Here is a 70,512-nt window from a genome sequence, read left to right as displayed (position 1 = left end):
TTCAGTTTCTTAGAGTAGAAAACTTATTAATATTCACACGAAGATAATTAGTCACAATATGATGGGGGACTTGTTCCTCTTACTACAAAAAAAAAAATTGTTTACCCTTCTAAAATTACCTTTTAATTAAGTATTTAATTAATAATGTCTTTTTTTAAGTATTTGAACAAGTGGGAATATGGTTTTCCTCTTCAAAAAAAAAAAAATAGTGGGTTTATGGTTCGACTAACCCTACATAGCTCTAAGGGGTATATTCATGAGAGGTGTGTTGTCTCAATATCTACGAAAATAAATCCATAAAACACAAGGGTAATAGATATTACAGCAATAATAGTCATTTTGGTCCCTCAATATACAATAAATAGTCATAATAGTTTTCTAATGTATCAAAATTCTAAAATAATCTATAATTATGCACTTTGTTAATCAAAATAGACTGTGACGCTTAAATAATCCCTTAATACTCACCATAACTCTTTTAATATAAGAACTGAAATGACAATAAGTAAGTACGTTTAAGGTTAATGATTAATACGACATACAAGTATATTGAATGACTAATATGACAATATTAACAAAATATTTTAATATCAATGATTATTTTGACTAAAAAATATACAAAAACTATTTTAAAATTTCGATACAATCAAGTACTACCATCAGGATTTTAAAATGGTTCTTAAATGGGGCTCTTATCACAATACTTTTTTTAGGAATTACTTACTGTACATCTCCTTGGGAGATAGAAGGATTACTTTGAGTTCATTCATTAATCACCTTTCAGACAGAACTAGTCCAAACCCAAGTTGCAATACTGTACACATAAATTTTGTAGGTTTCAACTTTGAGGAAAGATCCCTAATAATGTAAAAAGAGAGGTGAGGTACCAAATTGTATGTAAGGCAATAGACAACACAATACAGTTGATGATTTCAAAACTTTTGTATTACTTAAAGTGAGGGAAGAGGGTTCATTTCATGTTGGTGGTAAGTGCGTTGTTTTAGTTGTGAAAATAGTCCCACATCGTTTACATGAAAGAAATATTCACTGTTTATATTACGCTAGCACACTCCAACTAACGTCCCTTCGGGGACATCCGATAAAATTGGAACGATACAGAGAAGATTAGCATGGCCCCTGCGCAAGGATGACACGCACAAATCGAGAAATGGTCCAAATTTTTTTTGTCATTTTTTTCCTTCGATTTTCCCTCTTCACCCGCGTTTTCCCTTTTGAAGAACCTTATTCATCTCCATTTCCCCCACTTGATGTCTCAATTAATTTAAATTTCTGTACTTAATTTTAGGGTTTTTATTTTTGAAGCTGAAAGTGTAATAAGTATCAAAGATTACAAACAAAACCCTGGATGGATTAACGAGAAGATGAAGCTAATGCACTTGCAGTGAAGTAAATCAATTATGAAATTTAGGGTTAATTTTTTCATATGGTTTGATTTTAATAGCTAACATAATATCTCTCTTTGATTTTTAATCATACTATTTGCATACATAGTTCAATGGAGTCATTCAGTTAGTTGATATGTTTTTGAATGCTAATTTTGCAATAAAAAGCATAACTCTGAAGTAATGCTGCTAATTTTTCTGTTTATTGAGTGTATTTTCATTATGATTAAGAAATTAACTGATATGCTCTTGTTTATGATTTTTGTGGTTATTGATTGATGCAATTCAATTTCAGGAGAATCTGCACTGTAAATATTTTATGGTGAGAAAATTCTGATACAGGAAACAAGTAAAGGAGAGTATTTTGCAATAAAAAAATTAACAGGGCCAATTATTTAAACTTTATTTATCAGTGTGATTTCATGGCTGCTCACATTTCTATGTGTGATACTGAATATCTTTTGACCTTTGCTGCAAATGTGTTTGACTTTGACATAATCATCTGGCCTAATATCATATACCAGCACAGTACTGGATTCACATTTACTAGCTCGCAGGGCAAAAGCTCTAGCTGGTTTGTCTTCATTAAGTACTGGTCTTTCCTGTGTTGTGAGTTATATCTTCAATCTTGGGCGAGCTGAACGGGTACCGGCTGCAATTCCACTGACATGAGGACATGTCATTGAGGTGTCAAACATGATAGAGAAGTCAGTCTTCTGGTGTTCTCTGGAAGGCTTATCGGACCAAGGTTCTGAGGCCATGCAGCAATAATGTTGACTGTGGAGCTATAAAATTTGGTTTAAGGATTGAATGGTTTGTAAACTTTTCCCTCTAACTGAGAATCTTGCTAATGCTGGTGCTATAGACTTCCCTATTATTGTTTCTCCAAATTCAATCTGAGAAAGTGGCCGTGTTGTGGAGTTTATGTAAGATTTCAAGGGGATTGATTCATCAAATCCTACTAATGTTGCAGGCAAGACATGAACATCAATTGAATCTTCTTCCAAGTTAAGCTCTGTGTTTGCCAAGATCATAGCAGTACTACTTGCTTCATTCACAACTTGACCCTTTTCTGATCTTCCATTGACACCTCAATCGCATATGACCGTTTTGCCTTGAAATTTGACCTTTGGAAGAGAGTATTGAGGCAAATTGACTCTCACTATCTCCACCACTTAGGTAAACCGGCTCAAGTTCTTTGCCATTGCTTGCTATAATGTTTACAAGATACATGGATTCTCCATAGAGAACTTGTCCATTATCCATGTTCTGATGAGTGGTAAGATTGAGATTTGGTGCTTTGGTAACTATCTTGGTCGTATTCAACAACAGAGACCCTGTCGTTCTTTGCTAAATTGTGTTTGCGGCTTGTTATTGATTTGGGGTGGAAAGAAAATGCTCGCTGCTGTGAGTGAAATTACCAACAAACTCAAAGCTAAAACATTCACCATTGTTGCTTGGGAATGGGAGTGTCCTGTCAAGTGTGCTGGCACCAATAGTGGTATCCAGGAGCCATTGTTTCCAGACAGAACTTGCACCAATAGTGGTACCACCAGTAATGTATCAGTAAGAGATGCCTAATACATGCTGCTAGTAACAGTATATTACAATATTGACTGAATTCTAGCCCAGGAAATGCTGCAAAAATTGTGAAATGGAAAAAGGACGATCTAAGAAGTTGGATGAAAGTTACAAACAGCAGAAAGACTTTCCAACAGATTCACCGAAGAAATGTTATGTGAGAAACTGTAATGTGTGTATTATAATCAAAACTAGGCCATTAGCTGATTCAGTGATAATTCATTAGTGATAAGCTGATTAAGTACATCATTGTCCAGAAATTGCTACCGTTGATCATTAATGCAGCATGCCAAATGTCTTGAATATATTTTGAGCAATTGAATAATATTTATGATTTATTGGTTTGTAAAAAATCATTCTAAACTTACAATGTTCACGGAAAAGTTTTTTATAAGTGGTTAAAAAATTGAGATCTCAAAGTTAATTTAAATTGACATGGAAAATTCATAATTACTGTGAATAAAATTATCTTTTTCCAAATAATTATTGTGAAGGTTTTTAAGACTTTTAGATATTCTAAAAATATTGATGATGGGTACGTAGATCAAAAATCACATCCTAATTGACATCAAATATCCTCCGGCTCTTCCACTTTTTAAAGAATAAAATTAATACAAGGAAAAAGAAGAAAAGTATACATAAATACATGAATGAATGAATAAAATCTAAAATAATATTATGTCCATGTCAACCTTCCACTCAAAAAAAAAATCCGTATCAACCTTGAGCAACAATCCAAATGTGAAGGACAACAGCTCACAGCCGCAGAAAGCTAACTAAATCGTAGATCATGCCTTTCTTATTGATGTATATCGACGTCAAGAGCATATGAAAATTATGTATGAATAATCAAGCATGAGATGGTATCATATAAGTAAATTGTAGATGTAGAGTTTGTCATCTGAAAGGTTCCACTGGTTCTGATTCTTCAAGAGAGTTTGCTTCTTGAAAACATTCGGCAGCTTCTGACATTCTACCTTCAGCCTTGTGAAGAATACCAAGATGATACCAAGCAGAAGCATTAGAGCTGTTAAGCCGTAGTGCTTCCATCAGATAGCTTCTAATAGCAGGATTTGATTGAGTACCGTCCCGTCTAAGAACCACAGCGGTTGAGATCAAGCTAGGGATATGTCCGGGATCAAGGTCCAAAGCATCACGAAAAGCTTTAAGAGCCTCTTTGTAAAGACCCTTGGCTTCGAGCATAGTACCTGTGAAATTGAACAAACAGAATAAAGCACCACATTGAGACCATTATAATGTTTGTCAACTTCCTTTTCCTTGTTGAAAAACCAAGAACAAAATTAGGATAAAATAAACCAGACACATTTACAAGCAACAAAGCTAACGGAGAGCATATAGGGTATCCTTAAATCTGGAATATAATATAAAAATTATAATTTTTTGTGAGAAACTTGAATAAAGGGTTCCATAGTTTCTTTCAGTAATTTGTGAATTATTTTTTTGTTGCGGAAATAGGCTAAGGTAAATTAATTGTCATAATATTGAAATTTTGGAGTTCGGTAGACCTATTTGGTTTTATAAGATGTGCTTGCTTCACAGACAAGCTCTGTGATCTCTTGGCAGCACACTCCTTCATCCAACTTATTACACAGCTAGCTATAAACAGATATTACATCTTCAGAATTTCAAAAATATCTAGCAGTTCTTTTCAACTGATTCATAATAGCCACTTGACATTATTTTATTTTTTTAAAAACAAAAAAGATAACTTAAAAGATAAACAATATCATATATTTACCTATTACATGACATCTAGAAGCAGAGTGTAGTTTGATGGCCTTAGATTTTGAAAGACACGCTTCTGCATCATGCCACCGCGATAGACGTATGTATATATAAGCAAGATCATGCCATATTTCCACTTCCAAGTTCCTAGCATGATCTCTGTTGTCCTGTTACAAATAGTATGCGAAAAAATGGGTAAGTAGGTAGAAGTAATGCTACTTCTGAAGTTTATGACACTAGCAAAACAAAATAAAATAACATAGGGATAAATAAGGTGTGCAGATTAATTAGTATTTATCTTTAGAATAGGACCTAAGTCTTGGAATTTTCACATAAAAGTAGTTGTCTTAAATGAAACCTTCAAGAAAATTATATGCATTCCAGAAATAAGAAACCTTCAAGAAAAATTATATGCATTCCAGAAATAAACCATATGAACTTCAATCATATCCCTATGGAGCACATTCATCATATCCCTATGGAGCACATTCATTTGCCAAACGTTTCAAAATTTTCAACAAATAAATAACAAACAAAAAATAGTGACCTACTGATTGATTGCATCTAGAATCTAAAGTATGCACCTAAAAGAGTCAGCCATCCAACTATACAATCCGCTCTCACCAAATAGTTTAATAGATCTGCAGGAACATGTACATGATGAAATCAATAACCATCAACATACACCAATTTATTATGAATAAGTTCATAAGCCAAATGCATCTGGGCCTGACTAATACCAAGAAACTAATAGGTACCAGCTTTGAATTAGCATAGGGTACTATGTGATTCAAAATAAGGAGAAAGAGACACGGTATATTTGGACTTAAAACCAGCCTGCCATGAGTATTGCCATAATATACTGTTAACTCTTCAAGAGCATAAATACACAACACCACATGGGCCTAAAAGGGCAGCTTGGTGCACCAAAGCTCCCTCATACGCAGGGTCCGGGAAGGGGTCCCACCATTTTTGGTGTATTTTACGCAGCCTTCCCTACCCTGTTTTTACACAAGAGACCGTTTCTAGGACTTGAACCCGTGTCGTTTCAGTCACATGACAACAACTTTACCATTGCGCCACCCACAAATGATCTCTTGTTAAAAGATATAATATCTAGTATGCAGGAAGAATAAATATGTAAACTTTGATTTTAGAATTACGAAGATGGAAAAGTGGAAGATAAAAAAATGCATAATCGGAGTATTGAGTTCCTTTTCAGAATCTAAAGCACAATTAGAAAGAAAGCTCCGTCTAATGTTAAACATGCAGCAGACTCCAAACAATGTATATATAAAAAACTTTCCAAAAATTCTTCACAGTTTTACATATAATTATCACATTAATATGTGAAGTGAACACAGAGTTACACGCCTTAAAATGAGTAGCATATTTAAACAGTTTCATTCTTCTCCCTTATAAATCCAAAGGAACTGATTTGACCCTGCTTTTTTCTTTTGTAAGATATTAAACCAAGTCAAATTGAATAAAATGATGGCCATGTCTCACTACTACTCTCCCTATGACTGTTACTACTTACTATCAACGTGATTGGGCATTGACAAGCAAGACACAGGTTTCTGCAGCAAATAAATTTCACAAGTTTATGGAAGACCACATCCAATAATTTCTGACAATAACAAGAAGATAAAGGCCTATGACTCAGAATTATAAATCATGAAGCACAAAAATGAATGAACCTTATATAGCTTCGTTCTTGACCCAAAAGTTTTTCTCTGAACCAGAAGAATACCAAGAAGCTGAGTATACGTCTCAATAGCACTTGGCAACTTCTCCTGTGCAATTTGCAGTTTAGCTTTTGTTCGCAACAAATCTCCTTGATCCCATATTCCAGTCCGATCCAAAGCAGCATCTACAATACCTTCAGCATCCAAAAACTGTTTTTGTGCTGATAATATTCGGGCTAACAATAACCAGCCTCTAATATTAGACCCAGCTTCTAAACTTAGAAAGCGTTCTGCATAACAAAGTGCAGAATCCAACTTCCTTTGCTCTGCACATTCTAAACTTAAATAGTAAAGTATAAGAGGTTCCTTCATTTTGGTCATAGTGCTTGCAGTTTCTAGTGAATGAAGTGCCTCAGATTGTCTCTCAAACCTCTCAGAGTTAGAAACAGCAAATTTTGAGTATGTTGAAAGCGAAACACCAAGTAAGCAATTGGCTAGACTTTCCAACTGATTACATTTTTCAAACAAGTTCTCACGCGCTCTGCAAGCATAGCTAACCCCATCTTTTGCAAGGTCAGGGTTCTCACAACATATCTTAGAAGCCATTAACAAAGCAGGAACATGTTTTGGATCCTCACTGCTACTCAACAACTTTTTAAGAAGATTAAGTGCCACCAAGTCCTTATTTGCTCCATAATAACAAAGAGCAAGGGCATGGTACCTTTCTCTTCGATTGATAGTAACAGGGAGTAACTCTTCCCATTGGTTGGCTAAAGCTGTCAGATCCCCGGAAACCGATAGAGAAAATGAAAGGTGCTCCATTATTGAAGGATCCGACTCAATTTTATTTAGAGCGATTTTTCTTTGCAAAATCATTAAAAGAAGTATAGCCTCTTCAATGTTATTTCTTGGTACAAATGAACTGTCCATATGGGAACGAAGATCTGAGGGAATTTCTTCCCCTCCACTATATAGAAGAAAAATGGCAAATTCTTTCTGAATTTTTGCTGTGGTACCTGCATCAAGATTCCATCGATGAAGGAGTGCATTCCGATAAGACAAAATAACTTCACGTGGACAATCAGCAAGTTTCCATAATTCCGGAAGTAGCTCAACTGCCTTACTTAGAGTCTCCTGCAATTTACATTCGGAACCAAAGTTTCCAGGTAAGCCTTCCGGTAAAGAAGACTCAATCAAGTCCAGAATAATTTTGCATGTTTGGGCGGATTCTGCAAGAAATTTTGTAAATTTTATATTAGTAAACATTTTGGGTTCTCATAGCTGAATGCTTTCTTTGAATTTTTTAAACAATCAGAATTCAAAGGAAATGCCGGTCTTGATTCATTATATATATCGGGTCAAATTGTCCAAAATGATGATTGTGTGCAAGGATCTAAGTAATGATCATCTTCTTTAGTCATGTTGTGAAATCAATTTCACTATTTTTTAAGGCATTTGTGGTGGTTGACCTGAAGAATAAGAGTGCTAATGTTACACTGGAGCAGAATTGCAATTGCCAAAAGAGAAACAACAAATTGGTGTTTCTCCTTGAAGATAAAGCAAGCAAAAGGAAAAAATTACTTTAAGTCAAATTTGCTTTTGAGTATAGTTTTGGACGAAAAACAAATATGGAAATGATAAAATCTCAAGTAAGGCATAACGAACACTATGTTCAAATAAGGAAGACGGAATATTTAACAGAATTATCAAGTTAAAAGCAAAGATCAAACAATCAATAAGGGTACCTTCAAACCTTGCAAGAACCTGCAAACATTTTGCCTTTAGAAAGATCGCCTCTAATAGTAATCCAGCTGTATGTATAGACATTGGTGGAGTAGTGTAATTCTGAGAGCGTCTCTTGGGGCGTTCTGTGCTTTTGGCAAGGAAAACTTTTATCTTAGGAGTCAAAGCAGCTATGTTTATGCCTTCAAAAACATGCAAAGCGGCTTCTATATTTCCTTCCTGATATTCATATCTCCCTAACAAAGCTCTAGCTTCCTGTAGATTATAGGCGTGTAGTGGATTGTGTCAAGTCCAATAAATCGATCATCAGTCAACTAGATGCATCAGACATGATGCAAAAGAAGTCACAGACTTAACTCAACACATACGCACACATAACAGACTGAGGTAAAACGAACAATTCTATTAAACAACTAATGGTTAGACGTTTTGAAAATGTTCATAAAAACTACTTATGATATTCCCGAGATGTTTTCAACTACTTTTAATAAGGCCTCGGAGATAGCAAATAGTTAACCCTATACCCTCTTCTATTTCCATCCACAGATAGCTTTCCAACATGCATATCCAAATACAAATAACTTATGGATTTAAGCGCTCATATCCAATTAAATTGTTTATCTAAATGACGTCTAAAGTCTAAACAATAGAGCAAATCATATCTTACTTATGCAATAAACAATCAAAGAGCAAAGGAATCCAACCTCATAGTTCAAGATACCACTCTCACGCAACGACGATTCAGCTTGTTCTATGTTACCAGAATCCAGCCTCCTCTCAACTTGTCCATCTTGGCCAGAAATCCCACTTGCCGTTGAAGAAAAATAATCCTTAGTTGCAAGAGATTCTGACGAATTAGGAACCATTGTTTCTTCTTCTTTAACCATATCCCCTGAGCAAAAGCACTTCATTATCTTCTGCAATCTCTTCCCCCGGTGCTTATCCCTACTCCCCATGCTTGCTCTCTTCTCTCAAAAACCTCTCCACCACACCACTGTCACATTAAATCATCACAGTTAAACCACAATCATAACCATAAACAAGCAACCAATCAATAGCTATGAAACATGGACACTGACACGTTGACACTAATAATAAATTGAGAAAATAAAAATACCTAAGTCAACGTAATCACGTGTGTCGGTGTCAATAAACAATTTGAATTCGATAACCGCTTAATTCAAACAAAAATTAACGTTGATCACGATGAATAATTATAATAAGAAAATTACCCTATGTATGGTGAATTCTGCAAAATTTACGATTTAAAGTTTGAAATTGAGGTTAACTCTTAGAAGAAGAAACCTATACTGATATATGAAGAATTGAAGAAAAAAAAGACAGAGAGAGTAATAATAAATCGTCACCTTTGAATATTTGAGAAAGAAAAAGAAAAGCAGAGAATAAAAACAGCGAATTCCATTGCTGAATTTAAGAATCAATCAAAGCATTTGAAAGCTTTTTTTTTTTGGTTGTTAATCTTTATCCTTTTTTGGGGGGATATTTTTTGCTTTTATAATTTAATTTCTGATTGAAGTAATAATAGTAATAACTTTATTCATCTATTTATGTAAATAAATAAGCTTTATAGCTTTATTTGTGTAGTTATGTCTGAGTGGAACTGGAAAAGGAAAGCGTAAGAGAGAAGAAGATGATGAGTTTTATTTCCCCCAGAAAGTAAGTAAGAAAAAAAGAAAAAGTGAGATCAGTGGAATGGAACGGAATTGTATGAGGAATGGAAAGTTCGTTTTGTTTCGAAATGGGTCCCATTGTAAAGCCACGTGGTATTAAATTAACTACACTCTCTCTCTCTCTCTCATTCATACCAACCAACTGAACTACCGGTACCATCTCTAATTTAATTTAATTCATTCATTTTTTAAAAATGAATTACACCTTCATACATTATACTTTTGTTTTGTCATTTTTGTGGATCCTAGTTGGTTCCAGAATTTGCAATATTCAACTTATATATGAAAACAAAAATAGAGCATGGTCTGTACTGTACGCATAATAATTGAGATGGAATGTGAGGCTGGCACGCATATAATAAAGGGGTTTCCTACTTCACGTGGAAATCCATCCTTTTACAAACCTCTTTAATTGATTAATTAATACAAACCGTGCAGTGCAGGTTTTAAATGTGAGATCACTATTATTGCTGTTGGTTGGTATACATAAAATGAAGAAAAACTACAGGAATTGGTTTAATAGTGAGGAGTTTCACATTATCAAACAAATGAAGTAGGTAGGCTAATTTAGCTTCTTTAAAAAATAAACGAATGAAGTAATTCTTCTTAGATTTAAACTTCATTGCCTCAATTATATAAAAAATGTAGGGTTAATAGGTCTTTATTCTTCTGTAATATATGTTATTTTCGATATTTTTTCCTGTAAAATTTTTATTTTGATTCACCTCCTGTAAAATATTTTTTGTTTTGATTTACACCCTAATAGGCCAAACAAAAATGAAAATTTCCTAAAAAAAAAAATAAAGTTGGTTTTTGTTTGGCCTATTAGGCGGATAAATCAAAACAAAAATATTTTACAGAGAATGGATCAAAATAAAAATTTTATAAGGAAAATTTAGAATGACCTATATTACAGAGATAAAGACCTATTAACTCAAAAATGTAAATGTGGACAAATACAATTTAGTTGATAAAAGAGACATTTTATGTGTTGAGGCATATGTTTGAAACCACAATTCTTTCATTTTAGAGATGCTTTAGAAAAATAAAGTGAGGACACGTGGAAAAACAAAACGACTAGTGCATTTGCATGGAGTGTCCTGCTAACTTCACATTTTTTACTTAATTTCTTTCACTTAAATTTTTTAATTAGTATCCTAGGACTGACCGTGAGAGTTCTTTAGAAAATACTAATATTTATTGTTATTTTTTAAGAAGTTAAATTAATCCATCTAAATTGATATTGAAAATAATCGAGTCTGAGACCTTAAGAAGAAGCACACTCGTAGATTTTAAGTCAATACCACTAAGTCAACCCAAATGGACTTACTAATGCTTATTGTTTTAATATAACAAAATAATACTACTAGTAAGAAGATAAAGTTGCTATTGTAGTTACCACCAGGAGGATCCGTAAAAAAAAAAAATAATAATAATCTTGCTCACAACTCACAAGTGCCCTTAGAGCATTAGTTAAAGATTAAAAAATAGAAATAATTGATAAGTTCTATGTGAAAAATGTTACTATTTTTTAAAGTTTCAATGAGTTAAATGCATCATTTCCAAGATAAAGTTTAAAGTTTCCTATTTTTCATCTTCATATCATTTCCATCAACCTTTAACAATAAGAATCCCGAAAAATTCTAAAAGAAAATGAAGAAAATCTAACGTTTTTGAATTAAAATTAACAGAAATGACCAAAATGTGTAACAGATAGAAGTTAGGGAATCAAAATAAATCGAAATTTAATTAAGGGATCAAAACGATACTACCTAAATAGTTAAGGGACCAAAAATACAATTTAACCGAAGGTATAAATATCATTTCTCTTGCTTTTTTCCTAAATAACCGTCTAACACTTCGTTTTTTTAAGGAGGGATGTCGGGTATTATTTAGACATCACTATATAAATTACACGTTTTCACTGACATTGCTTGTTCTCTTTTCTCTAACTATAAAATCCAAACTGATACTAAAAATTAGAGTAGTGCTTAATTTGATGTAAAATCTAATTACCATATTACTACTTTTCATTTTTTAGAGATCAAATTTAATAATAAAATATTTGTAAAAATAATAATAATAATCTAGGACACAAGAAAAGAAGCCCAAAAACATGATCTGCTCGAAGATACTCCCTTCGTTTTAAAATAAGTGTCACTTCAAAAAAAAAAAAAATCAAAATGAATGTCGTTTTACATTTTCAATACAACTTTAATTATTTTCTTCCAACATTACCCTCAATGAATACTCCAATTTTCTCTCTCACACAATTTTCAATGCAACTTTAAGTTTGTCTTATTCTTATAAAGTAAGGTTATTTTAGTAAAATTGTTATGACATTTGACTACTTTATTCCATTCTTTAATCTGTGTGCAAGTGGATAAAGCGACACTCATTTTAAAACGGAGGGAATAAAAGGTAAAACAAGAAGGAAAATGGGAATACACGAATAAAAGGACTAGAAACGGCATGTCAATGGATACATCATACACCATTGGCTAGATTAGATATAAACAAGCACACGCATGCATCATGCATGGTTGCCCTTGTATGGCATGGCATGGCATAAGCAGAGCCACAAATAGTATTGACTATTGAGATAGACGAGGAGAGAGAAAAAAAAATACATACATAAATAAAAAGATTTCTTATTTTGTTCACTAGTTACATTCCTTTTTCTCAAAGATGATGATGGTACAAAAGAGCTGTATCTAAGGGATGGCTCATGGCAGTTCTTTGGGAATCTAGGGTAACCTTAACTCTAGACCTAGTTGGGTCGGATTCACAATATCAGGAAAATGGGTGCCATCTGACTTCAACAAGTAAGCTACCTCCACGTACCTATTGTACTTCTGTTGCAGTGGTTCCTCTCTCGAGCTTGACATCGAGCTCATTTGTTGTCCCAACAGAGTTCCTTTTGTAAGGAATTCATGAGCCAAGTAGCCTGCAAACAATGTATTGTTCAAGCTCAGGTTTGAGCCTTTGTTGTTATTGTCGTTGCATATCTTTGGCTTTGAGTCTCCATCATGATCCATTTCCTTGTGCTTAGAGTTGTTATTATTGTTAGTGGAACAGGTGCTAGCCCGCGGGACACGACGAGGTGGTGGATGCATCGTTTTGGTACTCATGCTTCACTATGCTGCATGCAATATCACAACCATAATCATCATCATAATATTTTACAATTACCAAAATAAATAAAAAATCTAAGCAAAAACTAAGAACAAATGAAAAAATATTTGAAGAGAAATCTAGGATTTTATATAAGCTGCCAATATTAAGATTCAAGATAAAGGTTAACCAAAGAGAAACCCTAAATTCAACAAATTGGGATGGAGATATGATATCGAAGGAAGGAGTAGAGGATAAAATTTATCATCGAAGTCTACCTTGTGGCCTGTGTAGGGGTGGATAAAGTTTAGTTCAGACCCAAAACTGTGTCTGAACTGAACTGAACTGTAATGAAACAATTCAAACCAAACTGAACTGCTACTTCAAAATGGTGCACTGTTTCATTTAAAAAAAAAACTGAAATCCAAATTAAGATAAAATCTCCAAAATGAATTAGATTAAAGTGCAGCATTACAAATTCATGTTATAACCAAAAAATAAAGTTCTCCATCAATTAATCAGCACAACTAACACCACAAATTGTCGATAAATCACTATATAACCAAAAAAAAAGTTCTCCATCGATTAATCAGCAACCAACATCACAAATTCTCGATAAATCACTATATAACCAAAAAAAAAAAATTATCCATCGATTAATCAACAACCAACATCAATCATCAAGATTAACCACACTAACTGATGCCATTGCATAGGACGACGAAGAAATCATCTCTGCAAAAAAGATACTAAATGCTATTGGAAGTGATATTAAACACAAGAGTTCCAAATCAATAAAACCAGCTCTCAAAGAAAAGAGGATTGAAACTGCATAGTTCAAAATGAAACCAATATGAAACCAATGACAGTTCAAAATGAAAGTCTACTACAAAGGTAACTATGAAAAATACTCGCATAGTTCAAAATGACAGTTCAAACGAGAGGCGACTTTATGGAAAATGAGGAGCAAATGAAAGGAATAGGGGTCACCTTAAAAATAAGGGCAGGAGAAACCTCTGTAGTTTTGACTCAATATTAAGCACTCGATAACAAGTACGATTCCATAACCCAAGTAACTAAAGAATCACAGCAAAGGCTGCAATTGAGAGTTTCTTATTTCTAATGAAATCAAGTAGCTGCTGCAATTGATACAGTTATCTAGGAAAACAGAGAAGTTATTGCACAATTCTTTTGCTATGCACATAAACTATGACATATAAATCTCAAATAGTAATCTTATTGTGAAGAACAAAGTTGATGCATGATCCATTCTCACCCTTTCTATGTTCCTGATTCTGGGTTTTTGGATTTCAGGCAACTAGAACAAGGTTCAATCCATTCTCAATGCAAGTTGATGCATGATCCATTCTCACCCTTTCTATGTTCCTGATTCTGGGTTATTGGATTTCAGGCAACTAGAACAAGGTTCAATCCATTCTCAATGCAAGTTTGAGTTTATGAATGAACGAGATTTAACATGATTTATTTTCTTAAATTCATGTTAATAATTCATTTCTTGACGTGAAATATTATCATGATAAAATGACATTAACTTCTGTTAAAATCAGTATAAACAGAATCAGGACAGAAGTTTTAAAACCAATTCATCTACAAATGAAACTACAGTATATAAAATTAAACTTCATGAATGTGAACACTTTATTGCCCTATCACTATACAATGATCTTTCCCTTCACATGTAACTTATAAGGTGGTTGGAGGTTAAATTTCTTTAACACTAAATCCTCGTCTATTCTGCGATTGCTTCTAAATCCTTTTGTATAGCCTAATGTGTATCCACATTAGATACATGTTATAAACTTTACATTATAGTCTAGTATCAGTTCAACAAAAAAGCGACAAGTCGAGGCAGAAAAATTCATAAACTTCTTTGTTATTACACCAACATAGAAAGGAAATCAAACATACACAATGCAGATGTATTTGAATATGAGGTGTGCATAGGTCTCTTAAACATTGCCCCAATTTATTAAGCTATTCACTTTAAAATGGCAGTTAATACTTTCTAGTTTCTAACTGATGAATAATGATTGTCCTAAACTTAAGTCATCTCCCTTTTTTCCTTGGAAACACAATGGTTGACCCCTTAAGAGACGATCAGGGATTTGTCAAGAGAAAAATACTGGAAAGGTTGTAATTTTAGAAACTATAGACATTCAATCACTATGATAATTTTAAATTAATATCAATACATATGTATCAATATCAATGATGTGCCCCACTATCCATGTCCATATCAGAGTGTATGAATAAAGCCAAAAATAAGTTCGGAAGCTCTGGCAGGATAAGAAATTAAGAATTAAGATATGGTTGGGAAAAAAATAATGGTGTATGCTTGAAGGATGTTTCCTTCCCTTGTTGCATTCGTAGTACATTAAATAAATTGGGGCAGAGTGGACAAAGTCACAAAGTGAATACTTATAAATAAGTGCTTATTAAGCTATTAAGCCATTTATATTTGGTTAAAGAAACAGCTTATACTTATAAATAACCTACAAATTAAGCTATTCATCAAAACAAGGCCTAAATCTAACTCAAAAGCAATAACCAAACATGAAAGGAATTGCATCACATAATCAAAAACAACATCTGAGGTCGAATTCGCAGCTCATAATCAAATAGAACACAGAGAGATCGAAATTCGCAGAGAGATCGAAATTTACCTGAGGTTGTTGAAACCAGGTGGAATTCCACGGCGGAGCAAGGCTGTGGTGGCCGGAAACTGTACGGAACACGGTGGATTTGCATTCAGTTTTGTGGATTAGGGTTTGCGATCTTAGATTTGGGATTTGGATTTTGGAGTGAAATGTTAACTTCAGTTTTTTTTTTTTTTTTTTTCTCTCTCCCAAAAACGGTTCGGTTCAGTACAAAACGGTTCGGTTAACTTAAGTATGGATCAGTTCAGAGTTTTTATGTACCAGTTCGGTTCAATACCGGTTTGGATCGGTTCATTTCAACAGTTTGGTTCAGTTTTTGGTTTTTTTCCACTCCTAGGTGTGATGATGATCGATGCCTTTTTTCTTATAATAGTTTCAGGAAAACCGGAGAAATGGGTAGAAAGAGTAACAATCTCAACAAGGTAACACATAAGAATGAACACAAAACAAAATATTTTTGTATTTGTAGCGGTTGCATTGATTAGATGCTCTTGTAAAGTCGTGAATGTTACATGAATGTGAAGAGGGTTCAAAGTTACTCAATCGACGATGATCATTATTTTCTTTATTAATTTTATGAAGAAATATATTTTAGATTGTACTTTTCTGGTTATAATATAAATAAAATGGAAGATCTCGTAAGCAAAATTTAGATGATAAAATATTAGAGACATTTGACGATCATATGTTTGAGTGCGGGTTTGAACATATAATTCACCACTTCTCTGCATTTGGTGTGTGTTAGTTTCCCATTAGATTATTTACGACAAAAAAGAAAGAAAGAAATGAGAGGAAAATGATTTTTTTGAAACGCGTAAGAAAGTAATAAAGGAAAATTCAACTTCAAATTATTTCTTCCAATGTGTTCGAATTTCTAAAAACAATAGAAGATGGTTAAAATTACAAAAATGGTCATCAAATATATACATAATATGTTTGAATTTTAAGAATGAGTTTTCAAAATTTTAATTCTCTTAGCGGAATAAATTACGATGAACAAATCTTGATTGAATCATTATTCATAAATTAAACATAAACTACTTAAACACTTTAAGTTTCATATGATTACCTCTTTGAAGAGTGGAGAAGAATCCATGAAAGGATAATCACTAGCAAAGCAAAGTAGCGTTATCTTTACTTAATACATACAAATAGAACTTATTACTCAGTGCTAGTTGATTCGAATGAAGGTTTAGAGAGTGAGAGAGAGCACAATTTTAGGTTTTAGAAAGAAAAAAACAAGTAGGTTTTTAATTAAGTGAATTAGTTTAAGTGTATTGTTGCTTTAACGTAAGGGTTATGTTTATAGAACCACTTGTGCGCTCTGCAAACCAAGCAACCATATGTGGGTTTTGCAAGCTAAGCAGTTTCACAAGCTAAACACATCCTCGAATAATACATCTCACTTATTTATTCAACTCTCATTTATATATTCTTATGTGTGTGACTATATAGGTTCTTGTAATGTTGACAATGATACTACATCTTATATTTAATATTATAAAGAATAGGTGGTATCTAGCAACACATAAATGATATCCAAGTAACAATAATGTCATTTGATTTGACGAAACCTCTTCGTGATAACGATTATGTGTATAATTTTCATCTTTGCCCTCGTGTTTATATTGAACACAAGACATTGTGTGTCACCTTTGTCCAGTTTAATACTGGACTCTTAAACATTTCTCTTGTTATGTAGGAGAAGCAAATTCCATCGGTCATTCATGTCCCTCAAAATGTTTTGTAGAGTACCTATCAACCAACTTTATAGTCACCTTATTACAGACAACGTTTGAACGACAACAAAATACTTGATTCCTACATCTAGAGTACATAGTGATTTCATGTTGAATAATGGAATACACCACTATCACTAAGAGAATAATCACTTGTATAACACTCTATGTAGTTTTCTCATGATGGGTTCGGTATAAATAATACTCCTAATATTTATGTATATATGAAGAAATTGTAACTCTTTATCCATGACCTATGTGATATTACCATTAGTCTACCCTTATAATAGTCTCTATATTTTAATGTTATTTCGTTTCACAATAAAGCTGGACTGTGAATATTTTTGAAATAGTGTCCTTATGTTTAAAGATGTCTTGTGATTAAGTCGTACTTAATGTTTCATTAAACGGACTCGCTATTCTAGGGACTTTATTTTTTGAAATAAAACAAAATTAATAAAGAAATGTCTTATTATTATATATATTCACAAATATATATTTATATTAAGATCATGGTAAAAAGTCAAATCCAATCAATATATAGATTAACTATTAGGGTTTAGTCCAACACCATACTAGTTCATTTATATGCTGATTTTTTCTTTCTTTCGTAGAAGTCAAACTAGCCCACTAAAATTAACATTGAGGAGAATCAAAATCAGAGGTGGAGCTATGTACAGACATAGGGAGGCCCTCACCATCCCAAAATCTCAAAAATTCAAATAAGGTAATCTTGTAAATTATCAAATAATTAGACTTTTATAAAATTTTACATATTTGATCTCTTTGCTATATAAGAAATTATAATTTAGCAGTTGGATTTGTAAAATTAAGATTGTATACAAAGTTATTAGAGGTATAACTATGTTAAGTATAACATATTCCAATCTCAAGTCATTCACACTTTTTTACGAGGTATTGTCGAATATAGTTTTTTGTGTGTAACAAACTGATTATTCAAATATATGTGTAATTGTAGCATCAAAAATTATGATGGTTGACAAGCATTTAGTTGTAAATATATACTATTTTTTAGTTGTATATTTCATAGTTGTAAAATCCAATAAAACCTATCTCAATTGATAATATCAATAAGTTGGACGTCTTTATTTAAGTTCAAACCTAAGACCTTGTAATCATAGTTGTGTGTGTAAGTTTTAGGTGGTTTACCACTTCATCCCCAAGACAAAACACAACAATATCCAATAAATACCATTAATGCCAACTTGTATATATTTTGAGTTGTGTTATTTGAACAATTATTTTAATGACAACTTATGAGACAATCATAATTTACAATGAAAATGAAGTATTGACAAAAAATCAAAGCAATAGAGATATAATAAAAACATAATGTTAATATGAAAAAGAAAGATGTCACAAAAGTTAAAAAATGATTGTACAAATATCATTTCAAAATCCAATAAAAATTTTAAGGGTGAAATCACCAATAGAATCACCCCTCCGATTGGATTTAGTTACGAGAGGATTTAAATTCCATTGCTAGTTAGTCTCGCATAATAAACTTTGACACATTTACATGAAACTTTATTTTGTTAACACCAGCAATACTAGTTACATCATGTAAAAAAACGAAAAGTACATGTACATTTTCAATGAAATTCTTTTATTGAAATAATACAAACTTCATTATTATTCATCAATCTCTGTCTATTCTTCCTTAAGTGATTCTGCAATTTTACTAGCAATACAGTATGCTGTAGATTGAATGGTTACCATAGGGTTAACACCAACTGCACTAGGCAAAACACTTCCATCACACACATACAACCCTTTTGCTTCCCAACTTTCTCCATTCTCATCAACTGCACCCTCTTCTTCATTCTTACCCATTCTACAACTTCCCATTTGATGTGCAGAACTAAACATTGTCCAAAGTTCACTTCTGGACCGTGGTCCCCCGACAACCGAGACAGTATCAAGAAACTCCTCCAGTTCTTCTTCTTTGATCCCTTCACATTTGATTTTTTGTCCATCACTCCTATAAGTTCCAACCTCAACAGCTCCCGCCGCAACCAAAATCCTTAAAGACTTCCTTAATCCAATTCTAAGATTTTCTCTGTCCATTTGATCAAGTCTATAAGAAATTTTTCCTTCACTTCTTACTTCTCCTGATCCTATGTCTCTAACCAATGCAAAAAGGTTAGCAGTTCTTGCATATTTTGCCATTCTGTCTTTCATATCGAGTCCTGAGATCCATGGAACTAATACTGAAAATGATCCAGGTCCTAAAGCAGGTGCTTCTATAATGATTTTTGGCGTGGAGTTCTCAGCAAGTACTTTGTGTATAGAAGTTATGATTCCTCCTTCATGGTTATTACCACTTAAGTTTGTCATGTTTTCAGGGAAATAGCCCCAAGCAAATTGAACTGGATGGAGATGAAGGTTTCTTCCAATGTTTGGATTTTGTAGTCCACTAGAAATCATTAGAGGAGGTGTAAGTAGTGATCCACATGATGAAATAGTTACTTTGGATTCTATTTGGAGTTTCTTTGTAATCTTACTCCTCCAACTTGTTGCAGCAATCACTCCTGAGCAATTCTTTCTCTTTGTTTCATTCTTCCCATTTTCTATTATGAATTTCTCAGCTCTACATCCAGTGAGGATAACTGCGCCATTTTCAACAGCATCAACCAACCAAGTTGAGTCAGTACCCTTTTTATCTCCGGTTCTACAACCGTAACAGCACGAACCGCAATAATGATCTTCTGAAGCATTCACTGCAACTGACTCGACTTTTAAACCAATTCTCTCACACCCTTTCCGAAGAACTTGATTTTGAAAGCTTTGCTTGTTGCATTTATCTGTCACACCAATCCTTCTGCATACCGAGTCCATAGCAGATTGATAGTCAGAGCTTGTGAAAAGCGGTAGTTTATATTTTTCGGACCATTCCTTCTTAACAGAGTCAGGTGTTCTAACACAAGCAGCCCAGTTTATAGCTGAACCTCCACCGACTGTTGAGCCAGCTAAGATCATCATTTTACCGTCAAGAGTTGGCATGATTCCACCTGATTCATAGAGCTCGTTCATCGCTGAACTTTCCAAGGAAGAATAATCTTGAGAAACAAAATACTCTCCTTTTTCTAGGATGATCACTTTATGACCTGAGTTTGCAAGAATTGCAGCTGCAACTCCTCCGCCGCTACCGGAACCAACAATGACAACATCGCATTTGATCTTGTACACGTTTTGCTCTTCATCTTCAGTGACTTCAAGGCCTTTTTCACTCAGGGATTGGATTAATGTAGAATTGGTTTCGTATGTTGTCTCTACTAGTCCTTCCTGGAGAGGCCTCTTCTTTAGTTTCAACTTTTCTCTAGTGTCCACCTTGTACCCTATTGCCTTCCACATTGGATTATGGCCATTTACATCTGTCTGCAGCAGTTAGGGAAAAGTGTTATGCCCAATGTTTTTATTAAAAATGATTCAAAATAGTTTGACCGATTTTCATCAGCTTTATAATGGTTCGGCTAGTTTTCTATCTACCATTTCTTTAAATGACCAATTTTGTAGATCATATAACAAGAATACAAGACACTTTCAAATGCGAATGATGCTATCAATACACTTTTTTTGGACAGATTTTGCACATGAAAGTGAAACTCATTGAATAACCTAAAATGTGTGACATGATATTTTGCTAACTAGTATTTTTATATCTCAGAATCAAACTAACAAATACCATATGAGCATTATTAAAATGATAAAATGGATGAGAAGCATTACCCTTGAGAACAAAGTATAGAAGAAAACAATTTTGATCAACACAAACACAGCCCTTAGAGGTGTCCATTTGTTTTCTTTTGACCATTTCTTGAGAATTTCTTCTCTCTTTTCCAAAGAAATCTCAGAGAATTTGAGAACAAAAGGCCACTTCCAATGCAAGCAAAGAGTTCCACAAAGAAAAAGTGTCCCTAATTTGAATGACAGAATCCATAGAATCCACCTCACCAATGGAATTGCTTCTGGTGCACTCTTCTTGAACAGCAAGACTAGCTCTGCAGCCTAATATTCATATGAAAAAAATTTGAATTGATAAATTTCTAGCATTTTCAAAGCAAATATTATTGAATTAAACTAGTTAAGTTCCCATACTCTTGCATGATGATCTAGAAAAAAAAAAGACAGAAAATAGTGTGAAATTCTGACACGTGTCATTAAACGAAGACTTTATTTATGTTCAATAGAACAAAGGTACGAAAAAGCAAAACATGATATTTGGTATCGAATTTCGGCAAATTGTCCCTATGGCTCCGACTGCATAGCAGTTTCAGTTCCTTTCAAATATCAATGAGAGATTAGAATTTACATTTACAACTATAAAATAGTGATACAGACACGTTCAAAATATCAGTGAAAGACTAGGCTTTTTTTTTTTAATGGTATGAAAGATTAGAACTTACAGTGTCCTACTATGAAACACTGATTCAGACACATGACACCGACACTAACATATTGATACCAGATTTTTTTTATTTTTTAAATTGAATGTAATCACATGTGTCGGTGTCATGTATCAGGACACTAACATAGGACACGTGTTGAATACCCGTTAGAAACGGTGGATTCTACAGGTAAGTGTAAAATTTGTATTGAATATTATCACTTATATGATAGATAGATAAAAAAAATAAAAAAAAAATAAAAAAAAAATAAAAAAAGGATAAATTTGGTGGAAAAAGAACCTCATCAGGAAATGGGAACTGAGAACCAGAAGTTGAATAGAAGGATGAGAGGTTTTCATCTTGAGAGACTTCTTTGTTTAATGGAATGGATGGAAAAAGGGTGTCACATATGGAAGCCAATACATGCATCTGAGAGGTTAAAAATCCATGGCTATAACCTTTCTCTTTTCCTCTACCTCCTCTCAATAGAGGATGAGAATCTTCCATTGCTCTTTTTTTGCAATCACAAAGATATTATTTTTGTTTTGTATTCTTGTGACGTGTGACTTTTGTACAAACTTTTATGACAACAATCTATTGTGTCTTCACTCTTTATTTATATAAAGTGAATAGGATGACACAACACATTTAAGATTACTGAATCTGTTCAGTTATGTGGTGTCAGTGATTTTAAATGAGTATAGTGTTTTTGATATAGTAAACTTTTATGTGTCCTGTGGGAAGGACCATACAATTAAGATACTGAAATGTCTAGTCATGATATGAAAAGGAAAAGAAAAAGCTATATTAAGTAGAACTTTTAAGATTTTATTTAATTTCCTAAAAAAAAATTTGGTCAAAAGATAAAATCTTATTAGCATTCAACCATCTCATTAACATTTGTAGTAATTAATTATTAATCTTTATTATTTCAAAGATAAAAAGATTTTTTTATTTTAAAGATATTGATGTTTTTTTTTTATAATATATACGTATATATGTAAAATTTGAAGCATAATGCTTTCTTTTATTTTTTGGATTGCTTTGAAGGATAATGCTTGATATTACAAAGAGGGAAGCGACAAATCAAATCAGATTATGACTTATTTTCAATGCAAACCCATCCGTCTATCGTGTCAAATAACAATTTTCGTGAGTTTAATTAAGTTGATATGAATAATGCATAAAATATGCAAGGTTCGAGGTTCAAATCCTGGCCACCACAAAAAAAAAAAAAAAAACAATGACACTTCTTGTGATTTGCCGAAATGAATGTTCTATTCCGTTCGTCTCATATTAGATGTTTCTTTTTCTATTTTTATATGTTGTCAAAAAAAATGTTTTAAATTATTTGTCTCTTTTATTTTACAACATTTTTTTTTGTTTAAATTATGTAATGTACAAACATCTTTGCCATCACTATTAGTGTAGTGAACATGAAATTATTTAAATTTTGTTTTTCCATTCAAAAAAGAAAACAAACATTTATTTTTATTAATAGTGACAGCAAAAAATTTGTTGTGCAGTGCTAGGATTAGGTCGCAATCCTTATTAAAGGAAAGATTAATATCATACCTAATGTGGTTGAAATAAAATTATGAGAATACGTAGGTCTATCATATATGTGGTTGTCCTTTGTGTCATGTGTTGGTGGAATGGAAAGTGGTAGATACACCCATGACTTATAGTTACCACGAGCACGAGACTGAATAATTTTTAATTTATTACCGTGTCGGGATTAAATTTCCGGATTAAGGAAAATGACTTGTTTTTTAAAACCATATTTTGACAAACAACAGTTTTTGAAACATTGTTTAAAGAAGGTATTAATTTTTTCAAAGACAGAAATATATTTTTATTGGTACAAAGAAAGAAAGAACAAAGATATTTGTACACTACCAGTTGTAATTTTTAACATAATTATCAAATCACACCATCATCATTTCACATTTTAAGAAAAGAAAGTGACATAAAAACTAAAATTTGAGTTTGCAAATTTCTCACTCTTTGCGCAGGTTTCGTTATCAAAAGTGGCGTGTAAAATATAGCGAGTGTTTAAAAAATGATAACTGCTTTTATAAAAATTAAAAATAAAATAAAAAATGAAAATAAGTAAAGTGTAAAAAAAAAATCTTCAAAAAAAATAGTAAAGTGTAAAAAACAAAAGATATGTTAAAAACGCGAGGCATGTGGTTTTCGAAGTTTACATATATATTGTGATTGTGATAAGCTTGTGGATGTGCTCATACCGACAACTTATGACATAAGCAACTTATGAAATTATGATAAATACTTTTATCCATAATTTCACAAGTTTAAAATAAGTCAATCTAAACGGACCTTAGGTCCTTATAAACTCTCACTCAAAATTTTTTTTAGTGAATCGATTTCTTACGAACTCAGTCATTCTTCATATTAGGGAGGGGTTTGTAATTTACACAATTAACTATTTACTAATTTTATTTCCATGCGTGTTTAGTCATTGATTTAATAAAAATTGACAAAGAGTATATTTTTTGTCTCACCTGTCTCTCATCTAAGCATCATATTGCAAAGAAAATATGGAATGAAACAACAAAGGGAAAGACAGTACACCTGCAAAGTGTGAAACAATGCTTTAGCTAAATAAGTATCCCTTGTTTTAAAATTTCAAAACATGAATCTGACCTATTACTTGACATGGACTATTTTAAGGTTTGAATTGACTTTTAAAATAATGACCTAATTATGTATTATTTTTCCTTTTCAAATTGCATATCCGTAATGATATTGGAGAATGGAGAAAGTTGATCTGGTTCCAAAATGGTCAAGCCAGTTAGAAAAATAAGCAAATGGAGAAAGAAAACAATATTCTAACTTCTAAGCCTGCCTTCATTATCCTCTCTCAAGTGAGTAAAATAACGCGACCAGGTTTCTTTTACTTTCTAACAGACTTACTTGTGTGTAACTTTTGGGTCCTTTTTCTTGTATATTTTGACCAGCAAACTGTAGTTTAAGAGAGTTGAAAATAAAATTACTGAAAGCAACCAGTCAGAGAAAGAAAAACCTCCTACTTTAGATGTTGCTGTCCTTTGTCTTTAAATGATCCTGCAAACATACAAACTTGCACCACAAGCCTAATATTGATCTCAAAGCACTTACTATTCTCCTTCATATATAAATTTTCTTTACATTATTTTATTAGAAGTTTGCAGTGTTAGATCAAAATCAAATAAAATTTTGAGAAACAGTGCATAACCGCTTCCTGTCTCTCTAGTGGCATCAATGTGTCAGTTATTTATCAATGTGAGTAAATTGCTTCATAACTGCTTTATGAGCATGGAGGAGCATAACTTTGGCATCAATGAATTGAATGCTATCAATGAATTCTACAACTTCTTTTAGGTTAATCAATCTCCTACCATATAATCAATCTATTGAATGGAACTTTCAATAACAATGTCATTAGCTAAGGTTTTGTTACCTTTTTCTAGTGTTTTATTGAGGAGATGCATCTAAACCAACACTTGCTCAACATCGAGTCTTAATCTATTGTAAACAATGTAAGCGATACTTAAGGAAGTATCAGATTTTAGGAACTTAATGATAAACTTTTAATTTTTAAAACTGTTTAAAAATTTAAAATATAGACTTAATTAAAATCTATATGAGAATATAAGAATCTATGGATTGATCAATAGCCAGCACGGCCGGACCAAGGGTAAGGCTACTAAAGCCCTCGCTTTAGGCCTACCAACAAAAAATATTTTTCATTATATTTTATAAACAAAAATGCCTCATATACAGACAAAAAAGACCACATATATTAAAACTTTCTTTAAGCCCCACTTACTATTGAAAATTATTGAACCGGCCCTCCAGAGAATTCTATACTTCATGATATGAAAAAGGTTACAATCATAAAACTAAAATATCCATTGAAAGTAAATATCATAACAATTCGGTAGATACATTGTTAAAGATAGCTTGCAACCTATCAGGTGACGAAAAGAAAGGAAATTAGTCAAATTCATCCGAGTCATTTCAATAGGTAAGAATATGGTATTGGACAAAAGCAAAATGACTAAGATAAGGAAATCAAGTTATGATATTGATCTCTCATATTTTATTTTCCAAATGAGTAACATTGGAGATGAACAGGATACCCCTAGTATCAATATTCATCTTCCAACAGTGTGTATTACAATCCACATACTATTCTTTTCATGTGCATCGAATTACTTTATACAATTTAAATTCCTTACAAAGATAAAACTATAGTTGGTTTATGACGTGTTCAACATGATCACTAAAACATGGGCATGCTGTATTGAACCCAAGTTCAATACTTAAGCAATGCTAAAACAGAATCAAATGTAATTTTATTGTAGGAAACTGTTACCATAGCGAAAAGCGAAAACTAAGAGTATCATCAGTCAGAACGAGCACCATTATCAGTCATGAGAAAGTGAAGTTGATCTCGCAAGAACAAAACCTGGATCACAAATAACGGGTTGGTAAGTATCACCAACATATGATATGTTTACATTGAATTAAATATCCCTTCAATTGTGCCATAAGTTTATTCTGAGAATTGAAGAATTTCAACCAAATGGTATTAACTCCTTGGATGGGACTTCAAGGGCTACAAGCACTCCCTCCGTCTCTTATTATAAGCTCCTTTGACCAATTTCACATATATGAAAAGTTGGTAATGTGGTTAATGTGTCCATTTTGTGTGAATATTACTAAATTGCCCTTTGTTTATATGTGTATTTAATTGATTTAAATATGCCTTTAGTCCTAGCACTTTCATCAGATTTTGGCATTGGTCCCTACACTTTTTTTTTGTTTGGAATTGGTCCCTGCACTTTGTAAAAATATTGGTATTGGTCCCTCTATTAACTTTCTGTTAAAAAAATGATTGGGCCACGTGGCACTCCGTTGGTTTTGTGTTTGTTTTTTTTTAACAGAAAGTTAACAGAGGGACCAATACCAATATTTTTACAAAGTGCAGGGACCAATGCCAAACAAAAAAAAGTGCAGAGACCAATGCCAAAATCTGATGAAAGTGCAGGGACCAATGACACATTTAAACCTATTTAATTTGACTTTTTATATTCCAAGACAAGTTAGTAGTATTAATTAGGGTTATGTTTGGAAAAGAAATGCACCTAGTAATTTGTATAGGGGCTTATATTTAGGGACATGACTCTTTTTCAAAGGGTACTTATAATTAGGGACAAGATTAGTAAAGCAAATAGAGATATTTGGTTTCCTATTAAGTGATGTAGGCATGCAGATAATAATTAAGTGTAAGCTATACTCCTACTTTTAACCCTTGAATTTTGTTCCCAAATAAACTTGACAGCGTATTGGCATTTAAATCAGCCTCCAGCCTTATCCCATATTGTTTATTTGTTGTCCATAATCCATATATTTATCACGAGAATATTTAGTAGTATTTCAAATTTTAGATTTAAAAAGACTGGAAAACTGGTTCTAAAGAAATGGACAGTACCTCTTCCGCCAGTAAGGGAAGGAGATCTTCGGTTGTTATTAGGCTCGCAACTTCCACACGCAACTTTTCTTCTTTGATGCCTGACCATGTATGCAAGGGCAAGGAGAACAGAAGCACTGTTAAGACATCTGCAGTAGATGGGTGCATTCCAATGCATTGACCTTCATTACAGAGACACAAGCTACTTGGCTTCCTTTGACACAAAGGGACCAACACATCAACTCCTTGTTCACTACTACCTCCAGTCGTAACAGTTCCGGAAATCAATGTTACCGGATTTTCACTACCAACATTCAGATGCTTTACATCTATTTGACTACAGCAGTTTCCACTCGAAGAACGACAACCAGTCAACATATCTGCCCCTTGGCAGCAAACACGTGCTCCAAGCGCGGACAACATATCTTCGTCACCAACATTTGCGATGGTATCACAACATGACCTTTCTGAATCCAACCACCTGATCACATGTTTGAAGAGTGCAGTTGACCGAATTTGTTCCAGTACGTCTGCCTGAAATTTTGAAGCTCTCAAATGTTACAATTGTTTGTTTATTTGATTCTCTTCAACAAGTCTCTGATTATGCAAATGACATGTTTATCAAATTCAAGAACAAAATCATTTTCCCCTTAAATGGAAAAGTAAGTAGTTTCAAAACCTTGATTGCTAGCCTTCCTTTCTCCTCCTCACTCAATGTGAGATTCCCGTCTTCTTGCCTGCGAACCTCAGCCACCCATGTGATAAACTCTCGCAATTCACTAGGAGGAGATTTAAATACAACAGATAGTACTTCCTGAATGTCTTTTAGATCCTCTGATTTTAGCAGAAGAGGAACGTCTTCAGTTAGAAATTTGGCAACACTGCTCCAACCTTCATGTCTACAACTCTGCAGATAGTCTTAGTTAAAGTATTGTAATCTACCAAGACAAATGATTTCCTTGAAGCATGAAGCAGCAAAACAATCAAAATATAGTTGTCGTAAACTTAGTATATAGTCTCAACCATCACATAGAAGTTCCTGCTGTGGTTAACTTAAATTTATGAAATTAGATAATTTATATATGATCTCCAATGGTTTTACAAAGAACCAAACAGCACTACATTACCACAGTATAAAGTATTGATGGTGCCCTGTTAAGCTTTGAAATAATCATGTACCTGAAATACCAATGTCCAAATATAAATGCAGGGCAACAAGATTAGTTGCACAGATTTAAAAACTCAAGATTTTATTAAATTGCAACCTTCAAATCCCAGCAATTAGCAGACTTTAATGATACTGATACACTCAAATAGTATAATTTCTAAATACCGAATAAAGCTAAGCCAAATTACACCAGCAGATAACAACCAATCAAACAATTATGGAGGCCAAACAAGATGTAAAGTATTTCACTTCCTTCACAAGTTCAGTTCTACAAGTACTGAAACTTATTGCCCCTCGCCTCCAAGAGAAAAATACTCCAAAATGGCTCAGAAGATGTACATTTATAGTTTATAGATAAAAAGAACTAATTCACCAGCAAATCAGTTCTTTACAGTTTTGAAGAACAACCATCTGCAAAAGTTCTGTTTTTCTGGTATTTTCTGTTTAATGTGAATACACTAGGGCATAAATAATAATTTAGTTCGATGTAGCATTATATGCACGCCACGAAATATTGCCATTTTGAAAAGTATATAAACTTGAACCAAAAGAAGGAACATCACATAAGATGAAAATCTTATAAATAGTAAAATACTACCCATTTTTCTATACTAACAAAAGGTATAGCAATGTTTAGTTTTAGTGAAAGGAATCACACAACAATTGGATAGAAACATCAGTGAAGGTCACATTGTATTGACGAAAATGTAGGAGACACTACTAACCATATGCTTAAATTAACAATGAACAAGAACTTACCCCCTGTGTTGTCCAGTGGATTGATCAATGGTATTCATGGCATTCCAAAGAAAGGTAACGGGAACCCAATGAGGAGGATACTTGAATCGAGCAACATCCAATATAAGGGCCATATCCCTTTCAGCATGATATCCTCCAAGCGGTGAAAAATGCCCAATTCCAGTCTGTTACCCAACAACAACATGACAAATTCCCACCATTTCTATAAACTGTGTCTGTGTATAAAAGATCTTAAACAATGAATTCCTAAACTCTTGTTCAAATCGAAAAAAGATTTGACATAGACTTTGAGCCAATTTGGATATAGTCCTCACGAAAAACTTAAGGGGAAAAATACATCAAGATTCTTATAATAACCATGAGTTTTTCAAACAATAACTTCTCGTATAAGTTGAAATAAGTATCTGCGATTCATTACAATTATAAGTAACTGCAATTCAGTACATTTAGAAATTCTCTTATTTAACTTCTACTTAAACATATAAGCACTCATAAGCTATAAGCTAATTCAAAGAAGACCTTAACTGAGAACTCAACACTAACTAGCATAAGGGGAATGAGTCCATTACCACACCTGATTGAGTGGAGTCCTGAGGTAAGACACAATAACATGACAATCCTCAGAAGAAGAACAAGAAATTAGACGGTTGCGGAAATCATCAATGTTACTCTGATCAGATCGAAAGGGCTCAACTTTAGCTCCGTTACATCTAGCCAAGCACGCAACTTTTCCAAACGTAATGCCTTGCGATTGAATCTTGTCCAAAGGCTCACAGCAATCCAGCATTGAATCATCAAACCATCTCCAAGGACCTGCCAACCAAGTCCTTACTTTTAATTTCTTTATTTTTCCCATATCAATATAGTAAACTAATCAATCAATCTAGAAAATTCAAATATCTTTCATAGTTGAAGAAATAAAATAAATAAGAAAGAGAGAGAGAGAGAGTACCTTTCCATTTTCTACCAGGGTCAATAGCAAGAGCATTAAGAACAACAGAAAGAGTGGCTAAGCCACAGAAAGCAGGATCAGATTGAGTCTGATAATAAGAAATCAATTTGAAGAAACCATTCATTGTTCCATTATGAAGAGCTTCTGTGAAGATTTTCTTGCCTTCCGGCGAAGCAAACTCGATTGAAGGCGGAGGAAGGGTTCTCCGGTATAGACCTGCGCTTGCCATTGCCATGCATAAACTCTTCTGTTTCTCAATTCGTGATTTTCGTTCGGTCAGCTTTTGGTCAACTTTAGTAATTTATATACTTTGCTTGGATCTGAAGCCTGATTTTCTGGCGAGATTCTTGAGGTTCTAGTTTATTTAAAATTCAAAATGTTTTTTTAAATATCTCAAAGTCAAAGGGTTTTTAAATAGGGTTAAATATGTTTTTGTTTCCTATAAATATGTCAACTTTTCCTTTTAGTCCCTCTAAAATTTTCCTTCAATCAATACTTTTGGTCCCTATTTTAAATTTAATTTTTGTATTTTTTAATGAAATTGTGCAGAAATGTGCCAAATATTCTAAAAACAATTCCTAAAAAAAATTAGATTTTTTTAACAAAACAAAATTAAATATGAATTTTTAACCATAAACAATATAAAAATTCATATTAAATTCATGTTTTGTTAAAAAAATCTTAATTTTTTTTGGAGTCATTCTTATAATATTTTGAATTTTTCTGAAAATTTTTATTAAATAATATGAATTCTACATATGAGTTTACTTTAAAAGAGAGACCAAAAGTGAAGATTGAAAACTTTATAGAGACTAAAAGTTGAAGAAAAATTTTAGAGGGACTAAAACGAAAAATTGACATATTTATAGGGACCAAAACATATTTAACCCTTTTAAATATGTCTAGTGGTGTCCATTTAGATAAGTTATTTTATTTTAGTTTATTCAAAAAGAAAAAACAAATATATATTTTTGGAATATGCTAACAAATGTTCAAGTCTAATGAGGAAATTTTATCTTAAAAAATTATGTATTGGTTACATTGAAACTTTAAAAGTTGACTATTGTTTTATTTACTCCATCTGTTTTTAAATATAAGCAAAATTCACTTTTTATGTTCATTCATCATTTAATGATCTATGTGGTCCATATTATGAACCACATACATCATTAAATTATGAATGAACCTAAAAAGTCAATTTTGTTTATATTTAGAAACGGAGGGAGTAGTTGTTAACATGACTCTATCTTTCTTTTTTTGTCAAGTAGCCTAGTGGCTAGAGCTCATACAATTTAATTGTGGAGAAATAGAGTATTTGGGGTTCGAATCCCGGCCCTTGCATATAATATGCAATATCCCTACCAACTGAACTAAGCTCACAGGGATACATGACTATATCTTTTATTAGTTGTCATTTTGATCATCAAATGTATTTTTGTTAATTAAAATTAGTCAAAAAATTACAAACAAAAAAGACACTCGAGATGTATTTTCAATTTTGATACATTCGTAGAATATAATCACGTCTCATATTCATAACCAAAATAATTGCTTCCTTAAAATATATATATATGAGACGTTAATAATGTTGGACCAGATTCTGACCAAAATAAAATAAAATGTTGGACCAAACTTTCTTAAAAAAAAAATAATGTTGGACCAAACTTCATTTTTAATCTAACCAATTTACATCGTATTGTCGATTCATCACAATGACATCTAAAATATATCAGGGAAAATTACGGTCACCGTTCCTAAGCTATGTTTAATCTATCAAAACTAATATTATATTTCTTTTGTATAATTATAAGTGTCTCAATTGAGTTGTTTATGGTTCTTAATTAAGAAGATAATTAGTTATTTAAATTTCAATAATAAAGAATTTCATTTACTAAAACACATTTATTGATTATAGTATGTTATGCGATATGAACAAATAAGGGTATGTTAATGAAATAAAACTGATTTTTCTTTGGTATATAAAAAGACAATTATTTGAGACAAGTAAACATTGCAAATGATAACACTTAATATGAGATGGATGAATTATTATTTGTAGTTTATATTAAAGATTATTATAGACACTGTTTTTGTCAATGAGGGTTAGTTGTGGTGCTATGGTGGAATATTCATGTATAAAATAAAATAAAAAATTGAAGTGATCATATAAATCATTAGTCGATATAATGTTATGCAAAAGAAGAAAGAAACTCACAATAGTTGCTTACTTCAACATGACCATTTGCCTGCAAAGGACTGGTGAATATGGGTGACAATCATTTATGTACCAAACAGATTTGTTATGAAACATGTGTGAAAAAATTAACCTCATTCCCACAACATAGGTAATCATCGATGTGTGATAAAACAAATCAAATCGAATGTATTTCAGGTTCTGTAACATAAATTTATAATGCCAATACCCTGGCTTACATCACAAACTCAGCCTCGATATGGATGATTAAGCATGTGTTTACAAACTTGTGTTTCCACAACGACAGTGTGAGTTGAAGCAGAAGCAGAATTTTGGTGACTATAAGCTGTGCAGTGGAATCTCGTGGACGTGAATCTAAACATGATAAATATGTGAGAGTTGCTAAGAGGAAGGAGCACCGAGATCCTCATCTACTTTACCCTCTTGACATCTCTTCAGAATATGTAGTTGACGTCTCAAGTGCAGAACCTGAAATGCAAATTTCTAGCATAAATCAGAGTGCTGCTGCTGCCATCATTCATGGGAATTTTGTCGAGCAGTTTGTAATAATGTGCTAAAACTCGCACAGGCCAATATGAGGCACAAAATTCAGGTGTTGAATTTGCAGTAGTCATGTTACAAACATTTCTAGAATCGAATACCCTCTAAAATCTGTATTATCTAAAATATATTATTTTGGCATAATTGTGTTGTTTTTAGAAATTTTAGAAAAATATGTTTTTTAAGAAAATACTATGTATGGGATTTCTTATTTGATTAGGATTTCATGATACTTCATGAATATTTATTTTGTATATTTTTATCTTTTGCAATTCAAATTTTTAGCATAATTAATGCTATTGTGATTTTGACTATTTCAGAAAGTATCCCAAACTTGACTCAAATGAACATTCCGACCTAAAGAAGCGCTATATATTCATCAAAGGAATACTCTGTTATATTAGCAAAAAGAAAGAAAGAAAATACACTTTGTTTGATTTATAAGCGAGTACGAGTAGAGATCATCAATTTCTCCAAATTACTAAGGTTTTGGGATGTATAAAATTCTAATTATGTCGCCATTTTAGAAATACGCGTCTTTAACAATCCAAAACTATGAGTAATAGAGCTCTCATTTCCTTTGAGAAATGGAGAGTATCTCTATCTGGTAAGTACCCCTGTCAAAATGAACACTCTTGGATTTTCTACTTCACTGCATAGTGGATACATAGTATACAAGCTTTGAAGCAGTGTTGAGTGTCAAAGATTAAATAATGGGAACAATTATTACCACCTATATGCATTATAAGATTGTAGTCCCAAGGGAAATCCCAAGAAGCAAAGGAGTAGACAGAAAATTAAACAAAAAAAATGAAAGAAAATTACCTCTTCTTGAAGCAAAGTAGAAAGATTTTCAGTTGAAACCAGGTCATGAATTTCCGCCAAAAGCTGATTATCTGTGATGCCAGCCCATGTTGTAGATGGTAAGGACAGTATAAGCACTGTTAGAACATCAGTGCTAGCTGGATGCATCCTAATATTCTTTTTGCTAGAGCAAGTGCAACACAATTTCCCAGAAGATGAAGGAATCAGCACATCAACCCCTTGCTCAGTGTTACCATTTACCACAGTTCCACTAACCATTGTTATTGATTTGTCATCTTCAGCATTCCAACATTTTGTACATGTTTCTGGACAGCAATATGCTGCCGATGAGCTAAGTTTTCCATCTAAAATTTCTGCTCCTTGGCAACAAACACTTGCGGCAATGGCAGGTAAGGTGTCTCCATCACCTGAAGTTAGTTTCTGTCTTCCACAAGAACTTGACAGAAAAGAGGACACGTGTTTGAAAAGTCTCGTTTCCTGCACCTGTCCCAATACCTCTTCCTGCATAACCAAAAAAGTTAAACATGTGATGAGAGAAAGAAGAGTAAAATGAATAAACCACGACTAGTTGAGATGAAACATATTAAACCTTGACAGCGAGCCTTGTTTTCTCTTCTGCGCTTAAACTTGAATCACCATCCTCTCGCCTCCTGATCTCTGCAACCCATTTGATGAATTCTTCAAAATTAGATGGCAATGATGTGAATATAACTGAAAGAACCTTATGAATGTCTTTCACATCCTCTGATTTTAATAGAAAAGGGACATCATCCATTAGGAATTTTGCAATACTATTCCAACTCTCATGTTTGCAACTCTGCAAGATCAGAAGAAGGATATGATATATCCAACCCACACCTACATAAACTATAAAAGATACAAGCATAATGCAACCCATACCATCATTAACAATAAAGAACGCAAGCATGATGTAAACAATGTAACACCCACACTGATGTTGTTTACTTTATGATGAAGTATTAAATTCAAACTCGCTGTATAAAGGAAGGAAAAATACCAGAGTATAAAGCATGCCAGGTTCCCTATGTGGCCTTGATATAAGCATGAACCTGGAGAAGTAATTAGCAAAATCATATATATAATTGAAAAAAAGATGACCTGACAGTGTTTAAAGTTTAAACCATGTAACGAATAGAAAAATCGTGAAGTTTGCTTAAATTGCCCTAGTCCATCAATGGATATCTAATATCTAGTGTAAAAATAATTCACCACATTCATTAGCACCAACTCTTGCGCAAAAAGGATTTGCAATTGTTGATCTCAACCTTCCACACATTCTAACAGTTTTGTCTCACAAAGAAAGTAGAGCTTTCTAACAATGGGATTTACAAGATTACAAGGACAATAAAAAATATTTGTCAAAAAAACAAACGGACAGTGGAAAATTGCATGAAGTTTATACAAGAAAGTTTACCCCCTAGATTGTCCAGTGGATTCATCAATATAATTCATGCCTTCCCAAAGGAGTGTAAGTGGAACCCAATGGGGAGGATACTTGAAACGTGCAACATCCAAAATTAATGCCATGTCCTTTCCAGCATGATAGCCTCCAATAGGAGAAAAGTGGCCATTTCCCGTCTGTCATGAATAATCAAGTAAACATCGTCAGCATTTCTTCTACAATCAAATATATGAAACAATATAGTTTACCAAATTAAATTTATGGGACAATGCAGAATCAAAAAAGAAGTTTTACAAGAACTAATTCGCATGCAGGGTGTTTAAAAATGAATGATGAAACCTAGAAAGCTTTTGTATTTTCTATTTAAGTCAAAGTAAGTTCCATAACCAAATCACATACATACTTGTTTGAGAGCAGCTCTGTGGTATGATGAGATTACATGACAGTCGTCCGAAGTTGAACACTTGAGGACATATTTACGAAAATCATGAATGCTGCTCTGACTTGCATGAAAGGCGTCAACTTTGGCTCCAGCACAATGAGCCAAGCATACAAGTTTCCCAAATGAGATACCTCTGGATTTGACCATTTCTAAAGGTTCGCAACAGTCCAACATGGATTCATCAAACCATCTCCAAGGTCCTGCAGATGAATTGCCCAAAAGGCAAATACATTGTCAAACAGAAGTGGATTCAATCTTTAGTTATAGATTTGCAAACCATAAGAATTTAAAAGCCTGCAATATAAAAAGGAAAATGCTAACAAGTGCATGAAGAGCATTGTTGAAGGAACCAAAAAAATTAAATTTTGGATAGAAAAATGATGTAATTATTACTTTGACAATAACTTGAGTTGTATTTATGAGACAAAATTTTCAATTATGGATCCCTTAGGGCACTTGTTAGCATGACCCATATAAAAAACGCACTTTTGCTGCACATCAGATGCTAAACTAAATTGCTAAACTATACTATAAATGTGACAAACAGGGTAAGACTGTGTACAATACACCATAATAGTGGGAACCCTTCCCGGAACTTGCATATGCAGAAGCTTTAGTGCACCGGGCTGCCCTTTTTATAAATGCGACAGTCAAAGTTGAATAAGGGAAATAAACAAAACAAATATAGAGTTTTTAAGCATACATTTGATTTAATCTATACGCATATACAAAGGGGATACCGAGTTTTTAAAATTTTAGCCTTCATTTAAACTCTTTTATTTACAATTTTATCATTTTTACCAAATCAAATAATTGAATTTAATAAATTTAAATAAGATCGAAACAGAACATGTTGTGAACTATGACCTGAATAAGGTTAAGCACCTTTGGAAGTTGATGATTGATATGTGTTCTTGCTAAGATTTATAGGGTATACCTTGCCGATTATATGCCATAATCAGAGTCGGAGAGTTTCGTATCTATGGGATAAAAGTGAATGAATTAAGGTTATGCCTATGGTCCATATATATAGAGTTGGAGTACCAATGACCTTCCTCGTCTTGGACCTGATTGTGGCCATCTAACTCGGAAGCTAGTTGCTACACTCACTCCTAATGCTTATCATATTATGTTCCCTCTATTCGAGTATGGCGCGTTTGTGCATACAGCTTACATGACTTGGTCTACTCAGGTCATGGGTCATATGTATCAGTGATGGGCCTACAGACCTGTCATATATCTCGGTGATGGAAATATGGACTTTATATGATAAGGCCTGAGTAGGTATCTCAAGGACATGTCGGTCCGGTATGTGTATCTACTCATCTTTATTCTAAAATAATTATGGATTCAAATCAAGCTCAATACACTCTCCAACTCCTAGCACTATTGAGTTTAGATTTTAGTGTGTGAATAATGTTGCAGGTGGCCCAACAATAGGTTAGACTCTAATACCATATTAAATTTTTATATTAGGAGACAGTGCATATAAATTGACCATTAAACTCTAAGTAAGAATAAATGCAGAAAAGATAGTACTCTGTACTCGCTCTGTTCCTAAATATTTGAACCAAATACATCAATTTTTATCGGGTGGGGGGGAAGGAGACATACCTTTCCATTTCCTTCCAGGATCAATGGCAAGAGCATTGAGGACCATGGAGAGACTAGCGAGACCACAGAAAGCGGGTTCGGATTGAGTTTGAAAATAAGAGACCAATCTATAAAAACCTTCCATAGTTCCGTTTTGAATGCCTTCAAAAAAGAGTTGTTTGCCATGAGAAGAAGCGAAATCAACGGAAGGGGGTGAAGGAAGAAGCCTTCTATACAAACCAGCCATCGCCGCCATTCTGTTCTGATGATTCACTCGCTTTTCGAATTGTAACCGAAATTACAACTAACACAAAAACCCTCTTATAAAACTCCCCTAATGATGGCTAATGAAGATACTCGCACTTTTTCTGGGTCAAACTTTTTTTTTTTAAGATATTTTCTTTAGAGATATTATTGTTAGTTTATTCAATATTATTTTGTATACTGGTTTGAATTTTGTAAATGATTTTATGTTTTTTTTTTAAGGTTTTGTCTGCGAGTTTACGGGGAAGTGAGCGGAGTATTTTAGAAAAAGGAAGAAGCAAGTGTAAAATATAGAGAACATCAGTAAAGGAAGGTTTTGTGGTTTTTTTTTTTTTTTTTTATAATACAACATTCTCCTAATTTGAAGAACTGAACTATTTTGCCATAATATTGTTAAAATAAAAAATTGCATCGGAGATGGGTTTTGGAAGATTTTGGAGGGTTTATGAGTTCTACAAATTTAATCTATGCTCCTATAATATTGTTAAAATAAAAAATATTAATCATAAACATCAATTATCATTCTTTAAAAAAACACTCTTTCAAAAATTTTAATAGATTTTTCCATTTTTCCTTCTATTTTCAACTCCAAAACCCTACTCTCCCCTCCCTTTCAAACTCCCAAACAAAGCCTAAGAAATTTTTTAATTTATTAATACGTATTTATATCTATCCCGTGAGCTCAGTTGGTGGAGATATTGAGCTCAATTGGTAGAGATATTGCATATTATATACAGGGGCCACACCCTACCAAACACCCCGTGTCGACATCTGAAATAATGTCGCGATCCACGAGATTTGACCGAGTAGGCAATCGATACTGCAACAACCACGCAAAAATAAAAACTTTCAGGGGTACTTGTTTATGCCAAATCAGATCTGCCGCATGTGCTAGCTGAGGAGAGTCCTGAGCAGTTAGAAGCTCATGGGCGCCCCTATCTGTGTAGCCTGCCGAAGGGTCCAACTGCCACCTCCTAAAAACATTTTTTTTGGTAGTATCTCCTAAAATCATTTATATATATATATATATATATACACACACGTTTTTACGAGGCCAATCTAAATCGGTGTGATTCCCAAGAATTGTAAACTTTTAGAGGGTTTGAATTAGAAATTTTTTGTTCTAAGTATATTTTACTGTTTAAATGATAAAATGGAAAAAATTAAAATAAATTAATTTTATAAAGTATTTTGTTAGAATTAAATTTAGGAAATTTTTAATATCACCTACAAATTAAGAATTTAAAATTATTTTCTCAGTGTATACAAGTCTATCTTACATTGGCCCTTATATTTTTTTTCAAATTATGTAAATTGATCCCTATATTTTTAAATAAAAAAATCAGATTTATTCCTATAATATATTTTTTTTTTAAAATGGTTCCTATAAATTTTCAAAAAATTGCAAAGTGGTCCCTATAATTTTTCAAAGTTTACAGACTGGTTTCATATTTTGAATTGTTTCCTCAGCTTTTTGAAATTTCATAAAAGTATCCCAATCAAGTTTAAGAAGGATGTTCCACGTGAGTTTAGATAGTTGATAAGGAAATTACATGATATATGCAACAGTCAAGGTTCGAGCTTTGGATACCCCACTTGTTTATTTTAAAAAAGTGAATTTCTAACTACTAGATTATTTGACAACCAAAAAGTTACAGAACCAAGAATTTTATTTTTTTGACAAAAATAAATGATATTCATTCATTCAAATTGATAAAGTACGTTGATACAAGGAAAATTCGCTAAAAACAAAAATGATGAATATGTGAACAACCTCACAATATCCATGTTAATATCATAAAATGGCAAAGTACTAAAGCCTACACATATGACTATATTTAAGTCACTGTAATACTCATGTCTCTGAATCTGCAACATTGATGACTCCAAAGTCATTGAATTGATTTGCACTGGATCGAAGCTGATATGACAATCTGAACCGAACAAATACCTGAACGAAACAAGAAAGACAAACAACGTCGCACAAAGATGACGAAATCACAAAAGAAAAAATGAAATAGATGTGAAAATCACTTATTTCAATAAAAGGGAAATAGAAAAAACGAGTTAGAGAGGTGATTTTGGATCAATACATCTCTTTGATGGATGAAAGTGAAGAATTGGTGACGACTTCAAGAAAGAGAAGGGAAAGAGAGAGCAGCGTTAATTTTAACTTCACTGCACAATGATAAAAATTGAAAACTTTCAATATTTTATTTTTAAAACTTCTAGAACCAAGAATTTTATTAAACAAAAATATTTAAAGATGAGGAAAATTTTGAATTGCCTAGAATTCAATTTACCCCATAATTTTTAATTACCTTCTTTTTTTTTTTCTTTTTTGAAATGATAGAATTTTTAATTACATAATCCAATCACACTCTTTGTGAAATAAAAAAAAATCCAATCACACTCTTACTCTCTCCCAAGAGAAAATATAAAGTATTCAATTATTTTCCTATTGAATAAATTATTCATTTCAAGAAATTTGAAATTACCGTCGTCCAAAGCAATTAACTGTAAAAAAATAAATAAAACCAAAGCAATTAAAATACCTTGCGGGTTGTGAATAACCCATTATACTGGTTATCATCCAATGAGTTCATTCTAGAGATAACCTATTAGTATTAAGGCATTTCTAAATTTATCACCTTTAATATTGTTTATTATTTTTCTTTCAAATTTCAATCATTCTCATTGTCACACCTGAAATTTCGATGAGCTTATGGTTTCTATTAAAGGGGAAAATCAACAATCAAATTAAGCATTGCCATAGAATAAAAATAAAATAAAAATAGGTGTGTTTTTAAACATAATTGATTTGCTACACTCGTTTCTTTTCTCATCAATGACACTTCCCAGGAAACATTTTGTCAAAACATTTTCCTTAAGTTTTTCAACAAATTAATCTTCTATTTCTTCAAATACAAAAAATCACAAGACCATGCATGTTTACCCTCATGTGAAAGAAAAAACAGTATAAATATACTTATCATTGATGATTAACTCTCTTTCGAACATTTGTTTAATTCAACAATGGATGGATTCTTGAATGGTGACCTTTCAAGCAGAAATTCAATAGGTCAGATTATGTGCAATGCCTTCTTTGACATAGAAAAATATTAGCTTCGATTAATGCTTAAATTATTTTTTTTTATCTTTAATTAAACAATTCATATATTCCAGGTGTAATTAGAGATTATAACATTTTCTATTGCTTGGATAAAGAGAATTCCAACACATAAAATTTGTCATAACATGTCCGGTGACAATATTAAGATGAAGGGTCTCCTTAAAGGCCTGAGAATCATTTCTCAGATATTTGGTATGTTTTTTAACAAGTACAGTGCACTAATGCCTGTTTTCTAACAAGTTATTTTACCATTCTCATACATTTATACTTATACAACTAATTAATATATCCACTTTGTAAAAGATAATGAAAAAGAAGCAGAAATTGAGATTGGTCACCCCACAGATGTAAAGCATGTGGCACATATTGGATTGGATGGTCCTACTGAAAATCCCCCAACCTGGGTAACTCTCTTAATATATTACTCAACCTTGTTAAAGATTAATTAACTACTTGAACCAAAAAAGATTAATTAGCTACTTAATTATTTTTTGTTTCTTTAGTGAACAGTAAAAATATAGATAGCTACTTAATTTTGTATCATTTGTGTATATATGTCTCTGTAAATTTTGAGCATTATTTTTTTTTTCTTCAGATGAACGAGTTTAAATCTACCCCAGGACTTTCATCATCAGCACCTCTAAATATGAACCGAGATATTCATTGTAAAAGAGCTGATGATTCAGAACCCCGAATCTCCTTAGGTACGCGTTATGTTTCATGCTTAATTTTTGACATACAAAATGTAGTAAATTCTCCGCATCCACATAGACGATCGATAAAGTCAGACAGTACAAATTCAAGTAAAAAAAAATGCGTGAATGCAGCAGCATCATCCCTGACCATCAAGAATCTGAATTCTATAACTAGTTAGTTTGGCTTTTCAACCATTTGTATATTTATTTTACTGAAAATGTTGTTAATTCCTATGCAGATTCAATGAAAAAAGGTTCAAGGTCAGTGAATGTTGAAGAGGACACAAATGAGTTGCCCTTGCCTAAATCATCTAAGCAACACTCACATTCATCATCAGGAAACATTAGAGAGTCACATGCAAAGGAAAAATCAGACAAACCAAGGCAACCAAAAAAACATTCGAAACATTCAACACCAAATAATGATTCATTCAACAATGAATCAAAACTCACAACAACAGAGCAAAGTAGATCAATGGATACAGATTCTCTCCAACTCCATGGAACAACTAATGATAACTTACCATCTAAAAGGACTTATTCTAAGAAGACAAAAGATATTCAAGGGGTTGGTGGCTCATCCAAAGCAAGATCAAAAGCCCAACATAAGGAGCCTGATTCCGGTGAAGGAACACATTCTAGATCCAGTTCAAAATCTAAGGAGTCCAATTCTAATGAAGGATCTCATTCAAGAACAGGTTCAAAATCTAGAGACCCTGATTCTAAAGAAGGACCTCATTCGAGGTCCGGCTCCAAATCGAAGAATCTAAACTCGAACGAAGGACACCCTTCCAGACACGATGCCAAATCTAAGAGCAAGCATAGACTCAGCGAAGATGGACAACTTGAGAGAGAATCCAATGAAGATCTATTGAGAAAATATACAAACTAGAAAATGTTTGTTTGTTTGTTTGTACTACTAATTGGAGTGTTGCATACCCAAAAAAAATTGTAATATATCTAGTCTTCTGCCTTGGTAAATTATTAATGTATATACATATATGTTTATACAACAAGTTGTAAATGCTACTAATATAGAATCAATAAAGCAATTACATATATTTTTCATTTGGAGACCTTTTTACACTGTTTTTTGGATTCCATTGTTGCACATGTGTGTGCAGTACCCGAACCTGGAGAGGATTAAAACTATTTTTCATGTTATCAAACTTGTTGGAAAAGTAGGAAGGATAAATTAAGAATGATAGATAAGGTTGATCGATGCGTATGCCTTGTGGTGAATCACTATCATCAAAAACAAGTTTTGGCATATTCAAAGTGCAGGCACATGGGTTTTCATGTGACCTTCAAGATTTTCTAATGATTCCAACATGGTTGAATGTCAATTTGCTTTAAAAGAATAAAGATATGATAAACGTGAACAGTGAACGAATGATTTATTTTGCAACGATGATAACCAATTATTAAAAGAGTTTGATAGGGGTTCAATCCTCAAAAACTAACATAACTATCATCCATCATTGTTAACATTTGCATATCAATTATGAATATGTGCTTCAATGGTAAAACAAAGTGACTATATTTCTTTTATATTAATCAAATTTAGAGTTCACATAGTACAACTTGAATATAAATAATTTAGTTTACAAAATTATCTTTATCAATCCAACCTCTTATAACTACGATTCATACCTAACAAATTACATATACGTTTTCTAAGATATTTTTTGTTTAAATAACATGATAAAATATAGGTATAATTTTGCAATAAAGTTCAAAAAATATGGTTGTCGTGGTTAAATTTTTCGTTCACACTAGTTATGATGTAAATTCCATTCTAAATAGTTTTTCTCACTTACTTGTTGTGCCTCCCCAAATATAAAATTTTAAAATTCATGTCTATAGGTTTTAGTTCAACTAACAATGTCGATGTTGATAGACTTGACACTTTCAACTAAATTCGAATACAAAATATCGCGATTGTTGTAAATATGTAACGAATAGTCATAATAGTTTTTCATATTTTATTATTAAAAGACAATAGTCTTTAATATTAACTATTATCATATTCTAAAACATGCATTTTTGTTAATCAAAATAGTTTCTATAGTTATAGTCTTTGCTACTTATATTAATTCTTTTATAATAAGAACTGAACATTTTAATGTCAACAACTATGTTACACAATAACACAGTTATGAACTATTTAAAATTTGGATAATTAAGGGATTATTCTCACTGTTGGTTACAAATTAACGAAAATGACTATTTTCCTCAATAAGGTATGAAGTAACGATAAAAACAGATTTTTAATGATAGATGAATAAAAAGTTTTACGAGTACAACACGGTTTATTTCAACGAACGTGAACAAAAAAGAGAAAGTAGTAGGAAAGTAACAAGAAGAGTATATATAAAGAAACAAAAGCAAACTAAGATCCTTCGTTGTTGACAATAGCGCACGATGAACATCTTCACCAAGAAACCCACCGCCAAAGGTTCTTCTTCTTCTTCTTTGATCGTTCAATTCGTTTTACACTTTCAATTTTGTTTTTCAATTTCGTTTTTATTGATTTTCCTTGCAGAGGCTCTTCGTGAGAGTAAACGTGAAATGACTAACGCCACTAGAGGTAATAATCTATTCTCAATCAAATTAATCATCATCAATTATCTCCTAATTTTATTAATTAATTAATACTATCATATAGGTATTGAAAGGGAAATTGGATCATTACAATTGGAAGTATGTCAAATTCTTTAATATCCGTTTAATATATTTAATTTAACATTTCGTGTTATACGCGTTATAAAGTTGGTAATAATAATATTGATTGTTTGTTTTGTTAGGAAAAGAAATTAGTTGCTGAGATTAAGAGAACTGCTAAGACAGGAAACGAGGTAATCATATATGTATTTGCTTATTCATATTGTAGTCATAGGTTTCTATTTAATTATGTAGACTCTAGGAGCTGTCAACTCAATCTACTCAGTAGATAAGCTAAAATAAGTCAATTCGAACTGGTTTTTTACTGTCTACATTCTACAGACATGGTTTGAAACTAGATGTTTTATTCTCAGGGAGCAACTAAAGTACTAGCTCGTCAGTTGATAAGGCTTAGGCAACAGATTGCTAATCTTCAGGGTAGTCGAGCTCAGATGAGAGGCATAGCAACTCACACACAGGTCCATTGTTGACTTGAACCTTTTTGTTTTTGTTTACTTGCGAATGAGAGATGCTACTTTTTTATGATTCTTGTCTTAGCTATGGTTGCTTGTCATTTTGTGTAGGCAATGCACGCACATTCTTCTGTTGCTGTTGGAATGAAAGGTGCTACTAAGGCAATGGCAGCTATGAATAAGGTAACGCATTTGATCGGTTATTTTACAAATATTTCATGTCCATTTTCATAATATAAAGGGTAGTTCAGTGCTCAAGGTTTCCAAGAAAGGGGGTCTGGGCAGGGTAAATGTATGTGGCTTTACCGCATCAAGTTGAGAAGTAGTTTTTAGGATTTGAACCTGTGACATCCAGGACACACAAGGCAGCAACCTTGCCATTGCGCCAAGGCCCGTCTCATGTTAATTCATGATATACTGTTCCAAAATTTGATTGGGGTGTAATAGCAACATTTTGTTTGGTTTTTAACTTCAAAAATTTGCAAATGTAAATTCTTTTTTGGAGGGGATAGAGAGGTAGAGTTTTCATGAATTTTGAGGCATTGTCATTGAGTGCGTAGCTTTTGATTTTTATTTATGGAGCTTTGTGCAAGTTTGTGCGAGTTTGATGGAATGGAGCAATGAACAATATTTAAGGGTTGCTATGGATTTTGTGTGATTGTGAAGTTTTTCATTTGCTAAATATTGTGGAAGATATTGTATCTCTCTTTATTCCCTCCTGTCACATGCACACACACACACACACACACAGAAAGGGACTTTAGAAATTAAAAGGAAAAAACACTGTATTAGAGAACCAGCCTTGATAACAGCAGTTCTTCAACTTCCTGAGTTAAACAAAACATTGATATTGGAGTCCACAAATATTTTCTACACCATTTTTCAGTCTTTTACTGTTTCCTAAATTGTTGGATTCATTGCAGCAAATGGAACCGGCAAAGCAAGCCAAAGTTATGCAGGAATTCCAGAAACAATCAGCACAGATGGATATGACTGTAAGATAATGCTTTATTTTTTTAGAATTTTACAAGTTGGAGTAAAACGATAAATCATTGTTTACACGTCAATAGCTTTTTGACTTCAATGGTATATAATTTTCTGTGCAGACTGAAATGATGTCAGATGTCATAGATGATGCCTTGGATGATGATGAAGCTGAAGAGGAAACTGAAGAGCTTACAAATCAAGTACACTTTCAATTGCCTTTTATTACAATATTTTTTTAGAAAAAAAATTACGCTTCTCTGTTTACGGGGACTTCTTTACTTGATTAATTTTTCAAATAATTAAAATGATCTGTAGTTTATTTGGACTAACATGTATACCTTGTGTACAATCCTTGAGGGTTAGCAACGCTTGGAATCATAGTTCCTATTTTGTATCCTAACTTCAGCAGTAACACCCTTGGGGAAATCAAGAATTAAAACAACTACTACCAAATCGTATCCTACTAGATGAAGTTAGTTATGGTCTATTTGGATAGGCTTATTTACTGACATAAGAGCTTGTGAGATTGTTTGGGAGAACTTGTGAGAACAGCTTTATGATGTCCACAAGCTGTTTTCAGCTTATTTCTTAGAGCTCTCCAGGATAGTTTAAGAAATCAGACTGTAACTTCCGTCACAGAAATAGCTTATGCATTATATGATTAACGTTTATGTTTTAAATGCTTAATTAAGTTGTTTATCCAAACAAAAGTATAGTTACATGGGCCATGCCATTGTGCTATCCATGATCTTGTGGAGATAATTTAGGTGCCAATAATCAATGAAAGCTTAGGATTCCTGCATACCCTCTTAAACTAATTTATAAATACAATATCAAAAAAGCGTGTGGCTTTTTTACCATTATGTTTCCTTCTGAAGACCTGAAACTACTTCTGAAATTCAGACTGTCATGATTTCTTATGGCTTTGTCACTTAGTTACAAGGTTTAAGGAATGGTTTTTTATTCACAAAGAGTAAGATGGGAATGAATTCAAGGCCTTACATTAAGATGATATTAGCTTCTGAAATTACAAAAAGAAATTTATAGTAATTTCACTTACCCTTTTCTTGGCAGGTGCTTGATGAAATCGGTATCGATATTGCCTCACAGGTAGGAATAAGCTTTTACTAATCTCTGCATTTATATCATCTGACAGTGCTTTTGGTCAAGCTAATTTGTACTCTTTTGGCAGTTATCATCAGCTCCCAAAGGGAGAATCGCAGCAAAGAATACTGAAAATGTTGGCAGGTACCTTCCGTGTAATCCTCTAAAAATAAAAAGGAAGTTAAGAGAAAGGAATATATATACACTTCTGTGTAGCTTGTAATTTGCGAAGAATTTGGCGAATATGTATTTTCATAAACAAGTTAAAATTTCTTAAGCGGTTCTTTGCAAGTTTTAATGACCTTGGAATTTTGATGTTATTACAGCTCGGGCGTTGATGACCTTGAGAAGCGTTTGGCGGCTCTAAGAAACCCATAAATTTTGGCTGTAGTTTATATGGTTCACGATCTCAAAGGTTTCGAGTAAAATTCTTTTCTGCACTGTCTAGAGATTTCATAAGTACAGTGTGTATATACAACCTTGAAATAATGATATATATGATATATATTTTATGAGGTGGACAATGATTGTAAAAGCTGTAGTTGAGCCATAGTTGTGGAATATATATGTAGTTTGATGCTATTTGTAAATGAGTGCCAAGTCCATTTCTGCTCTTACCTATCGATGTTTGGGAGGAATGAAATTAGGCAAGAGGAGAACATATTGAACATAGTGCAGATATATCATTTTTTGTCTTTCAATCTATTTTCGCTCCTACCAGGATTTCTGGTGTTTTGGTATTCCACTAGAACTCACACGGAAATTTAAAAGATTCGTTGGTTTTGTGGAAGGTGAATGGCTGAATGCCAAACTCTTGTGAACTGTTCACTGTGTCCATCTAAACTTGTATATTCCACAATGAAGGTAGTTAGTTGCCTTTAGAGAACCAATGAGTAAATTATAAGCAAAATCTGGGCACCACTTTGACATAGAATGAAAGCAACAAAAAAAAAAAGGAACCAGAATGATTTGTGTTATTGATTACTTCGCTAGTACACGAACATGACACGTTCTACATATGGCTACAGTATGGTTCGAAATACTCTGTTCAGGAGTTGTAGACCTCAAATGACATTTCTAAAGGGAAATTTGGCAATCAGTTTATTTAGCATGGATTTGAAACGCTCTGTTCACAAGTGTTTATAGATTTGAGTGTAAAATTTATTATGAAAGTAAATCTAAACTAAATCAATTTGTTTATTTCCAATTAAAAGAAATTTGAAAAATGAAGTTATTAATACGAAATTTTATTCAACTCAGAACCGCAGTAGAGACAATATTGATTTAGAGAAATCAAAATAACTTTTCAAACTATCTCACGTTTAAGCAAAAATAACACTTGGGTTTAAGGCTAACGAATTCAGAGTTTGGTTGTGGAAATTTTGTAGAATTTATTTAAAAAATAAGCGTAATGAACCCATTCTACAACCATATGCTTCTCAACAAATTTATGTTGAAACCGAAGCAGAGATATGGCATAGTTTGAAAAGCATATTACGTATTAAACAAAATCAAACTCTGAATTCAAAGCATAGTTGTATTCAAAGCAGAGATATGGCATAGTTTGAAACCGAAGCATATTAAACAAAATCAAAGCATGATTAAAGCTGTGATTCAATGTGAAGGAATTATTACAAAAAATATATATAAAAAAAAGTAAAAACAAAATAACTGTAAAATACAACTAACACCAATTAAACATTTCTCTAATCTATAATTGACTTGTTTTAGCTTAAAATATATCCATTTTATAATTCTAGCCATCAGATTTTAAAACCAGCCTCAATAACCATTCCTATGTGAATGTTAGTTTGGCAATATCATCCACGTGAGCATGAACTGGAAATAAAAAAGGAACAAGAGAAGATCTAGAGCTGCTCATGTAGAGTCCAAGACCAAACTCTAGCTTGTCAATAAGTTCCATTCTCATACAAGAAACAACAACAATAACAATTGCATCATAAACTACAACTCTTTAGTTTCATCTACTTTTTTTTCTTAAGGGGAAACAAAACACATTAATCTAGTAAAGTTTAAATAAGAGAAGAGCAAATCTTAGTAAGGGGGGAGAAATTAAGTCCACCTTAGTCCAGAAAATGATATCGGGAAGTGAAATTGATTATATGACCTCATGTTAATTCGGTAATATACATGAACATGACTCCATCATATTTGATACCGTTCATGAATAAACAACAGCAACAAGCACGTTAGAATTTTTAAGATGTCTTCCGACATAAGGGAACTGGATTTGTTTGTTACTTCCTGATAGAGAGGAGTTCAAAACTCCGCAGAGTATCCTCACGATTGCCTCTAGTAGATCCGGAGCGCGTATAAGTTGGCTGTTTGGTCTCATGCATTGGTTGAGTTCTATGTGCGGTCGACGGACGGCTACCAGATGAGGTCAGCCGGCCAGTGCGACTGTCGGTATGGTCACCTGAGGAACTTGGCTTGGTTGATGATGAGATTATTGGTCTTCTTGAACTGCTACCATGTCGACCCGAATTGCGTCCCTTGTCTTGATCATGATACTGAAATGACAAGGTAAGACTAGCATAAGAATCATTCAGGAATAAAGTGTAAACAAATAAATCTCCAAACAATTTACAACAGGCAGCTTCTTCACAAATAAATATTTAGATAAATTATTCTGACAGAATCTCAAAGTAATGATTTAAAGAATCTTGTTGAAAAACAATTTTTACCGCATCCTTGTGCATGGTTGCTACATCCTCAAAACTCCTATGTTTGGAGTGCTCACCACGAGGACTAGAACTTGTTGGGTTCCTCCGCGAGAATGCTTCAACAGCACCAGTGAATCTCTCTCGAAGCTCTTTCCCAACTGAAAGGAGCAATCGCATAAGTAATTTTTAAAAATTTAAAAAAAAAAGAAAAAAAAGAAGGGAAAAGCACAGTATTTGACTGATTGAATGATGCTGATGTTAGCAATGAAATAATATTATAGTTGGATATTAGATTCAATTCAGAAATTTGGAATTCATCACTGTTGGAAACTCCTCCTTCATTGCAGTCTGCCCCTAGCCCGCCTAATTGCGGCATTTGGGTTGCCTTCGTTCCAGCCTCCAACACCCTCATTGTATCGGGTGTGGAGGGGTGGATTTAATCTCACATTGCCTAGAGATATGACATGTGTAGTGTTTATAAAACTTGTGCAGCCCCCACTTTACAAGCCGGTTTTGTAAGGTTTAGTTAGGCCCAACCCAAATTTTAAGATGGCATCAGAGCCTATCCTAGATCTGTCGTTGGGCTTCCTGCATTGTCCACACTTCAGTTTCAATGGGGGAGCGTGAGGGGGTGTGTTGAAAATTTCGCCTTCATTGCGGTCTGCCCCTAGCCATCTAATTGCGGCATTTGAGTTGTCTTCATCACAGCCTCCAACACCTTCATTGTGTTGGGTGTGAAGGGGTGGATTTAGATAATCAATGCCTAGAGATATGGCATGTGCAGTGTTTATAAAACTTGAGCACCTAACAAGCCGGTTTTGTAAGGTTGAGTTAGGTCCAACTTAAGTTCTAAGACTCACCACCAAAGCTCAGACCCATAAAGAATTAGAGACAAATTTATTATCTTATTTGGTCAAGAATGAGAGCTTACCTGATAACTTTTCTGGCCTCTGAACAGATGGCCCTGCATTCATAGCCGCCTTGCCACTGTCATGCTATTATTAGAGCAAATATAGTTAGTGACCTCTACTAGAAAGTAAAACCCAAACAAGCAAGATATAAAAGCACTTACCCGCCCTCTAGAGCTACTGCCACTAATTTGCGGATACTTCAGTATAGTCCAGTCAAAAACATAGTCAAATTGATAGCCTGCATTACCGACATCCAGAATGATTTGTAATTACTCAACACAATAGGCTGCCAAACAAAATATATAAAATGCTTATGTTTGAATTAGAATGTATTGGATTGTGAACCTTCTCGGATAAATAGATCTCGAAAAAGCCTCTTCAGATATGAATAGTCAGGCTTGTCTTCGAACCGCAATGATCGGCAGTAGTGAAAGTATGATGTAAATTCGGACGGATATGATTTGCAGAGCACCTGTCAAACGCAAAAGTTAATGAAATGAAACAAAAAGTGACAAGACCAATGTTGTTGAAATAAGACGGAAAAGGAATGGACGAGAGCCGAAATGTACAAGCCCAGTGTTGTCAAATAGCAGCTATAGTGGCACCATAGCATTATTGCATTGCAGAATTTGAACAAACCACCATTTTCCATGTTGACACTTGACAACATTGGTTGTGCTAGTTGTTGAATGCAAATAATGTGATTTGAGGCTTAAAATGTGAAAACCAACAGTAGAATATTAAACCTAGTTCTAACAAACAAGAGAAACATAAACTTTGGCTTGTATAAATATTCACATTCAAAGGCAGGACTATTATAGGACAATTTCACAGTCCTAGTCCTGGCCTGTCTTCTAAACTTTTATGGCATCAATATGACCCGATCCAACTACCGATCAGGCCCGTCAACATCCAAACAAATTCACTTAGGATCCAGAGAAATATCGAAGTTTCTCCAAAAGCCTCATCAATTAGCTAGTTGTTATACCTCTATGGAAGTTGTCATCTTCTTCTCACTGATTTTATCATATTTTTGTTTTTTGGTGCCCGCTTTCAGTCCCTGCCAAGGAAGACTGAAAATAAAAAGAGTAGAATGAAACGATAGTTATAATAATATGGTAAAAAATATCCAAATCTAGCAGGAGCAAGAGACATGTGTCTATTAAGTATCCAACCTTCCTCTTAAGAAGTACATGAGAACATAACCAAGAGATTCCAGATCATCCCTTCTGCTTTGTTCTGCCAAAAAAAAAGTAAGAATAAGATTTACAAAGAAAGCATTTTAATTATTGGTTGCCGATGCAAAAAGAAATTAAATACCATAACATATCACTCACCAATTCCAAGATGAGTGTTGACACTCGCGTACCGAGCCGTGCCTGTAAGGTTCTTGTTTTCCCTATGAAAGAAAGAAAGCTTTTCATAACTAAAGAAATATGAACTTGTATAAACTAAACAATAAAATAAAAAAAATAAAAAACTATAATAACGTAAAGTAAAGAGAAAAAACATTATTGTAGAGCATTTGGTATTGAAATGAGAAAACAGACAAGAGACAACAGAGACCTGAACCCAAGTCATAGATGACAAGTCCAAAAAATTATTTCCTACATTATACACGCAGGCTTGCAAACGCAACCACACTTAAAGATAATTTACAGTAATCTCAATAATCATCGTTGTTGTCAATAGGGTGAATGATACTGATACCACCTAATTTAGGTAGATAATATCCACTTAAAAATGGCATAATACCTATGAAAGTAAAGTAAATGTTTAAAATACAATGCATGTAAAATTAATATGGCAACAAAAGGTTGGATGTGTGCCCCAAAAAAGTTTTTTATGCAACATTTTAACATCTTGAAATAGTGGCGATGACAAAGTTTACCTGTATGGTATGTGCCTATGAGTCTGAAGATCTCTGAATTTTTTGGCGAGGCCATAGTCAATGATGTAGACCTGAATTGAGGTACATAAATAAATTTATAAGTTAAAAGAAATGGAGTTTGCGTCGTTTTTAACTATAATATTTCTTATCAGAAACTATCAATCGTTTATTTTTTGTAGCAGCGAAGAAGAGAATTCCATTGAAATAGAATAGAAGAAAAAGATTGGGAAACAAGACAGTTGAAGACATGCTCCTAAACATCCACCCAAAAGACCAGAAAAAGACCAAAGGAAGCTTATTGACTCAAAATGTGGCCCAATCAATTTTGCGGGGAAGAAAAAAACCTTGAGCTTCAAGGTGGAAAAGTGGCTATGATATGCTAAACTGCACCTCATGGTTTGCTGTAGAAAATGACTCATAAACCTTCACCTGGCCTAATCAGTCTTAGGGAAGGAAACCTTAGAAAATGCCAAAACCTTAATAAAGCAGAATAAAAAGAAAAGGAGACAAATGAGAAACAGATTTTTTTTTTTTTTTTGAAAGAAAACATTTTAACAAGATAATATACCTGGTTTGCTTTACGCCCTAGGCCCATTAAAAAATTGTCTGGCTTTATGTCCCGATGAAGGAAACCTCTTGAATGCATGTATTCAACTCTGTTAATCTGAACAATAATATGAATCAAGTTAAATATTAATATCACTATATAAGTCCCTTCACTTCATAATAGTTTCAATGTTGACTTACTAACTGATCAGCAAGCATCAAAACCGTCTTCAATGTTAACTTCCGGTTGCAATAATTGAACAGATCTTCCAGACTGGGCCCAAGAAGATCAATTGCCATCACATTGTATTCTCCCTCAACTCCAAACCACTTCAGGTGAGGAACCCCCGCTGCAAATAAGGAAAAGGAACCAAGTTCGATTAGTCAAAAGGAAACTTCTCAATTGTTTTCTGAAACAAATGGTTATGATTGCATCATTCCAATAACTTTAGATTATGGACGTCAATGAATCAATCAGGCTGTCCACCAAACTCAAGAAAAGAAACACGCACACGTACAAATAATGGAGAAACCATTTCCATGTGAAACTCTAGCATTGGCAATTAGTTATACTTTTCACTACTGAAATCGGTAAAGAGAAATAGCAACATTGACTTACTTCCTCCTTGAAGAAGCATATACAATTTTGATTCATAGTGAAGTTGTGGATGCTTGGTCTTCACAGGTTCCTGAAAAAAATTCAGGGGCAGGAGATGATAGTTAAGAATTAACAACACAGAATATCATAAGCAGACTAATATCATTAACTGATATGATAAACTTCTGAAAACAACACAAAAGAAAGAGCATGATGAATGATCTAAGATAATCTACATCACAAATTTTAACCACAGTTTGCATCCATAGAGAGATAATATAGCTTTTCAAATGGTTTCTTGTAATCCATCCGTATTGCTCCCACTATTGTCCCAAAGTTAACAAAAGAGAGTAAGATAGGGATGTTATTTACCCCAACAATAATCTAAAACTAAAATTAAATCCCGTGCATTCTTATCTGAACACACTTATAGCATCCATAAAAGAATATAGAACAGTTCAAACTTCATCTTCAGAAGTAACAATGTCTACAACATGGAATTCATAAACACCACCTTTGGCACACAAAAATTGTAAAGTTTATAAAATGCATGTTCCAGAGTAAATCAAAGTGGAATGATCCTACACATGCATATACACATAGCTGAGATAGTAAAAATGCAATTACAAACAGCAACACAGTCATCAATCTCAAGAAGTTTATGAAATAATTCAATAACTTATTTCGTCCGGTCGAGACACAACATAGGGCTAATAACTTCATGAGAACTTAACATACCAGCTTAACAGCAACCTCCTCCCCAGTTTGTACATTAACAGCTGATACAAAAAGGAGAAAGAAATTATCAACAATAATATAAATCAATACCACAAAAATATATATTAAAATTAATAATTCAAAACATAAAGGAAAAAAACATGAAACAAACCTATATAAAGCTCCCCAAAAGACCCACTTCCAATTTTCCTCCCCAATTTAAACTTCCCAGCAATCACATGATCCATCTTGAATTGACCCTTCAAATTAACCTATATCAACTAACTAAAACACCCCTTTTCTTCTCAGATTTGTTACCAATTCAGCTCTAGTTATGTATAAAGGGGTTCAAAATTCAAGCTTTATTCGATAATCCACAACCCCCAATGAGATTTCCCACCCTATACGTCCAATGATCGTGAAACACTAATAAGGGGGAATTCGAAAAAGGGCAAAACAAAAAGGAGCAAAATTTACACAAATTGTAACGCCCCAAACAATAAAGATGAAAATTTTATTATAATTGAGAATAATTATACAAGAAAATCTACCCCAACTACATTATTTTGACGGAAATTGCCCAAATGAATCACCGAAGAGCACCGATTGAAACCCTAATTTTGAGAGAACTTGACCGCATTGACCCCAGAAAATAAAATGCCAATGGGTATCAGCAACAAGACAAAAAAAGAAGAAAAAAAAAAAAGGGAACTTTTTTATAAAAAATAAAAATAAAAAAGAAAAAGAAAAATTATATATGTGTGTATGAAGAAAATTGAGAAATTGAGGAGGGTATGGTTAATGAGGTATGAACAGGGTAATTCCACAAATCAATAGAGTTTGGACTTCAGAGAAGAATGAGAAGAGTAAAGCTGGCAGGTGATTTTTTCTTGTGGCATTGGCCGGGTTTTGAAAGTGAGACCTTGCAAATATTATGTATTTTTTTTACCAACTTACCAATTGACAGGTGATTTGGCTTTATTTTAATTGTATTTATTTTATTTAAATTGGGAGTATTTATATGCCCATGGCAACTAGGGTAGGGAAGTAGGATGTGTGGCACATGAAGGGTAGTGTCACTTATCTCCAGTCTCTACATTCATCTATTTATATTCATGAATATTCATATTATTTTTAAAAAATTGTCATTATTATTTATAATCTAACAGAATTTTTGTATAGACATAAAAATAAATATTAATTCCTTCCAAAAAATACTTTATCCTTAAAAAAATATTATAACAATAGCATATTATATATTTTTTTAACAAACTAAAATGAAACATATAGTGATGATACAAAAGTTCTTTCCAACAAAAGAAATACATAGAAAAAACAAAAAGTTATTTGCAAGACACATGCCAATATCAGGAAGAGTTTTTCTACTTGCACCCTAGTTAATCATGGTTGCACCCTAAAATGACAAGATTACCCTTTCATAAAATTTAATCTAAAACTTAGTTGAAGTAGGTCATATAAACTGAGTTTAAGTGTATATACTTAATCTCAGTTTAAGTAGGTTCATGTAAACTGAGTTTAAGTAGGTCATGTAAACCGAGTTCATGTAAACTAAATTTAAGTAAGTGTACCAACTTAAACTTAGTTTAAGTAGGTTCATGTAAACTAAGTTTAAGTAGGTCATGTAAACTTAGTTTAAGTAGATCATGCAAACTTAGTTTAAGTGTACATCTAAAAGTTCAATCTTATTCAATGATTATACGTCATCTCAGTTTAAGTATGCACATGTAAACTCAGTTTAAGTAGGTTCATGTAAACTTAATTTAAGTAGGTTCATGTAAACTCAATTTATGTAAGTTAGATCATGTACACTCAATTTAAATTTAAGTAGGTCATGTAAACTCAGTTTAAGTAGGTTCATGCAAACTCAGTTTAAGTATGTTCATGTAAACTCAATTTAAGTAGGTTCATGTATCCAATTGAGTATGGATGAAAAATATTTTGATTCACTCTTTAATTTTCATGGAGATTGATATTGAACATCAAATTGTTTGATCGATCGCTTTGTGAGGGTGAAAGAGGGTGAAACTCATGACAATGAATAAAATTAGGGTTTTAAGAAAATTTATATAAAAGGGCAATTTTGGTATTATAAAAAACTTTTAAGAAAATTTGGGTGTAACCAGAAAAACATGGGGTGTAAATAGAAAAACTCTATCAGGAACAGCAAAAACCTCAGCTAGAAGATTATTCACAAATATATCAAAGGATTGACCCACAAATTAGTTATTAAAATAAAAAGGTAAAATTGAGTTTTTTTTTTGCTTTCAGTCATTAGAAAGATAGCAATTTTACTTTTACTTTTACAAGCAATAGTAAAAGTTTACCTTAAATGGCGGTACCTTTTTCTCTATATTACTCAAACACAAACGAGTCATATACTTTAAAAACAATAATGGATTTTATTGAAGAAAAAGAAACCGTGAGCGCATCTATCTATATATACATGTATTCTAACCTACACTTTGCTTATGTGTCACCTCACCAATTCCCCCCTCTCTAACTAATTTTCTAAGCATTCACCATGTGGCTCTCTTTTTCCTTCATTTTTTCCTTCTTTATTATGTAACTTCCATTGCCTTCTTTATTATGTAACTTCCAATTAATTTGTGTGATTCCTTCCACTACTCATTTTTTTATTTATAACCTACAAATTATTATGTAACTTCCAATTAATTTATTTAGCTCTTTCTACTACTCATTATTTTATATTGATAACCTACAAATTGAACAAATTTAGTGCATAATTTTATTTTCTATAAAAATCATTGCAAGAACATGCAAAAACTTGATTACTCATTTTTCCAAAGGGTGAAGAATATTTGGAGGAGAATGAAGGAGGTGGATTTTTGTCTATCCCATGAAATAACCATGGTATAACCATATTTCATTCAAACACATGCATAAGTCATAAGGTATATCGTATTTATATTACCAATTTCTTTTTTTTGGTAGTTTTTATTTTTCTCTTCCAACTTCATGTACATTTCTTTCTAATATTTTGTTATCTAATGGATATACTTTCTTTGTAGGGTTTTCGAAAAATGACAGTTTTTGAAAGGGTGCTTCTTATGTGAAAAGGTGGTTATCATCTTACATTAAAATAGAAGTTTTTTCATTATGATTTTAGTTTAACTTTGTATCGGTGATTTTTGACTTTTATATTAACTATTTTTGCTGATTTTGTAATATGGTGGATGGTTATATTTATCAACTAATTTTTTGTAATATCTGAAATTATTCCAACGAAATTATATCTACTTTTTTAGTCATTATCTCATTCCTTTTATTTATTTCCCCGGTCTATGATATAACTGTATATTTCACTCTATACATTGCATGGTAAAACTCCTATTGTCTTTATGTTCTGTATTTCAATGTGTTTTTCGTTGTTTTTGGAATTAGATATGAGAGGGTTTCTTTGCAACAAGGTTTGTATTTTATCACCTATTTAATTACATGCATTTTAATGTATAAGTATATAAAATTGTTTGTTTTATTGTTTTTATTTGTCTACTAATATTTGTTACCTCACAAGAATTGCTTTGAAATCCTCCATATCTTTCTATCTGTTTATTTATCTATATGTTCATGTCTTCTTCTTCTATATTGTAAAGTAAACTTGAGTCATTCTCATGTAAACTTTGTGATGATGTTGCAACACTAGACAACTTTCCACCCCTTAAAACTTTCCACTCTCTTGAAAACTTTTCATTCCACTTAAATTACTTAGTGTAACATTGATTGTCAATATATTACATAAGCTTCCTCTAATTTGTTTTTCTTACATAACATTTAAGAAGAAGAAAAAAAAGGACTCAATCTCTCTCAAATTCTATCTAATCTAATAATTAATAATGGAGAATGATGATGGTAATGATGTAGTTAAACTTAAGTTACAAAGATCGGTCACCCCTTCTTATTTCACTGTATTATAGTATAGTACCTCCTTTTGTGCTATTATATATAGGGTTGATTTAAAGTCCCCGTTCTAAGGATTCCATGTATAGGCGTTCCAAAATTGAAGAGATTATACAAATTAATCATCTTTATAAGTATAACGAAAATTGCCTTCGGATCTCTATCTATCTATCTATATCTCTATCTCTATATACATATACATGTATTCTAACCTACACTTTGCTGATGTGTCCTTATAACAAAGCTCCTAATTTTTTTGACTTTCACTCTAAGATTGACACTTGCTCTAATCCATGCTTCTTTTACATTCCATTTTTTCATTTTCATTTACCATATAGGTTACGAATTAACTCTCATTGATTTGACTTTATGCATGTTGCATGATTAATACATCATGGGCCTATTAAAAAAAATCCATCGGTCATATTTTATGTTTGGGATGATCGGTTACATTTTTTACTTCTTGATATTCTAATCATTTTTATTTGCATATAAAAAACTAAGAGTGCTATACAGGCCATTTCATTTTCCCTTTGATTACTAACCATGTCTCTTTCTGTCCCTTCTATTTTCATATTTCCTTCTTTCAATTTCTACAATGGAATTCCTTCTTTTTTTTCTTCATATAGTATTTGCAGGCTTTGGAGATAGGAGAATTTTGTTGGAAGAAAGAACAACTCTTATTTGCAATAGTAGTTGTGGTTATGTTGAAATTTTTGTTTTCCATCATTATTCACTCTAACATTCTACCACCGAATGTTAATTTATCTCTATTTCTTTTTCTTCTATTCATTTGTTTTTTATAGGTACGTAATATTATACTCCTACCATTTTGTGTGATAAAACTTTTATTATTTTTATGTTTTTTATTTTTCATCCATTTTTTTAAATAAATTTTTTAGGTGAGTTGAGTATTTTTCTTGATCTACTAATAGACTTATTAAATTTCTTCGTGTTAGGAAGCAAAACAATGATTGCTCATATTCATAAAGTGAGGAAGATTTGAAGGGGTGCTTAAGAAGTGAGTTTTGTCTATCCCTTCAAATATCTCTCTTCAAAGTAGAGGATACAAATTAAGGTAAAAATAAGATGTCATTAAAAAAAATTGTAAACAAATTAGTTGTGAAAGGACTATTTATTCAAGTAAAAATTGTTTGAATCATTGAAGCCTAGAAAAATTTACACATAAATTGTGTAACTCCTTTTACCATATTCATTTTTAAAGCTCCTCCCACTACTCATATGTGTTTTTTTTGTACCAACCACTCATGCTAAAAATCGGGAAAAATATTGTTGGACTAAGAGACCACTCTATTTTTTTTTTGAAGGAAGAGACCACTCTATTATTAACTCTTTTAATTGCATGCTTTCAATTTTAATGCCAATTTTTTATTGTTACGTTGTTATGGCTAATTTAAATTCTATGGCTCTAAGAACTCGAACTCAATACTAATGAAGGCAATCAAAGTAGAATGTTAGATTTGTGCCAAAATAACCCTATGGGCATGTATCTTATTTCTACACCTCCTCTTCATTTGCATTGCTCGATTTCTTCTTTTGTATAAGATAGGATGTTATTTCTTAATTCTTTTAAATATTTTGATTGTAATATTTTTTTTATATGACTCTAAGAATTCCAACTCAATGCATATGAAGGCAATTCAAGAAATAAAAATGAAGTCAAAGTAGAATATATTTAGATTTGTACCAAAATAATATAATTATCATGTAATGTAATTTTCTATTTCTTCTGAACTGAATTGAGTGATAAGAACTTATATTAGACTGACATAATATGTTTCATTAATCTATTTTCTATCTGGAACTCATTTATGTATTAATGAAGCTGCCGAATCAATAATAATATTTCAATGATTGTTATTATAAAAAAATCTACGTCAAACATTTGTTTTCTTCATTGATCTTTCAACTGCCTTTTTCTTTTCTTCATATTCCATATCTATTTACCACTCTCTCACTCAATACTATAGTAACGCCAAACTTAAATTATTAAATTGATGAGTTACAAGTTTTTTTAATTGCATATTATCCTATATACTCACTTTAACAAACAATATACCACACCCAAAAATGTTTCCGCAAATTGGAAAGAAATGGATGGAAAGGCATCATTTTAATGAAATGTCAAATATAACCTTAATTTTAATGGTTTTCTTTTCTTAATGTTACATTTTTTAAGCATGACTTATAGTGTGTTGCTGCGTATTCCGTAGATATACCACTACATAGTATAATATAATTAAATTAAACAAACTTATTGTTCCGGAATTATTATGTTATATGAATGTTTTGATCTTTTTAATTATATTTTAAACAAACTTATTGTATATGTTTTGATCTTTTAATTATTATGTTCCGGAATTAAACAAACTTATTTCAGCAGAATTCTAAGATATGATTGTTATTATAAAAAAAAATCTACGTCAAACATTTGTTTTCTTCATTGATCTTTAAATGCCTTTTTCTTTCTTCATATTCCATATCTATTTACCACTTTCTCACTCAATACTATATTAACGCCAAACTTAAATTATTAAATTGATGAGTTACAAGTTTTTTTAATTGCATATTATCCTATATACTCACTTTAACAAACAATATTCTGATAAAAAATGGGACCAATAAAAGTTGAGATATAATTCCGCTAAGTAAAGGTTTGAGAGGAAAATCCACAAGAAGTCGTTATATCAGCACATGAATTGCATTTTTAAAAATATGAGAGAAAAATAGACAACCACCAAATATGAATCACAATCTAATAACTTATTTCAACTCTTTTTATGAGATATATTGACAGGAAACATGAATGCCTGTATATATGATTGAAACAAATAAGTGATACCCAGATAAAAATCAAAACAATTTGCGATCTATTAAAAAAAGTTTTTATGTGATTACATTATTAAGATAAAATATGAATTATGATGATATATATCTCTTCAAACTTATGAAAGACACATCAAGAACTATATTAATAATCCTTAAAATATTTAAGCAAATTTGAATTCTCATATAGTTTTTAAACAACTCTCTTATATTTAATATAAATTAATATTAAACATAAGAATAACAACATTTTTTAAAACAATATCAATCATTTAACTCTGTGATTATGCTTATCACTGATATTATTATTTTATCTAATCAAACCCGTGCCCGTGCAACGCACGGATTATATACCTATATAAATGTATTCTAAGCTACACTTTGCTTATATGTCACCTCACAAATACCCCTTTTCTAACTTATTTTCTATAAGCATTCACCATATGACTTTTTATTTTATTTTATTTTTTCCTTTTTTCATCTATTTACTAAATATTTATATATATTCATTCTTATATTTATTATGTAACTTGCCAAATTGAGCTTTGTAACTTCCCACTATCTATTTTTTTCATCTACCAATTACAAATTTATTATATAACTTCTGATTAAATTACAAATGTATTATATAACTTCTGATTAATTTGGAGAAAATAAGTGCAAACTCAATCTTTTAAAAAGATTGCTTTACGTTATGAGTTGATGCACATATGTGATTGTACAATTAATATAATATTTTACTTTGGAAAAAAAAAAAAGCAGAATTTCAAAAGAAAAAAAATAAACAAAAAGGCTATATTAGAAGTTGGTAACCAACTATAAATTTTTACAACTATAAATTTCATTATTTTTATCTTTTCAGGTTTTTTTAATCACATTATAATTCTCAGTAAAAAAATGGATTTTGAATCAGGTTTAATTTTTGTTAGAGTATGGGTTTTTGTCAAAAAAAAAAATGAATTAGCAAATCATCATCATATATAGTGAATACAAGAGAACTAGCCATTTGATTAATAGCTATGCACTCAATATTATACACAGTTTTCAGTATTTATATGTCGTTTTTCTTTTTCTCTATTAGTTATTGGTTATCATATATGTGAAACAATTTTGTTAAATTTAAATAGATCACAAAATGAATAAGTTTTAGGCTTATGATACAAAGATTAGTTTTAGTTACTACTTAGTTGTCTTCTTCTAAGTATATCCTTCCTTTGAATTAAGTTATCCAAGTATCTCTACATTATCTCTTATATAAACTTTAAGTGGCTTTGCTATCGCCAACTGATGTTTGTCAATGCAATATTCCCTTACGTTAGTGGGATGAATTTATGCAATTCAATAGCCAAAATAATACATTCTACATGGGTCTAATGCCATCAATTTCATTGCAATTTTTGTTTAATTTTTCTATTAAATTTCATTAATTTTGTTCTCCCATTTAGAACCGTTTTAAACTAGGATGATGTGATAAATGTGCCTATGATGAAATATGATATGTCTTCTTTTTGTTAAAAAGAAAATGATGTATCACGAAAGATATGACATATTTTAAGTACCACAAAAAACTGTATTAATTGTCATTAATTTTTCTTAACAATTATAAAACTCTCATTCTTCTAAAATATCATGTTTTTTGAAAATATAAATTGATATAGTCATACTTACCATGATCTAAAAAATACGATTGTTCGCTTTATTTGGATAAGAAAGATTTGAAGAAGAATGAAGGAGGTCAAAATGATTTTTAAAATCAGAAAATAATTCAACATGATAAACAAAACTGTTATTTTCAATAATCTTTTTATCTAAAACATTTTAATCAAACCCGTGCAACGCACGGGTTATATACCTTACCTATATACATGTATTCTAACCTACATTTTTCCTATGTGTCACCTCACCAACATCCCCCTTTCTAACTATTTTTCTAACTATCTCTTTATATGCATTCTCTCTCATTCTAAGCTACACTTTGCTTATGTGTCACCTCACCAATAATTCTTATTTCTTATATGAATTTTATTTACTATCTATCTTTCATTTTCCATCAGTTACAAAAACTCTCCATTTACTTCACTTCATGCAAGTTACACAATGAATGCATTATAATCCATTTTATTAATATTGAGGGGTTACATTTTAAAATTATTCATATTCTTAATCAATCCTCTTACACATACAAGTTTATTACTATAAGGCTCCTCATTTTTTTCTAAGCTTATATATATGTTGCTTATGTTAACCTTTTCATTTCTTCTTCCATTTCATTTTTTGATAGTTTTGATTTTCTCTTCAAGCTTTGTGTGTGTGTGTGTGTTTCTATTTCTATAATTTTTCATATTCTCTAATGGATATTTTTTCTTTGATTTCAAATACACAGGTTTTGGAAAAGAGAGAGTTTTGTTGAAAGGACACTTGATATATGAAATGGTGATTGTATTTTTTCATTGAAACTAAAGTATTTTTTCATTATTATTTTTTATTTAACATTGTTATGAGATCAATAGTTCACTAAACATGTGGAAGGAAACATATTAAAAAAGCATAAAAAATGAATATTTTTTTATTCATTTTTATTCCAAGCCAACATGTGGTTGTTGCTATAACTATTAGAGATTTTTCCTTCTCAACTAATTGCCATAAGATGGAGGAGGATTTGGTTGGATCTTACAAGAAACTCAAAACTCTCAACACCAAAAATCCTAAAGTTCGAATAAGAGAAAGTAAGAATATTTATCCATAGGTGTTAGTTTAATTTGATCAAGTATCCGTGTCTTTGTAATAAGTGAAAATACTCTTATTACATTTTTAATTGAATAGGTTCTTATAAGATCAAGTATCCTAGGTAACTAATTGTAGAAGCACACATCTATTCAAAATTCTAATGGAATGTTCTTGATCTTCATGAAATTGGAGAGTCAAAATCATGTTTTGATGATTTACATGGAAATTTAACCTTTGATCATGGAATTGGCTGACCTTCATACTTTCCATCAATTGAGTTTCCTACAATTAAGAGTAAATTTGGGTGCATCTTATGAAATTGTCTAACTATACTCACATTCTTTTGGGGAAGTTTTATTATTACTTTATTTTAAGGATAATTAAATGGCATTATTGCCATTTAGTTGTTTTCTTTTGATTAAGGTTTAATAAATTTATTAGCAATATTTTTAGATTTAATTTAAGAAAGTTTATATGGATTTTATATATTTGAAAGTATAAGGTTAAGGTTGAATGTATAAGTGTTTATATCAATTATATATTTGTGTTCTATATTTATATTGTAAAGTAAGTTTGAGTTACTCTTGATCTAGCATTGTGATGATATGGTACCTCAGATATTCCCATAAATTAAATATGACTCATTATTCTTAAGCTATGATTATGCATATGCTTCACCTCTAAAAAATCATTCTCCCATATAGTATAATAATTTCTCACCCTTTCTTATTCTATCTAATCTATCTAAGTTTAAGTTACAAAACTTATCATCCTTTCTTAATATATTTGTAGTTATTATTTATCCTCCATTAAAAAAGGCATAGAGAGTAGAAAATGCGAGAAAGAGTTAAAAAAAGAAAAGAAAAAGAGAATGAGAATGTGAGGTAATCATGTAGTGTATAATTGATGAGGTGTAAACAAATAATTTCGAGGTCTATTTTAATATATTATAAGTTATGGGAAAAGAATGTGTGAAGATTAAGAACCATATTAAATAAAGGGTTAATAGGTTTTTTCCCCTGTAAATCAAAACAAAAAAAATTACAGGGGGTAAATCAAAAAAATTATTTTACAGGGGAAAAACCGGAAATGACCTATATTACAGGGGGTAAAGACCTATTAATCCTTAAATAAATTATTATTTTTTACTTGAACCGTTTGAAATACAATATAAATCAAGAAAAAAATTATAAGTTGTCATATTTTTCTTCAATCTAATTGTTAAACTTAAATTAAACAATATGAAACTTTACCTATCTAAAAAAATATTGTGACATTTTACCGTAAACACATTGAAACAAGGAATCACGAGATCAAGTAAATAAAAGGAGACTACAACCGTTACATTGTCCTACTGTTATATATGAAGCAGACGTTCCAGCAAAATTTGTGAAGCATGACAAGTTTAAGGAGCTGAGGAACAAGATGGGTGTCGCATCTTTGGAGCATCTATCTATCTATCTATATCTTCTTCTCTTTGTAAACTAAACTTGACTATCTCTAATGCTAGGATTGTGCCTATGTGACACCTCTAAAAAAGGTTTAATTTCTATTCTCTAATCATTCTATCTAATAAACTAATCTAATACGTAACCTCTCACGTTTTTTTTCTTCACAATAATGCTAACTCAATTATACAATGCATTAGAATACAATGGGTTATGATCTCACTCTAGACAAAAAAATAACAAAGATGTTACGTTAATGAGCATAAACATCATTGTTTTTCTATAGCCATGTTTTAAGAATCTAATAGTAATGGTTTAAGCACCTACAAACTATTCAAATGTTCTGTAATTTCTTACACCATCATCATTGGATGTATCTTAACATTCCTTCAATTATAACCTACAAAATGGAAAAATTTAAAGTGTATTTTTTTATAATTCCCAGTCACCGTTTATAACCACAACTTATGCCACATTCATTTTCAGTCAATCCCGGGATGTGATGTTTCCACCATGCCTTCTATTGATATCAATTTCACAACAAATACTTCTTTACACTTTTGTTGAAAATTGGTTGGTTATAATTTTAATTAGGGGCTATTGTCATATCCTTCTGTGTATAAATTTCGGTGATATTATTTTGGTTTTGGATCACCATTATCACTTTCTTCAACCAACTTTTGGATGATATTCTTCAATTTTGTATCATTATATATTGAAAGAGCATATTGTTTTCTTAACAAGATTGTTGCTGTGTTTTATTTGTAGAGAGAGCACATTATTATTTTTAACAAGATTGACGTTGTTTTTCTTTTAATTTTGTTTTTAGGTTCTATAAAGAAATTGTAACAAAGTCATATAAAGAAATTTAAGCAATTGATTTGATTGGCAACAATATGGTGCATTTAAAATATTAGAAACAATATTATATTTCAAGGTGGGATGGATAATGTGGGAAAATTGGTGGATCCAATTAAAAATATTGTTTGGGTATGATTCTTGGGCAAATTGCAAGCAGTATTTTGATCAAATCCGTGCAACGCACGGGTTATATACATATATATATACATGTATTCTAACCTACATTTTGCTTATGTGTCATCTTACCAATGCCTCCCTTTCTAACTATTTCTTTACATGCATTCTCTCTCATTCTAAGCTACACTTTACTTATGTGTGTCACTTCACAAATGCCCCCTTTCATGTACAATAATTTTAATTCTTTACTCACTCATTCTATGCTAGCTTCTCCATTATTTTTCTTCTAATCACATTTTGCATCCACTTTTCCTATTAGTAAGTAACCGTTACCCACTCTTCCATTTTCTCATAATTAATTAGTAACCGCCATCACACAAAAAATGTTAATGTTCTTCAACGTTTTTTTTTATGTCCCTTCACTATTTCTTCTTCCGTTTGTTTCCATTTTTTTGTTATATATTTTACATTAGTTTCATCCATGTATTCTAAGGTACAAGTTGCTTATTTGTCAGTTCACCAATATCCCATTTTTAATCTTAAGCATTCTCCTACTTTTCTTATGTGTCTCTCCCTCAAACAATTGCCTCATATTTTAATCATTCATAATAACATAACATTTAAATCACTCCTTTATAACTCTTTTAATTGAAATGGCTAATTTAATTGCTAGACTCTATGAATTCTAACGTGCATAATTTTTGCAATCAAAAAGTTTTTACATTTACCATGACATAAATCATTATCTATGGATTTCATAGTATATATTGTACCTTCTCCAAGAGAAAACACGGTGGTTCTTAATTCTAAGTTTCGGTTGGTGTATTTGGCAATTAGCAATATAGTTTTTGAGTTTACTCTCTATGTTGTAACCAGGCGAGTAAAAGGATGTATTTTTAAAAGTTGTTCTTTCTTTTGCGGGCATAAGACTAGGAATATTGAATTATTTTTGGAGATTTCTCATGCAAAACCAAAATAAGGAAAAGCTAGCAACTTCATCATGCATGCATCTTAAGCAACAATGTAAGACGGTCGCATGATTTTTTTTCATCTCCAGTTTTATTTATACTATACGTATAATTTGAACAATAATAATTTTTAAGCTTTAATTTTCAGATTTGGATCTCATTCTTAATCGATAAAATTGGGACTTCGAGAATCTCTTAGTCATGAGATTACCAACACTTGATCAATGCACATTCTTCCTATCATATGTGATTTTATATACCATATTTTACTACACTAATTTTGTGTTTAACAATTTTTTATTGTTTAAAAAAAATTAAACTGATGTTTAACTTTATCACGGGCAGGCCATCTCATGGGTTACTCTTTATACTTATGTATATTCTTTTTACTAATATGTGATGTGATAGAAAGGGAATCCTTTGCTAAAAAAAAGGGAATCCTAACATCAACAATCAATTAATTCAAGTTGTAAGTGATTTGAACTTCTTAAGCAATTTAGCAATATATTTTTGTCATAGACTTTTTTTTAATGGATTTTTGTCATAGAATTATTAACTGGGTAGGAAGATAAAAAATTCAATGTTTTTTTTACAAGAATAAAAAATGCAATGTGATTGCCAAATGAGTCGATCATACATGCCATTGAAAAATATTTATTTTAATGAACAGTTCAATTTATGCAGCTTATCTTTTTTAGAGATAAAACTCTATAACTTACATTTCAATTTTATAAAACTCCTTATTTTTTTTTTAGAAATTATAAACTTTTATCTTTACTTTATAATAATTAATTAGTAACTTCCAAATAGTTTTCTAATAAAAAATTCAAGTAAATGTAACGATGATGTAAACGTTTCAGAAACTTCCATGAAAAAATATGCCAAATAATAAACAAATTGATTATAGTGCTATTGGGATATGATTTAAAGTCCACAACTCTAAACATTCAATGTATGGTTCAGACACAACTGAAGAGACAGTCAATCATAGTTATAAAATTCATTTAATCGAAATTATGGCCTTTGAATTTTGACGCACGCATTATTTTACTTTACTTTCTCCATTCAAGAAGAAAAATGTATATGATTTTGAGATTTTTTTTTCTATAATACCAATTTTCTTAATGATTTCAGCAAGAATTAGAAGATATCATGTGGGTTTTCTCTCACCAGAGAGTGTCCAATTGATCCCTCACTCTTCATTTCTCTTTGACTCATGTGGTAGTCACAGATTAGTGATTTTTGACACAAACCTAACTCTGTTTATTCCCACCCTTTATATTTCTATTCATTCAACTAGGAATGAAAATCTACAGGCCATTGGAAAGACAAAGAGTTGAGAGATATAGAGAATAATGGCCTTAAAATATGATATATAGAGAAGGGCAAAGGAAATTATCCAAGTTACACGTTGTAGTAGTAGTTTGCTTAGGATCCTATAAAGTAGTAGTTTACATGTCTTTCCACTACGTACCCGCATATGTTTTTTTCACCTACCAAATATTGTTTTTTTCGCATTATACTCTAATTTTAATTTACTAATAAATTTCTACATTTTTCTCTCTCTCTCTCTCAATTTGATGCTTCTTCTTTTCTCTCATACAATATCTCTCTGTCCAATAAATTTTTTATTTTTTCCAAACTATCTCGCCAATAAAATTGATGGGTCTTATGACTTCCACTCTTTCTTATTTTTTTAACACTCATAGAGTCTTTTGTTTTTTTCATCTGAATTGTTCTTCTATTTTGTTTTTTAATTATTTTAACATGTTAGTCATCTTATTTATAGAATTTAAACTCTTTATGAAATTATTATTGCAGGTAACAAAATATAGATATTAAGTACTAATCCTTCAAATTCTCTAATTAGTTAAGGATAGACATTTCATTCACATTGTTATCCTTGAGTTCATTCATGTATAAATTTCTCTAATTCGTAACTAAATCGTCTTCTTAATTATGTGTTATCTTTATAAAACTCTGATGCTTTTCTTTTTTAGAGATAAAATTGTATTACTTATATGTCAACTCTATAAAATCCTTATTTTAATTATAAATTACAAACTTTTATGTTTATTTTATAATCAAAAATCAAACGACACTTTAAAAAAAGTGTAAGGAGTAATATTTTTACTGAAAACCATGCAATGATACATATGAAAACATTTGATCTTTTTATAAATTGTGTTATTTCATTTGAATTTTTAAATAAAATCATTTATTTGACTTAAGTTAGAATAAAAATTTGAGAATATCAAATTATAATTGAATATCGACAATTTTTTCTAAAATTTAAAATATATTAAAATAAAGGAGAAAAGTAAGATATAAACTAAACCAGAGAAAAGAGAGAATAAATGAAGTTTTTACTATAATAATTCTACTGATTTCTAAAATACATGGGTGACACATTATCTATATTATATATTTACTTTGTGTGAAAAAAAATTTAAAATATTTTGACAATCATTCTTTTTAAATAAAAAAGTTCAACAGATCAATAAAATTTGTTATTTACAATGTATTCAAAAAAACATTATAATCAAGCCCGTGCAACGCACGGGTTATATACCTAGTAAATACTAAACCTTGATCAGACAACATTAAAATCTTAATGAATGTTCCTAAAATAAGTAATTTATTGCATATTAATATAGTATATTTTTTTTTTTAACAATCAAAAATGGAATTATATAACCAAAAACACAAGAATCTCAATAGCACAAGGCGTGCTAGTGAAACTCCTCAAGAAACAAAGTGTCTGATAGTTTGAACAACACGAACAACCAATTAGCTAATACCTAAACATTGAAAAGGGTTTGACCACCACCTATCAGTACCAAACGAAAATAAAACTTTTTTAGTTTTCAACCAAGCTAAAGACAAGTATTTTACTTTGTCCAACAACCTAGGCATAGGAGTAATAAAATTATTAATAAATGTTGTATTATATATGTGTTTGAAAAGGTCTTATACATATTAGTTCACACTTCAGAGTAACACCAGCTTGCATGGTTGAACTTGACGTCACGTTGTATAAACTATTATAGAAAATAGAAGTGAAACGTGTAAGACTTGAAAGAAAAAAGTGAACGTGTAAGAAAATATTCGCAATATACTAATTGATTGATACTAGCTTTAATATTGAGTGTCCTATGAGTATCAATTAAAAAATAAGCAACGAAATGGATTCACTCAAAATTGATATGAATTTGATCTTGCCATGGTTGATTGGTTAATAGTTGAAGTTGATTAAAAGAGAGTAAGATGAGTCTCGTGTAGCTTGTAGAGATAATAACATATAAGTGTCGAAGTTCAAACTCCGAATTTTTTACTTCTATGTCATTGAATCCGCTCACTAAGCTACTAAACAAAAAACAAGTTAGATGCTGTCAAAGTTCATACAATAATGCAATAGTTATAACCAAAAAGTCAGCAGTAACAAATAATTACTATGCATTAACCTAAATTCAATCAATTTAAAGTTACACAGAAGTAACACAGACATCTGCACATGTCCTTCAATAGAGACAGAGTGAGGAACCACGTCTCCACTATCATCATCCATTGGGATAATGTAAAAGAATACACACAAATATACACCTTTTTTTAACTATATATAAATGAATATACACTGTGTCACATGATTCACAAAACTTGCAAGATTCATCTAAACCGTGTTGAGGCTAATCGGTTAGTTCTACACACAATACTTTCTTCCACCTTTCCTCAAGCTTACAAACGTGTAAT

The 70,512-nt window shown here is 31.8% G+C and overlaps 8 protein-coding genes, 1 long non-coding RNA gene and 1 other non-coding gene across 14 annotated transcripts in view; 4 read left to right on the top strand and 6 right to left on the bottom strand.

Annotated features, from left to right (window-relative positions):
• The first annotated feature begins 913 nt into the window (after nt 1–913).
• Nucleotides 914–3,309, top strand: LOC112416522 (uncharacterized). The gene is made up of 2 exons (XR_005642903.1): nt 914–1,407; nt 1,699–3,309. It is a non-coding gene; the product is annotated as an uncharacterized lncRNA (long non-coding RNA).
• LOC112416907 (U6 spliceosomal RNA) lies at nt 1,081–1,183 on the top strand. Its single transcript, XR_003007418.1, has one exon. It is a non-coding gene; the product is annotated as a U6 spliceosomal RNA (small nuclear RNA).
• Nucleotides 3,310–3,524: 215 nt separating the features above from the next.
• LOC25499287 (protein NPGR2) lies at nt 3,525–9,929 on the bottom strand. 3 transcript variants are annotated; one of them, XM_013594471.3, is made up of 6 exons: nt 9,529–9,929; nt 8,866–9,155; nt 8,164–8,416; nt 6,431–7,647; nt 4,744–4,897; nt 3,525–4,192 (listed from the first exon to the last, which is right to left on the bottom strand). In XM_013594471.3, the coding sequence occupies exons 2-6, from the start codon at nt 9,115–9,117 to the stop codon at nt 3,882–3,884; spliced, it is 2,187 nt and encodes a 728-aa protein (XP_013449925.1). In that variant the 5' UTR covers nt 9,118–9,155; nt 9,529–9,929; the 3' UTR covers nt 3,525–3,881. The 3 variants fall into 3 exon arrangements, with proteins under 3 accessions (XP_013449925.1, XP_024626357.1, XP_039683312.1); XM_024770589.2 differs by lacking the exon at nt 9,529–9,929 and adding an exon at nt 9,394–9,521; XM_039827378.1 differs by lacking the exon at nt 9,529–9,929 and adding an exon at nt 9,279–9,378.
• An 8,967-nt stretch (nt 9,930–18,896) lies between these two features.
• Nucleotides 18,897–22,537, bottom strand: LOC25499285 (long-chain-alcohol oxidase FAO2). Its single transcript, XM_013594468.3, has 3 exons — nt 22,093–22,537; nt 21,134–21,412; nt 18,897–20,782 (listed from the first exon to the last, which is right to left on the bottom strand). Exons 1-3 carry the CDS (start codon nt 22,297–22,299, stop codon nt 19,055–19,057), a joined length of 2,214 nt encoding a protein of 737 aa, XP_013449922.1. The 5' UTR covers nt 22,300–22,537; the 3' UTR covers nt 18,897–19,054.
• A 3,319-nt stretch (nt 22,538–25,856) lies between these two features.
• Nucleotides 25,857–30,493, bottom strand: LOC25499284 (glutathione gamma-glutamylcysteinyltransferase 3). Of its 2 annotated transcripts, XM_013594467.3 has the most exons (7): nt 30,151–30,492; nt 29,773–30,011; nt 29,199–29,362; nt 28,399–28,450; nt 27,951–28,178; nt 27,293–27,805; nt 25,857–26,266 (listed from the first exon to the last, which is right to left on the bottom strand). In XM_013594467.3, exons 1-7 carry the CDS (start codon nt 30,383–30,385, stop codon nt 26,204–26,206), a joined length of 1,494 nt encoding a protein of 497 aa, XP_013449921.1. In that variant the 5' UTR covers nt 30,386–30,492; the 3' UTR covers nt 25,857–26,203. The 2 variants fall into 2 exon arrangements, with proteins under 2 accessions (XP_013449921.1, XP_024626951.1); XM_024771183.2 differs by lacking the exons at nt 28,399–28,450; nt 29,199–29,362 and having other exon boundaries at nt 30,151–30,493.
• Nucleotides 30,494–32,429: 1,936 nt separating this feature from the next.
• Nucleotides 32,430–37,585, bottom strand: LOC25499283 (glutathione gamma-glutamylcysteinyltransferase 1). Its single transcript, XM_013594466.3, has 7 exons — nt 37,210–37,585; nt 35,557–35,795; nt 35,166–35,329; nt 34,749–34,800; nt 34,320–34,547; nt 33,731–34,231; nt 32,430–32,833 (listed from the first exon to the last, which is right to left on the bottom strand). Exons 1-7 carry the CDS (start codon nt 37,442–37,444, stop codon nt 32,747–32,749), a joined length of 1,506 nt encoding a protein of 501 aa, XP_013449920.1. The 5' UTR covers nt 37,445–37,585; the 3' UTR covers nt 32,430–32,746.
• A 3,411-nt stretch (nt 37,586–40,996) lies between these two features.
• LOC25499282 (nuclear speckle splicing regulatory protein 1) lies at nt 40,997–42,521 on the top strand. Of its 2 annotated transcripts, XM_039828157.1 has the most exons (3): nt 40,999–41,289; nt 41,520–41,927; nt 41,979–42,521. In XM_039828157.1, exons 1-3 carry the CDS (start codon nt 41,181–41,183, stop codon nt 42,170–42,172), a joined length of 711 nt encoding a protein of 236 aa, XP_039684091.1. In that variant the 5' UTR covers nt 40,999–41,180; the 3' UTR covers nt 42,173–42,521. The 2 variants fall into 2 exon arrangements, with proteins under 2 accessions (XP_024625124.1, XP_039684091.1); XM_024769356.2 differs by having other exon boundaries at nt 40,997–41,289; nt 41,520–42,521.
• A 1,059-nt stretch (nt 42,522–43,580) lies between these two features.
• On the top strand, nt 43,581–47,209 carry LOC25499281 (vacuolar protein sorting-associated protein 2 homolog 3). Its single transcript, XM_013594464.3, has 11 exons — nt 43,581–43,738; nt 43,826–43,870; nt 43,949–43,983; nt 44,088–44,138; nt 44,319–44,423; nt 44,529–44,600; nt 45,341–45,412; nt 45,524–45,604; nt 46,479–46,514; nt 46,597–46,652; nt 46,835–47,209. The coding sequence occupies exons 1-11, from the start codon at nt 43,705–43,707 to the stop codon at nt 46,884–46,886; spliced, it is 639 nt and encodes a 212-aa protein (XP_013449918.1). The 5' UTR covers nt 43,581–43,704; the 3' UTR covers nt 46,887–47,209.
• A 1,145-nt stretch (nt 47,210–48,354) lies between these two features.
• Nucleotides 48,355–54,748, bottom strand: LOC25499280 (casein kinase 1-like protein 10). Its single transcript, XM_013594462.3, has 14 exons — nt 54,028–54,748; nt 53,877–53,917; nt 53,160–53,229; nt 52,742–52,890; nt 52,563–52,658; nt 51,995–52,065; nt 51,441–51,502; nt 51,279–51,342; nt 51,092–51,176; nt 50,449–50,575; nt 50,265–50,341; nt 50,124–50,187; nt 49,214–49,350; nt 48,355–49,039 (listed from the first exon to the last, which is right to left on the bottom strand). The coding sequence occupies exons 1-14, from the start codon at nt 54,101–54,103 to the stop codon at nt 48,767–48,769; spliced, it is 1,392 nt and encodes a 463-aa protein (XP_013449916.1). The 5' UTR covers nt 54,104–54,748; the 3' UTR covers nt 48,355–48,766.
• A 15,529-nt stretch (nt 54,749–70,277) lies between these two features.
• Nucleotides 70,278–70,512, bottom strand: part of LOC25499279 (serine/threonine-protein kinase tricornered) — a 6,478-nt gene continuing 6,243 nt past the window's right edge. Inside the window, exon 13 of the mRNA XM_039827446.1 lies at nt 70,278–70,512. This exon is cut by the window's right edge and continues 274 nt beyond it. The gene's annotated coding sequence lies outside the window, so the exon portion shown is untranslated.

This window comes from Medicago truncatula, chromosome 7, assembly GCF_003473485.1.
Source record: "Medicago truncatula cultivar Jemalong A17 chromosome 7, MtrunA17r5.0-ANR, whole genome shotgun sequence".
Taxonomy (NCBI): domain Eukaryota; kingdom Viridiplantae; phylum Streptophyta; class Magnoliopsida; order Fabales; family Fabaceae; genus Medicago; species Medicago truncatula.
Note: the sequence above shows the minus strand (reverse complement) of the source record. Positions and strands in the feature narration are given on the sequence as shown.

Excerpts from the sequence above, each read along its gene's own strand:
- LOC25499287 (XM_013594471.3), bottom strand. The coding sequence starts at position 9,117 with ATGGGGAGTAGGGATAAGCACCGGGGGAAGAGATTGCAGAAGATAATG. Across the intron at positions 8,417-8,865 it reads GTGGTATCTTGAACTATGAG|GAAGCTAGAGCTTTGTTAGG; the intron begins GTTGGATTCCTT and ends TATAATCTACAG. Across the intron at positions 7,648-8,163 it reads GGTTCTTGCAAGGTTTGAAG|AATCCGCCCAAACATGCAAA; the intron begins GTACCCTTATTG and ends AATTTCTTGCAG.
- LOC25499285 (XM_013594468.3), bottom strand. The coding sequence starts at position 22,299 with ATGGAAGATTCTCATCCTCTATTGAGAGGAGGTAGAGGAAAAGAGAAA. Across the intron at positions 21,413-22,092 it reads AGTTCCCATTTCCTGATGAG|GCTGCAGAGCTAGTCTTGCT; the intron begins GTTCTTTTTCCA and ends TATGAATATTAG. Across the intron at positions 20,783-21,133 it reads TCTATACTTTGTTCTCAAGG|ACAGATGTAAATGGCCATAA; the intron begins GTAATGCTTCTC and ends TAACTGCTGCAG.
- LOC25499284 (XM_013594467.3), bottom strand. The coding sequence starts at position 30,385 with ATGGCAATGGCAAGCGCAGGTCTATACCGGAGAACCCTTCCTCCGCCT. Across the intron at positions 28,451-29,198 it reads TCCACTGGACAACACAGGGG|GTACATGATTATTTCAAAGC; the intron begins GTAAGTTCTTGT and ends TTGGTATTTCAG. Across the intron at positions 27,806-27,950 it reads AAGGAAGGCTAGCAATCAAG|GCAGACGTACTGGAACAAAT; the intron begins GTTTTGAAACTA and ends TCAAAATTTCAG.
- LOC25499283 (XM_013594466.3), bottom strand. The coding sequence starts at position 37,444 with ATGGCGGCGATGGCTGGTTTGTATAGAAGGCTTCTTCCTTCACCCCCT. Across the intron at positions 34,548-34,748 it reads CTGGCATGCTTTATACTCTG|AGTTGCAAACATGAGAGTTG; the intron begins GTATTTTTCCTT and ends CTGATCTTGCAG. Across the intron at positions 32,834-33,730 it reads CTACTTTGCTTCAAGAAGAG|GTTCTGCACTTGAGACGTCA; the intron begins GTAATTTTCTTT and ends TTTGCATTTCAG.
- LOC25499282 (XM_024769356.2), top strand. The coding sequence starts at position 41,181 with ATGAACGAGTTTAAATCTACCCCAGGACTTTCATCATCAGCACCTCTA. Across the intron at positions 41,290-41,519 it reads AGAACCCCGAATCTCCTTAG|ATTCAATGAAAAAAGGTTCA; the intron begins GTACGCGTTATG and ends ATTCCTATGCAG.
- LOC25499281 (XM_013594464.3), top strand. The coding sequence starts at position 43,705 with ATGAACATCTTCACCAAGAAACCCACCGCCAAAG. Across the intron at positions 43,739-43,825 it reads CAAGAAACCCACCGCCAAAG|AGGCTCTTCGTGAGAGTAAA; the intron begins GTTCTTCTTCTT and ends TTTTCCTTGCAG. Across the intron at positions 44,601-45,340 it reads CAATGGCAGCTATGAATAAG|CAAATGGAACCGGCAAAGCA; the intron begins GTAACGCATTTG and ends GATTCATTGCAG.
- LOC25499280 (XM_013594462.3), bottom strand. The coding sequence starts at position 54,103 with ATGGATCATGTGATTGCTGGGAAGTTTAAATTGGGGAGGAAAATTGGA. Across the intron at positions 52,891-53,159 it reads TATGCTTCTTCAAGGAGGAA|CGGGGGTTCCTCACCTGAAG; the intron begins GTAAGTCAATGT and ends CCTTATTTGCAG. Across the intron at positions 51,177-51,278 it reads ATGTACTTCTTAAGAGGAAG|TCTTCCTTGGCAGGGACTGA; the intron begins GTTGGATACTTA and ends TTTTATTTTCAG.